Genomic DNA, 60,553 nt, shown 5'->3' with positions numbered 1-60,553 from the left:
GGGAGGGGGAGAGAGAGAGAGAGAGAGAGAGAGAGAGAGAGAGAGAGAGAGAGAGAACATAAGGCTCATTTTGTATAGAGCTCATATTTCTTTCTTTGGTGCAGTCTTGCCAACTCTTCACTGACTGGAACCATCATAAACTTAATGCCACAGGAGACTTGTAAACTCCCCCTGCTCTGCTCTCCAACACACACACAAACACACGCACATTACTGCATAATGCAGTCAAGACTTGTGGACAGTTCTCACCAACATGCAACCTCTATGAGAAGTGGAGAGAAAGAAAATAAGCATAGTCAGATTGGACCATAAAGTCCCACTTATCCCTGGCAGAGAGACTGGAAAAAACACCTGGAATGATTTGGGGGAATAAAATTGTAGGAACAGAAAGAAATGTTATCCCCATCACATGGATCTTTTAGCTCAACAGCTGACACTGGCCCTTGCGAAGAGTTAACTCCAAAGTATTGGTAATTCTTCAACCTCCTTCAACGTGACCATCTCAAATCAGACAATGCCCTGCAACAAGTATCAGCTGCAGGGATGAAGTCAAAAGTGTGCTGACGGTTGCAAGGACATTCTGACATTTTTTAAATCCATGATGATCAGTAATAAACTGTCATCAGGGTTTGGTAATCAGGCAAATCCTCAAATGGTAATAATAGCCAGTGGGTTTTCAACGTCATTGGCCCAGATAGTGCAACTGGCTGATCAGTGCAATGTTTTAAAGTCAACCATTTGGAGATTTTTTTCTTTCTTAAAGCTCACTTTACCCTACACTAATTCTTCTCATTTGTCTGCATAATGACAAAATACACTGCAGATTTCCTCCTCAACTGCCAACATAAGGACCAAACCCCAACTACTTTTGCTGGCAAGGCTCCTTTTTTCCCTCTGCTTTTCCTTCAGTGACTCTATCTTAAGCCTTGAACACATTTTTGAAGTCTTGAATGACGATGAATAGACTGATCAGCACACACATAGCAACTGCAGATTGTCAGGGATATCTTGTACTTCTGCACTTGTACACATATAGCAGCTGTCTTTGACAAACACATTTTTTCACATTATTCTGAGCATACATGGAGGCCACAAAGCTTGCAGCAGTTGCGAAGTGTGTTGTGATTCGTATGACAAAGGAAGGACAAGAAAGTAAATGCAGCCATAGATTGAGAAAGGCGTTCTAGTCAGTGGACAGTATCTTCTGAACAGAGGGAACCATTTTAGTACTGAATCTATCGGGAGCACTTTGTGAGCTGTTGTTTTCCTGAGTGTCTGAAGGAGAGTTAGTGATTTACAGTTTGTCACCTTCAATAAATAAGACTGTAATTAGCCTAGCTCTATATTTCTGGCATTTTGCATGCTCAATGACAAAGTGAGATGCTCTTGAATGAACAAGTTAATCAATCTGTCACATTATTTCATATCTTCACTGAGCAGTGGTCCTTTTCGATCACTGGCAGTGCTGGCCACTTAAAGTCAATATTATGAGGCCAGGAAGTTGAAGATTACATTTTCTTTTAAGCTCCGGGCATATGGAAACATCAGGCCATGTATCTACCTTGTAGTGAAGATGTGGGCATTTAGAGATAACATTCGAAGGAACAAAAGAAAGACTAAAATGCAAGTTTTTCTTCCCAACTTCCAAAAACGTACAAAGGTACAATAAACATAAATAAACAATGATTCTCCAGGATTACATAACTTTCACATTTTCACAAAGGTTTATGTAAGTCGCAGTTATGAATAGCACATACTTCTGTAAATACTGAATCATTTGACTTGAGCTGGTAAACGTATAAACATACTGAGGAACAGTTGATCTGCCACAATACAGTGAACCAGTCCTGTACTGAGCCAATTGTGTTTACTGACATAACCGAAGATGAACAACATCTGGTTTGTCTAAAAACACTAGGTGTTAAACAGTGGTAAAAAAAAAGTAAACCATCTGAAGTGCAGCTGTATAATTTGAACCTCAGACCAGCTGTACGTATTGTAATGTCTTCTCTTATGGTTTAAAGCCGCACAGAGCTCAAGTTTTTATACTTGCTATGGATAAAAATCTGAAAATAGCAATAAAAATTTTGCATTCTGGGATTAAAATTACACAGCATGTTCGGTTCCTTGAATCCTGCTGCAACAAGTCTACATACCAGGGAATGTGTGTAAGTATTTGTATGGAGGGGTGTCTACACTAAAAATGTATGAATCATTTCCCATGAAAAATTACTGCTGATCCGGTTTTACAGGTAATAGAGGTTGTATTCAGTATTACTACAAGAGTCACTGTGATTCGTCCTCACTGTTGCAAGGACAAACAAATTTAGTACATTTAGTCAGTGCGCACAATGGGACAGTACCTTTTTTTGTTTTTGCTCTACACTCCAACACACTGGATGTATCATGAAACTAACTATGAGGTTTAGATGCGTTTAATTGTGACAGAGGGTGTTCACATTCATACTAAATGAACAGTATATGCAATTGTAGCACTAACCCTAACACTAACCCTAACCCATAGAGACAATACCTCTATAATCCAACAACATACAGATAAAGTTGATCAGACCAGAAAATAAAATGTCCCTGATTGGTCAAGTCAGTCACTCACCAGCTCAGCATGAGTTTTACTTGCTGACAAAAACCAAGCTGAAAGCAGACATATTTTTAAGTATTGCAAAAGTCGATGCAGCAGAACCATGGGTATTGTCTTTTTATTCCATATATTATTCCTCTTTTCATCCACAATGCAATGTCACAAGCAATTAATGTAGCCTCAAGCCACTAGCCAGAGATTAGGAGCGGGCTACAGAGGTCTGGGAAGATCACTTCTTTCAAACTCCACACCACCACATTACTTTCACTTTCAAATTTGTGGTCTTCAGACCCAGCTGATGCTCTGTTGGTTTAATCAGATTTAACACAGCACCCTCTGAAGCTACAAAACTCAAAAACAACTTTTTTTCACATATGCACTAGTCCTCTGTAAGACCTGCAAACACAATTTGATGCATAAAATCATTGGAGTTCCTCTTTAGAGTTACCACTTTAACCTCATAGTGATTGTTTCATTGCACGCTGGAGAAGAGCCAAAACAACAAAAAAGTGTTACCTTCCAAACACAAACTACAGACTGCACTGAAGCTGCCATATCATTTCTTTCGCCTACAGACAGATGCAAAACACAAGATGTAAAGTTTCCACACTTGGGTGGAGCTACAGCACAGCAGCAGCACAGCAATTACACGCTAAAAGTGTAACTTTCAATCCCAACTACATCTGGATACGGCTTCAAATTGGGTGCAATGATAGTGATAGCAGTGGCTGTTCTGGATCGGGCCTCAGCGCCCACGAAGGGTTCGCTGCAGTCCTCTGCTGTGGATGAGGGGGTCTACGCTTAATTACAGGGCTCCTCTCCTGGGCAGGGCAGCACTGGCACTGACACACAGAGAGACAAACACTCTTTCAGAAACACACACATGAACAGTAAATATGAGGGTGAACCTTCTACATGGACTCCCTTGTAAACAGTTAAATACACACACACACACACACACACACACACACACACACACACACACACACACACACACACACACACACAACAAAAAACACATTGGGAGGGTAAGTAATAAGATCTAGGATGTGTCACAGCATGACAGTGACCTTTGACTTCTGACCCACTGGCTAACTCGTGGAGTTTGTGCTGCTGCATGTGTGTGTGTTGTTAGTGTGTGTGCACAAGTGTCATACGTATGTTGGGGGGTCTTGTTCCAGAGAGAATGAAGGAAGCAGCTGCAAACGGTCCACCTCTCTCTCCGTTTCTTTTTACGTGCGCTGTGTGTAACCACTGGCGTATACCAGACACTGGTGTGAGCGAGCCAGAGACAGATTGCTTTTAAATTCGTATGCCAAGTGGATGCCTGCCAACAGTTTGATAGTCCTCTCATCCCTCCTTCCTGCCCATCCCTCTCAAGGTTTCTCGCCATTCCAGTTCCTCTGCTAATCCCACTTGACTTTTACCTCTTTCCTTTATCCCGTTTTCTTGCCCATTTCCTCTCCTCTCCTCCTCTTCTTCTCCTGGCTTCCACCACATTCATCTTCTAGCTCTCGCCCCCTTCCGCTCCCTCTTTTCTTTTGTCTACAAGAGAATTGCTGTCTTTTCTCATTAAAAGTGAAGAAGGTCTGTAAACTCTCATAAAACCACCCTTTTCTCTCTACAACCCTGATTTACAGCCACTCTTCCCCTCCTCTTCTCTTCTCCCCCTCCGCTCGTGAGAAACCCCATCTGTTACCAAAAAAGACTTGACAAGAAAGCAAAACTGTCGCAGCTAGAGGCCCGGTCATCGAAAAACAAAATGGATAGATTCATGTCAACAAAGCAAAGCATGCAGAATGGAAAACGCAACTGGGTGTTTTTCTAACTTTTGGATTAGGATGTGAACTTGTAAGACAGCTGCACAATACCAGGCAAGCTTCCCAGATCTTTCTTGGCTTTATTTTGATTGGCTGAAGAGTAGGCAGGGCCCTCTACATTTAGCTGCAAACTTCTTCCACTACAAGGCTGGGAAGTTAGCACCACTGCTAACCAAAGACATATATTACCATTGCTGGATAGCTCTTCACATTCCAACCACTATGTCAAACTTAATCTTTTCAAATCTATAGCTTACTATATAAAATATAGTGATGCACTTTTGAGAGGCAGTGACTTTTTTTTAATATTCAGCTGCTAGACTCCTCTTTGTCCATCTCTAAATGGCTTAGAACCAGCCTGCATTACAGACTCCCTGTTGTTTTATGTGCCTTTATGCTCACTCTGATCCTCAACTGTGGATTTTTTTTAGATGATCAGAACTACAATTATAAGAAAAGTGGCGACGCAGCATTTTAAATTATGCTTTCAAGCTGTGGGAAACAATCTAAAAAGCGAGTCTATTTTACTTTCAATTAGTTGAGCAACTGGTTCTGTATCCCTTTATTATAATCTTCTTATTATCTAATAAAAATAACTGATGTAATTGTGTACATAGCTTTGCACAACCATTTTTTGTTTTGGTTTTTCTTTTTTCCTTTTTGTAATGCACTGTAAGCCACATTCATACAGAGGTTCTTATATAGGGTATGTTTATTAAGGTTATTTTTAGTAATCTAATATGAAGAGTATGCCATAGCTAAATATTTTACAGCTACAAGCAAATTCATGATGAATGAAAGCTGCTATAGTCAGTGGAATAACACACCCAAAAAAAGACATCAATCAGCCCTACGCTGAGCTAACAGACGGATGATGACTAGACCAGTCTGGTGCTATATTTTCTGGGCTCCCAGCTCAGTGTGTGTGTGTGTGTGAGTGTGTGTGTGTGTGTGTGCGTGCATCCTTGTATTGTCAATAGAGGGAAATAACAGAGACAAAGTAACACTTTGACTGAAACTGCAGCCAAAACAAACAACCTTGTGTACAGACAAACACACACACTCACTCTTGCACACACGTACACACTATAGCTCTGTGGTTTGAGCATGCTCCCATGGCCATACATCGTCCTTACAGCAGCAGTGTACAGTAAGTGTGAAGGACAGAGAAATAGCTCCACTATAATTTCACTTCAGAGTTTAAACACTGCAAGACTGACAGAGTCTCCCTGTTTGTGTGTGTGAATTTATGAATGTCTCAATGTACTGTATACATACAGCTAACGTATCATTTTCCACTGGTGTGGACAGGAAACTGCTAGAAGAAAAGAAAAAGAAAGGAAAACAAGTAAGGAATTTTCAGGGTGTGCCAAAGAATCTCAGGCATGTCTCTTTTTTGGGTGGGTGGGTCAGGGTGGCTGGGGGGCAAAAAAAAAAAATCCTCTAATTGGTCAACAAAGGAGAAGACAAAACACAGATACACACACACACCCCTCGGGAATAAAGATAAATGATGACCATTTGTGAGTGCATGTGTGTACATGTACCATTCACTGACCCTGAATAAACTGAAACTGCAACAAAGGGAGCCTATATAACTGAATGAAAATGTTTCACCGATGAGAGAGAATACAACATTAAGGTCACTAATTCACCTGCAACCATCAACACTTCCTTGACTGTGAAACAGGATGTTACAGAGTAAAAGGCAGAGCAGCTGGGGCACACACTGATTATTCCTAACGAATTAACTCCAGCGAACTTGGTGAAAATACTACTAGAGGTGAAAGGGGTTAAAGAGCTTTGTAACAGACTCAGAAATCTCACCCCACACACATTCACAGACTTTGAAATCCTGTGACGTGGAAAAGACACATGTCAGAAACAAAAGTCAAGAGATGATTTCCTGGATTTGGGAAACTTGGGAGCGAGTGTGCCGTTAACCCCTCCCCCAGTCCCAGATACCCCCCCCCCCCTTCCTCCCTGCTTCACCCAGCCACTTTTTCCTGTGGGTGAGGGGAGGTTGAGGGAGGGGAGAAAAAGTACACCACGAATACATTGACACCAAGCAAAACACACTGAGAGGAGGGAAGTCCCATTTCAGAACTTAAAGCCCGCTCCCTCTGTGGAACACACATGAGCCGGTCATGCAGTCAGCGTGACTTCGCCACTTTGCCGTAATGAGACCACAGCTCTTTCCTGGACGCAACGCTGAAGTCAACGAGCAGTGCCAGGAGTAGAGTCAGACAACAACAAGTAAAGCCACATCTGTATTTCAGTTTGTCATGTGCTGGTGGTTCCTGCTTTTTCTTATCTATAAATACTTTTTTCTGTTTTCATAAATACTGATGTTTTGCTTCAGAATACCTCACCTACAATTATGAGAAATACATTAACTGCGACCTCCGTTCAATTACAGTACAGCTCAGTAAAGCCCTCAGAGTAGTCGTCCCACTTTAAACTCACAGCCCACACGAGTCTGTTTTTCCTATAAGTTTTTGACGCCTCTGATCATCATCTGTCACATGAGAAGACCAGATTTCCACACAGTCAGAGAAATAAAAAATGGGCATCCTGGTCATATTTCTATTATATAAAATCCTACCATCTCTACTGCTTCAGACAGCGCTGCCTCCCAAAGAGTCAATCACGCTGAATAAAAGTAAAGTTGTACCAGCATCTAGGTCAAATGTAGCTTGGTCAATTTTGCTAACACTGAAAACTAGAGCTGAGAGCATTCTCGGGATCTACTCACAGTCCAGTATCTAGTGATGTGTCAAGTCATCGATGCTTAGGGGACAGCCCTAACTACTTCTTACAAAAAAGATGAATTTAGCTCAATAACATTCAAAAAGGATCAGAATCAAAAAAAGTTATACTTACTTTCTGTTCCATAGCTGTCTACTTCTGAAAAACTGCTAGTATGTCATGTTGGCCAATGTTCTGATTGACAGCACCTAATTATACTATTATTAACCTTACAGTGCATTCAGACAGTTTTCAGACCCCTTTACTCTTCCCAACTTTGTTATGCTGCAGGCTTAGACTAAAATAGTTTGAATTAATTTTCTCCATTATAAAGCTACATTCATCTACTCCCTTTACTCAGTACTCAGTTGAAGCACCTTTGGCAGCGATTACAGCAGTCTTCTTGTGTATGACACGACAGGCTTTGTACACCTGGATTTGGGGATTTTCTGCCATTCTTCTCTGCAGATCCTCTCAAGCTCCGTCAGGATGAATGGGACCGTCGGTGGACAGCCATTAAAAAGGCTCTCCAGAGATTTTCAATTGGGTTCAAGTCAGGTCTCTGGCCAGGCCCCTCAAGGACATTCACAGAGCTGCCCCTAAGCCAGTCCTGCACTGTCTTGGCTGAGTGTTCAGGGTCATTCTCCTGGAAAGTGAACCTTCAGCCCAGTATGAGATCCTGAGGGCTCTGGACCAGGTTTTTTGACCCGACCATGATGCTGCCACCACCAGGCTTCACCATTAGGATGGTACTGGGCAGATGATGAGCGGTGCCCAGTTTCCTCCAGGCTTAACAGTTCAATCGTAATTTCATCAGACGAGAGAATCTCGTTTCTCACAGTCTGAGAGTCCTTTAGGTGCTTTTTTTCAAACTCCCACTACCTTTCATGTGGAAGTTTCTCCTGTCTCTACACAGCATCTCTGGAGTTCAGCCACAGTGACCATCAGGTTCTTGGTCAAATAATAAGATGTGCTCCAAAGTTAAAAAATTCCAACTGCTGCTCCATATCGACCAGCTGTCAGTCGTCTGCACTTAATTACGAACGAGCTAGCTACTAGCTACGATGTGGTGCAATCACTTCGACTGTTAACCAGAGGGAGACTCACTGTCTCTTTCAACGGCATTAAGACTGCTCAAAATCATCTGTGGTGGTTTCTGACTTTGGTGGAGTGTCAAGAACCCAGACATTGCCATGCAAAGAGCACACTAACCAAACACAAGTCAAGAGTTTCATTTTGTACTTTGACCTATCCTTTGAATTTAGACCAATTGGTGACAAATTTGACAGAGGAATTTGTCATTTAAGCCAGAAAAATCAATGGTCATGTAACAAAACTCGGATCTCTTACAGCTTGGTGAGGCACTGTTAATAATGTATTTGAAAACAAACCGTAAATTCTTCACCCCAACACACACCACTTATCATCTTAATGCACTGAATACCCAAACTACTCCTCAGTTTCAAGAGTGTGATCAGCATCTTAAATGCCGCATAGGGAAATAAATAAACTGTTAGCCATACTTTTGGATACGGTTATATTTTTACAATTACACTGCAAACAATCCATGGTGATTTTTAGTAGAGCTTTTGCTTCTCTTCTGCTTGATTGCAAGCATTAGAGCTCTCTTTTGTCTTTCCCTTATTCAGTAGACATGGAGGCAAGCCATGTATATAAAAAGCCCTCTTCCTCTCTCATTGAAAACAAACAGACAGGTGGACAGACGTGCACATGCACAAAAGGCTTGTTAGATCCGAGACAAGAGCAGTTGCAGTGGAGAGACTGCATTTCCTATATATAGCTGAGATGTGACAAGACATCCGAGAGGACAGGGAAGTCTAGACACAAACGACACAACTCCTACTCAGAATGTGTGTGTGTGTGTGTGTGTGTGTGTGTGTGTGTGTGTGTGTGTGTGTGTGTGTGTGTGTGTGTGTGAGTTCAACATGGCCTTGTTCTCTCACATTTCATTAGAAAGCCTGTGGCAAGTTGTCCACGATAATGTCACAAGACTGTATTGATATCACAGCCTAGTCTGATCTGATTGCCTGAAAGTTTTGTTGTAATTAGCCAAAAACAACATGTCAAATAGGTGAATAGAGGTAAGAAGAGACTCTCAGAAAATGAGGAGGGAGGGGGAAAAGGGTACCGGCATAAGAACAAGAGATGTCAGGAAAGAAAACGGATCAGAGAGAGAGTGACTCATCAGAAAAGGAATGTCCCATCTCTGCCAAAGGAACCACAGACACCACTGCAATGAACGCTCCCTCTCCAATACTTTAAATCATCCCCTCCCTCACTTGTCGTCTCTTCCTCTTACACAATGGCTGCCTCTTTCTCCCTCAGTCCCTCTCCCTTCCTACCAATGGAAGTTATCATTGTTGTTTCCCAAAATTAAATTAGACATTGGTTTTGGATAGGGATGACACAGCTAGATGACCACGGCTGGTGGACCAGCACTGCGCCGCCACCATTTGGAGCAAACACACACAGGACCAAGACCGCCTCTCCACTTGTTTTGCCAAGTCAGTGCAAAGCCAAGAGGCAAATTCCAGCACTGTGTGGTTTATCAAAGTTACACTGCTCAATTAATTTCAGTTCTAGCCTACAAAACCCTAATAAAACTCTTTATGTTATTGTGGTTTTATGAATCACAGTCAAAAATATTTAGACAAGGTTGTCAGTGCATCATATGCTTACCACAGATGTTAACTTATTATTACTCCCACCACAGGATATGATGCAAAAGCAAGAAATGAATCTGGTCAGGAACTAATTCATCACAATGACTGCGATCATGATTCAACATTCCTATCACCTGTCATCCTGTGCATTCATCGCACAGGAATCTGTTTCTTATTGCTCACAGTCTCTGAGAACTGTGAAGGTTAATTGTTTCAACAGAAGGAGAAGTGAGGAAATTGTTAGCCTGCAAAAGCTATAGTGAGCAAGGCTTGTTCCAGAGTTTAATAGAGGAGGTGGACCACCTCTCCTGAAAGAAAGACCACCTGCTAACACAAACAACTTTGTAAAATACAACAATAACCTTTCAGGAAAAAGCAACAGAGTTGCCATTTCACACAGAAAATGTTATACATCATGAATGAGTCTATTGTTTAGGCTGTGATTTACTAACCAAATTGAAATTGCTTCCACATCTGTTGAACAATTTACTGGGGAAAACCATGGTCAGTTTTACCATGGCAGGAAAAGTTAACTCTGTGCTAGAACATATGTAGGGCTGCAATTAATTATTTTCATTGCCAATTCCTCTGCCACTTATATTCTTTATTTATCTATTTATCATTTAATGTACAAAAAGTACAGTTGTTCCAATTCCGATACTAGTATTGGATATACCTCTGATACTGCCTATAAATACTGGAAATGACTGAGTACACAAGTCTATGCGCTGATCTGATACCATGTAATGTATAGATAAACGTTATAGTTTCACACTCGGATAAAACTGCAGTTTACCAAAAAAACAATTCTTCTTCACCATACACCGAGCAGCCACTGACAACTGCTATTATGGAGCAGCAAAGAAGAGTTGATATCTGGTAAATAGTGAAACATTAGCTGAGGCCACTAACAGGTAGACCGCGGTATGGGTCCAGACTCAGATGCTGTCCTATCATGATCCAGATTTATAACATGTAAATTATTGAGAATTCTTACATTTTCACAGAGTGTTTCTAATTTAACCAGCACAACTTTTCTCACCTTTATGGCACTGGTCACATAATGCAACTTAGCCAATCAAGTGAGTGAGTGAGATACACATGGTGAGACGAGACAGTCGCAGGAATAAGTCGGAGAGCCTCAGTATGACAGCTTGCAGTAGCAGGCAACAGTTTTAAATTCTTTTTCCATATGTTCTCATGTATGAAAAGACCCTAAATTAACACTGTGAGCTGTCGATTACTATAAGCTAATTATTTAAACAGTCCATAAGCGATCGATCGCTGTGACTGTGATCAATATAAGCAGGTTCCAACATAAAAAAGAGAGACATTCCCTGGCATTCATGTTGCTCATAACAGCCCATAACATGAGCTAGGTGCTCACAACATCAGTAGGTTACTGTCATTACTGTTCCGTCAAAATATAACGCTGACTTTTTAAATCAACATTCTCATACCATGAGTCTGTCACCTATCAGTCAAATTAAACTACTGCATGCGCAATGACTATATAGGAGTGCGCATGTGTGTGTGTGTGTGTGGCTGCAGCCTTTGTTGTTTTCTGTTTCTTGCTGTGATATTGAATTTGTTATAGAGTATTGTGTCATTTCATCGGTATTTGTACAGACTACAAAAAGTCCTGGTCTAATGATGTCCCTAGAGGAAACTGAGATCAAACAAATATGTAAAAATGCATCTGAGCCTTTCTCAAGCACATATAACAACCATGTATGCATGTGCTGCCATTCAAATGTAAAAGCCATAAAGTGGAAGAAAGGCTGACCTGGCAGAAAGCACAACAGTTCCTGAGTTAAAATATATGCAGCAAAGCAATCTGCAATCTACATTACTGCCAGGGTATAAACAATGTATTTCAAGAGACCATACTGGTATGTATCATATAAATTATTTGTCCCACCTCAACTAGACTGTAGAGCAAGGACTAATATTTCCATATCGAAATGATTTTTAGATTTGAAATGTTAATGCATCATGATTTTATTTAGGATACAAAGGAACACCAAAGGTAGCAACAACAGTAACACAACCCAAATATAAACAGTGAATCCAAAGACAATTGTGAGTAATGAACTGAAAGACAACACAATGAGAGTCTAATATGTTCTGGCTTTAATTATTGTCCTGCATCAGTGGAATATATACAGATAAATTATACCTGTTAGATAACAATCCCTGACAGCATTACATTAATTGTGTGTGAGATGTTTTGAATAGCAATACTGAATTCTCTCTAGATATCAGTGTATTGTAAATATTTTACTTGGCATGGGTTCTCGATCCAGATTATTCCTTGTGCTTTAGAGTTGCCTGTTAATAGATGAACATCTATTTACTGAAGTGTTCAGGACGGATGGAGGATAAGACAAGTGAAGTACAGACTACCAACTCTGAGTTAATCCTTGTTTTGAAACTGCAGTAGGCCAATTTACAGAGGCACCTTGGGCTCTGGCCTTTGCAGCTTCTTTTATCATATTCTGGCTTTCATGTTGTGATGTTCATGATGTGTATGTGTTTGAAAGTCAGGAGTGTTAGAGAGCAGGATAGAGGCAGAAAGCCCTTATGCTGCTGAACTGGGAGTGATGGGGGTATACGCTTGAAAGTGCAGCAATGTGGAAAAGACAACATCAGAAACAGAAACATATAAACAAAAGAGTGGGAAAGTACGTGTACATGTGCACCCAGTGTGCGAGCATTAGCATCAATCCTAGTCTGTGTGTGAGAGTTCCTTTAAATGTGGAGAACCTGTCTGCCCTCGCCTGATTTGCTTCCACAGGTAATTTGTAGGCAGAATAACATGCATACTGACAACCCAATCACAAGGCAGACTTGACAGCAAGAAGACAGCCGATCAGTGAGGGCTGCCAGGAGCTGACACATTACACGGCAGCGCACACGCACGTGTACACACGTACGTACGTGCGCGCGTGCACACACACACAAAGAAAGAAAGAAAACAAAGACACAAAGTAAAACTGAGCAAAAAGAAGACAGTAGGGAAGAAGCATGTGGGTGAAAAACTGACGAAAGAGTGAGGCAGGCAGATAGACAGAGGGACAGATGGAAAGAGAGAAAGGGGGCCCTATCATTCAGTTTCACACCCTACAGGATGAACAGGGCCTCTGTGCTCCTTCTCTGTTCAAACACACCTCACGGCTGTCTGCTCCCTGCAACAACAATGCACAGATACACACACACACACACACACACACACACACACACACACACACACTAGCCTGGCTGACAGTGGGCACAATAACCCTATTGAGAGGCATCGATAGGGGGCTGAAAGAGAAAGTGAAGAGAATGAGATTGAGAAAAAGACTGACAACACACACATACAGCACCACACATATACACACACACACACACACACACACACAACATAATACACACAAATAAACTGCAGTGTGGTTATCTTGCCAACTTGACAGCCTGGGATGAATCTTGTATCTGCTGTCCTTAATTCATCATTCATCTGTCCAATCTGGTCAGACTCTACACACACACACAAGTATGCACATGCCTGCACACACACACTTGTTTGGTCAAGGGCGGACCAGTGGTATTGTTTCACAGGGGAAGCAGGGTGATGATAACAGATCTCCATACTCTTTATCTGATTGCTCACACACAACACCCACACAGAAACAGGCACTCTGTCACACATGCGTGTACGCACATGCACACTTTCACCATGCGTTCTCATCAGCTGTTGTGCATGACCTCGACCACACACAGACTAACAGGTTGTGACTAACAGGTGCTGCAAGGCAAGAAAGTCCCAACACCACACGCACAGACACAGACAACATAATTACATCCAATCTACAGAGCACTTTAAGGCTAGCTAAGATATCATATTTTTGGAACATGCTCACAGCTTCGCAAAGGTGACAGCTTACATTACTGAATTGCTATTTCTGTCCATGTCCATGTGCAATGTGTACAGAATGTGCAAATGTACATGTGCCTTTATTTTGCATCTCCTAGAGGTGACAGAAGTTACCTAAGCAGAAAAGGGGCCATCTTGAGAGTGATGCACTTTCATAATACCAAACCTAAACAAACACACATACTCAAGCACAAAGGAACTGTCTGTAGTGCTTGGCCCAAAACTCAGCCCATAAATGTCCAGGTCACTTTTTCCATACTCAGCAACTCCTGATGTTGTATAGAAATGCTTCAGTGGAAGGGAGGGAGAGTAAATGAAGAGGGGAAGAGGTATGAAGTGAAAAGACGGAGCAGGAAAGAGCAGGGAGAGGGGAAATATATAAACCAACTTAAGATCCCAAGAGCCCTAAGCAATTAGCAATGACATCATGTTCCTGCACACACAAACACACACACGCACTGCAGACCAGGGACAGGTCTGGATGAAGAGCAAGCCAGCAGGGCAAGGAGGCTGGGAGGATAGAGAAGGAGGGAGGCGAGGTAGAAAGGCAGGCAGTGACGGAGAGGGAGAGAGGATGACAGTGCACCATTTCTACTATGGTGGTACAGTCAGTGACACATTCATTTTTGCAGCTTGCACTAATTAACTCACCAAGCCAACACCGCAGCACAAACCTTATAAAACCACCACAACCACTGCCTAAAATAGTGAGCACTGGCTGTTTATCATAGAAGTATACACACTAAATAGTAAAACAGAAAACATGTCAATGAAAACATGACATTATCGCAGGTTTCATTCATTGTTTATGCTTTATGATAAGTATGCTTTACGAACTCACCTCCCAAAAACACACACAAGGAAGCATCGGTGCAAATGTGACGCAAAAGAAATGCATGAGAGCCAGTGTCACCAGGAGGGAAAGGCAGGGAGGCAGGGAGGGAGAGAAACCTCAGTGGTGCTGTCCAAAAACAGAAGCCAGGTCCTTTGGTAATTCATGTTGTTGTCAACAACTTCAGGGTCCCTTCTGCCTCCACAGAAACACGTACAGTATACTACATGAACTGTCTCACAATTCTGACATTGTTACAATACAACAACAAATCCAATCCCTGTGAAAGTCAGCACTCGCCTGAAGTCAATGGTTTTGAAAGGAAAAGTCAATAATAATTCTTCCTCTACGTCTTTATGCACAAACCAAAACTATCTGAGCCATGTCTTTGCCCTCCCCACCTCCAAAATGATTAAACAGGAAATTAATTGACACCCCTCTCTAGATTCTTTAACTTACAAAACGTAAACAAGCAATTAAGTGGCTCCATTGTTTGTATAAAACAAGCAAGCATATTATCTCACAGGCCTGGCAAAAACTACCAGAGGAAGGCTGGAAACGTTTAGCTAGCTGTGTCCAGCCAGCACCATGCACCAATACAAGCCTCAACCTCATCCCCTTAGGGCCTGCATGGCCTATTGCCCCCAGACTATTCCATGTAATGTGCACAAGTCAAGAGAATACCATCCTTTATGCCTGTTTGTTTCACAATGAGCCTATTTATTACTTAAATTATAGCTCAACAGAGAAACCAACACAGAACAAGGCAGAGGACACAGCCATGAGGCAGGAGCTGGAGCATCTCTGGACAGAAACCAAAGGATATGTTAAACTGACCTGTCAGGGTTCTAGTGCTGAAACAATTAGTCAGTTCATCAATAGGTTAATTGGCAGAAAATGAATGAACTACTACTTTTGAAAGCAAAAAAGCCAATGTTTAAATACTGACTTGTTATAGGTTGAACAATCAATTAGAAAAACAATAAACAGATTGGTATATCATAGAATAATAATATCTGGGTCTGTCATATAAAAATAATCAGTATTTTCAAGCCTATTTGGATCGCACTAATTAATAACCCTACTTGGTTACAAATCCTGGTGTCACCAATCTGTGCACTCTTGAAGAGTGGTCAGAAACAGCACAACTAAACTTCAGCTCACTGGTGGAGATGTAGTGGAAGGTCATCACCTTAACCGTTTAAAAATGTAGATATTATGCCATAAATTAACATGAAACCACAGTAAAAAGAACAAAACCGAGTAGTTTTTTGTATATAAAGGTTTTGAGGCTTTTCTTTTTGTCTGGTGGTTGGTTAACTTTTGATGAATAGCCGACTGCTGGTCAGTTTACCAGCCACTTACCTGCTGATAGGCCCTCTCTACATGATGACAGCTCAAGTTTAAGAGTGGTGAGGTTTCAGAAATGTTATTTCACAGCTCGGTTGCATCTATTTTCAAGCGTTTTCGCCCTTAAATCCCCAACATAAGCAAGTCGAGTTAAAGTAGCTAACCTTAAAGCAAAGCGGTGGTCAACGGCTGGCGGCTCGCGACAACGTTCCCATAATAATGGCTGTTTTCATAAACAACCGCTGCATTCTCTGACAGTGCGCGAGGACTCATTCACCGGCCATCACAGACACAACAAAATGTGACAATAAACTCAAAGAAACACACGCTGTTAATGCCCCCCCCTTCCTATCTGCCGCCGCAGCCTCCCAGTCTCCTCTCCCCCACCTCCCAGACTTGTTTGCAACACAGCGGGCCCCTCAGATGCCAAAGCAATGCGTCGCCCGTCAGAAGAATATGGAAAGTTACTCACGTTTCCAGTCATTTAAAGGCTGAGAGGGCAAACTGTAACGGCACCGCAACGACCGCAACTCCCCGTATTCAAGCGAAAATTCTCGGCATACCACATCACTCACCTCCTCTCCAGTGTGTTCACGTCCTTCTCGCTGCGCTCCTGTCTTTTTTCTCCTCCCCTCCGTTTTCTCTCGGCTTGTTTCTTTTCTCCTCCCTCCCAGATGCCGCTGTTCTCCGACAGGGTGGACCGGGCGACGCTGCTCCGGAAGCAAACGCTTCTCTGATTTTTTTTTTTTTTTAAACTCCCTTTATTTTTATTTACTACTATATAGTTTTGAAATGTAACCCTAATGTCATTACTTTGTCATATAGTGGTGCTGTGAATGTTGCAGCGAAAAAAGGTAATTTTTTGAAGGACATTTGCGAACTTGAAAGTTTTCTATAGTCTACTTCAGTATGCTTTAAATGTTTTTCCTCCAAGAAAATCCGCAAAATCAACGATGATGATTATTTTCATGAACTTACGAAATATAAAAAAACAAACAGTATGTGTGCAAAACCTTGGACACCCTCCATAAGTCAGTACTTAGTACAGAGACAGTGCCCAGAGACAGAAAACATTATTATTCCCAATGCGGACCAGTTATGTAGAAACAGATTATAGATGAATTGAAAAAAATATAGAGCCCATAAGAAGCCTAAAAACAACAATAAACAATACTTCACTCTAGGTAGGTGTGTATAATATATTGATCCACTATTATATATTATCCACTTAATAATAATAATAATAATAATAGTCCCTGACAACAAACAGTAGCTGAACAATACATGGCAGGAATTGGCACAAGTATTGTTTGGGGAAGTTTATTTCAGTGGGATTAGATGTGAAAGCTCAGCCTTGATGAAAAGGAGAAAACAACGTATTGGGCCTGAAGGAATCCGTATCTCCTTTGCATAAAGAGGTATCTGGAACCAACTTAAACTTTCTAAACATTATACTTTTGACATATAACCTCGGTATCAGTAGGTGGCATTGTGTGGAGTCCATGCAAATATGGTAAATATTCTTCTTGAATATTCATTTGCCCTGCCCTGTCCTTGCTGAAAACATAGCTGATCAAATTATATGAGGTTGCAGTCCATGAAGATTTGAATAGTATAGTGAATAGTAGGCTATTTTGTTATTGGTTTTTCTGGAATTGCATATTAGATAGGTGACTTTCAAGTCAGTGCAAAAGGATTTTCATAGCATTGACAAATCAACGAGGAGTAATTGTTGCCTGGAAGGTAGGAAAGTGATTAAATAAATTGTAAGCCATGCCTTTACTTTGAAAAAAAATTGGCATCTTTGTATACATGATTTGTAGTTAATGGTCTGAAAGGGCAAAACCACAAAGTAATTACTATTTAAATTTGTCCCATTTGGAATTGAGACAAAGAGGGCCATCTGGGCCTATGCAAGGTAGTGCATTGAATAGATACAGTGAGCTTTAAAGACACATCCAAGATTGCCTTGATTGAAGTGTCTTAATAACTATTTGATGGACTGCCATGAAATATAGAACAGACATTTGTAGTCGTTGAATGAATCCTTATTACTATAGCTTTGACTTTTAATCTAGTGCCATCAGCAGGTGAAAACTTCTACTTGTCATCACTTAAGTTCATGACGGTTTACCTACAAAAATAATAATGACCGTATTTTCACAGCTGTACTTGCACTTATTGATCTAGTTTTACATTACAGCCATACAGGGCTGATAAAATAGTAATTTTACTTGGTTTTGTTTCATTTCTGATAAGTGCCCACTGATAAGAATAAAGAGACTGCAGTGGTCCACTGTCATCAACATCCTGTTCTTTCCAAGAATATATGCATTTTCCAATATTTTTATATACATTTTAAATCTAAAATAAATTTGGCAACATATACAATTTTCAACATACACAATACTGATGTAAATATCTCATGTTGTACATCATGCTTTTACACATACAGTATAAGCCAGTACAGTCTGATAGAATAATGACACCTGGTGGTTACACTGACTTACTGCATTGTTTCTTTTATCTTCTGAGTCTGTCATATGTAGAGGGGATGGTGTTCAAACTCTGGCCCATAAATTGGTTCGTCTATTTTAGTTCCTGTTGTAGTACAATACCTAAAACCATTGCACAAGTCAAAATTGGTAGGCCACATATTCTTACACTACTTTCAAGTTTGTCTTAAAACAATAGTCAGGTATTAATATAAACAGTGAAACCGGTTTTGCTTGGAGGTCTTTTTGTCGTGACTTTCCAAAGTTTACTTCTTAATGCATTTTCACTGGAAGTGATGGGGTCAAAATCCATAGTCCTGGTTTTGTGCAAAAATGTATTCAGATGTTTATCTTAACCTGAAATGAGGCTTCAGCAGTTTGAGTTAATCAAATCAGGTGGGCATCATCTAAAGTTACAGTCTTTTCAGTGTAGACTTCCTTTGTCAGCAGTGTTTTTCTGCTGAGCTACAGTAGGATAGTGACAAAAAACACTGAATTTTGGATTAAAAGGCTGTAACTCTTAAAGCTATCCACTTCATTTTTCCACTTCAGACCAATGACGCCTCTTATCAAATTCAGATACATTTTGAAATGTAAATTTCCACAAAATATATAAGTAAGTGGACAATTAATAAAAAGAGGAAAGAGAGATTGGTCAGGGGACCCAAAAAATAATTCTTCATAGTACAACAACACTTTCATGTAGAAAACATAGACCCAGGGAATCTTGTTTTATGTGTGTGGGATTTACGTGTAAAATTCAAAATGCATCACAAATCAAATTAATACAAATTTGGTCTTACAAATCATGTTGTGGCTTCTGTATTTGTATTGTGGTTTTTGCATACGGGCTTTTGCTTTAGCATTCATGTTGTTGCTTTTGCATTTGTGTTGTGTTCGTGTTTTTGCTTTTGAATTGTGTTGACTCCTCTAGGCCACCATAAGTTAGCCGATGTACAATTTAAACGCATCAAGATGTTGTTACTCCAATCCGCTAGTCGGCACTGTATTGGGCGTTCACCAATTGTTGACCAATCAACGACGAGTCCAGCGGTTTGAACAAGAAGCGGGTGCGGCGGATTCATGTTGGAAAATAATGAAGGAGACGCAAAAGATAATGTATCGCTATCAATCATGGAAACGGGTTAAAAGAAGTATTTAGTGAGATGGAGTTACAGTGAGTTTAGTAGGTCACTGTTGATGAATCGTGAAGGCGCTTATACAGTTTTGGCATCACAGTTAAAAGCTGTCGTTAGCATAGCAACATAGTCTCTAGATTAATAACATCAGATGTTTCGATCACGTTGAACACAAGTTAGACACATTAGCTCGGTTTTAGCTGTAATTTCAAACATGAAGCCAGTGAAGCCATTAATTCTGAAGACCTACGGTAGGCAGAGGCGACATCTGACCGCCTGGATTTCACCTGATGACCGCAAGCAGGCCTTTGATAGCACGCTCTCAACGGACGGTGACATCTCTGTCTTTGAACCCGCAAAACCTGCGAGGAAAAGGTGAGTTCAAGTCGACAGGGGATGAGAGTCCTCTCACCCTGACTGTCGTTCTTCCTATTAATGTGCTGTCATGTCCCCGTTTCTGTCTCTGATGTCATAAGGTCACTCAGTCACTTGGGTTTTAGGAGAAGTCTACAGGGATTACATGCCAAGATGCATTCAGTACATTAAAGGGAACAAGTTATTACATGAAAGAAGGATGTCTGAACTGTCTGTAAGAACACGTTAGTCAGGCTTTAGCTTATCACAGATACAACTGTATTGCATCCCAGTGACCAGTGTTTCTGTTTTTTCCCCCCACCCTTTTTATATCAGTAAAGGTGGGCTAAATAAGAGAAACACCTCTACATAACATAATGCATTTCAACAGCACTACAAACTACAGCCTCCAAAATGTTCACAAAGTTGAAACGAATTCAATAGCATTATAAGCTTGATGGAGGGAGGATTCGTTAGCTAGGTGTACCCAATAAACTACCATCTGAGTGTATATCACCTAACATAGGAACATGTCAGTCAATAAGCCACAAGGAAAAGCCAAATATGTATTTGGGGAAATTTTGAAATGGTGTAGCTATGGCAAAGCTTGCCCACCACAGAGCACTGACAAGTTTTTTTCTCAACTGTAAAATGTCCCACTCACTCCATATCTTGGTCAAAGTCCTTAACTAACCAGATTAATTGGTCTTTATCAGGAATATTTGTTAATGGCAGGTATTTATTATATTAAGAAAACAACTAGTGACAATATTCTTTTTTTCTACTGTCAAAATCAGTACATCTGTCTATATCTGTCCCCAAAATGTAACTACTAAAACACCCAAAACCTACTTTCTCTCATGTCCAATATCATACAACTGTTCCTTATGTCTTCATCTGTTTTTCATGCCATAGAAACACAAGAACCAGTGCTGGTGGTTGTAGAGCTGCACGTCCTGTCAAGAAAAACACAATCCAATGTCTGACAGAGAAGAGCTGGGATGAGGAGAATATCAGCAATGAGGAGAACGTCATCATCTACTCTCATCCCCACCCTCAACCTGCTCAGCAGAGCAAGAAAACAAGGTCTGTGAACAAACATACAGTGGGCAATTATGAGCGATGTAGATACCTCATTAATGTGCATTTTGTGATAAATAAACAGTTAATAATTTACCAATTATAGACCCTAAACACAAGAATTACCTAAAGCAAATACCTATAATTTGAATTACTGATTATAGCTTTGTAATATTTTTGTCCATTTTAGGATTAACAAAATAGAGCTTGTGATTATTTGCATCATTTACATTTAATGTTTTACAGTTGTTTTTTTTCCCTGACCACCTGCTAATAATCAGTATTCTAACCTGCTCATTTGTTGGTTTTAATTTTTTCCTTATTATTAGAGGGAGGAACTCTGGTGTCGTCACTGGTAGAGTTAGCCGCCCTGCCAAGAGAAAAGCTGTGTTATGTCTGACAGAGATCAGCAGTGATGAGGAGAACATCAGCAGACCCTCTCCTCCGTGCCCTCAGCTCGCTCAGCAGAGCAAGACGACCAGGTCTGTGCACAGCCAAGCATGAGCAGAACACATTATGCAAACACAAAGAGTTTTGTGACTCTGTTTTGCTTTTCTATGTTATCATAACAGTATCTGTAAACAGACTTTTGACTTTTGACTTATGACTTATGCATTTGAGCATAACTGTTTTCACAGGCTCCTTCAATACCCAATGTCCATTGTGAATGCTGTGATTTTAAATCTCAGATCTAGGGCTGTGTTGTCAATTTTCTTCTTTCTTCTTCAAATCTTCGACAGATTTGATCAAACATCCACTTCAAGGTTTGCAGGAACTAAATCAAAGACACAGGAGGACAGGAAACTTAATACTGAATCCCACTGTTTTTGTTCTCCAGATAATAGAGAGTACTAAGTACAAATCTGGCATGTGAAGCATCTCTAAATCTCTTCTTCTTCTGTTAACGCTCTCTCTCGCCATGCTCCTCCTAAGGGATGCTTACACAGGATTCCCTGATTTGTCTGAGCCTAAAACATTGCTGAGTCACAGTTACACAGGAATTTCTGATTGGTCTAATCCTGAAACATTGCTGAGTCACAGTTACACCAGATTCTCTGGTCTAACTCCAAAATATTGTTGAGTCACCACTATAGCAGCAACTCTGAAAAAACCTATATGCTGGCACAATAGTGTACCTGTCTCTACTCTGCGGGTCAAGGTGATCTTTCTCTTTTCCACCACTCAGTGCGCATTTATGATTAGATGTACAATTTCTATCTAACTATATGGATTACATGAGCATCACAGTTTCCTTCAACAGCTGCTATTTTAAATTGATATCAAATGTTGAAAATAATGACAAATACCCATCAGCAGTTCAAATCAAGTTTATTGTGTCTGACCAGCAATCTACAAATCTAAACATTTTAAATTGTCTGATGTAATACAAAAGCATCATATGTATCACTTTTTTTTTTTTAAATATTAATGTAGACAACCAAATTTTGCAAAGTAGCAATATAATGTGTTTCTCCTATATCATTATGCAATTCTACTGAAAACTGATAAATGATGATGTTGAATTATTGCCCCAGCCATTGATGTTTATCTTCAGTTGTTGTGGATTGTGCATGTTATGTGGCCAGATTCTCATAATTGGGCTTTTGAACTTACAACTACGTGCTTGCCTGGAATCACTCACTTGCAGGAGTAATTTTAATGTTTGTATTTTATTGTATGTATTTCTGAAATGATTTTTGTCTCTGCATGCCAACAGGAAAAGCCAACTCGTGTCTGTTCCAGAAGTCATGATGAGGCGGAAAGGCCGACAGGTTCTAATGACCAGCGAGAGTGAGGAAGACTCGATGTCTGCACTAAAATGTCCCAAAAATTCATTTCAGATGAAGAGAGACTCTAAGTAAGTACCCAGCCAGTCAGGTTTTTAGTGCTCCTGTTAGATAGCAGAAGGCTGAATCCAAATGTCCGGACTTCACCACACTTACAGACCTAACGGGCGCCTTCCTAGGAAGTCCATGAGTGCTGAGGGCTGTCCACAAGGGAGCTCAAGTGGACTTCCTGTGGACTTCCAGAGAGTCCACCTGGGTTGCAGGTTTTACTGGACTTTGCTCGGGAAAGTACCCACAATCCATTGCAATATGGATGTGACGCTGTACAAAACTAAAGTAATAGTAATAATAATAATAAGACGACGATTTACCATATTTATTTTTGAAGACAATGTCTTTTGTCCATTTTGTTGCAGGGGTTTATTGATAGTAGGGCTTCCTAATGCACATAAAGAATATAACTGGGCTGAGTAATTTGAATTTGTTATAATGTAAAGCTGTTTTTTTCTTCCAAGGGTGTGAGGATCCTCATTTGAAGATTATATTTAATGTCATATTGTTTTTGGCAGCTCATGTCTAGCATGCATTCTGTTACGGTTACAGTGTAATGGAGCTGACCTGCAAATATCACATAAAGGGTTTTCAGAAGCGATACTGTTAAGAATCAGAAAAAATTCAGAAAAATACTTACAATTATTACTGAAATTAGTTACAGGGTAGGAAATTTCACTTTATCCCCACTGAAGTTTGGAGGTTAATTTCTGTAACCATTAGCTCTCTTCCTCTTCTGTATTTTTTTTTTTTTTTTTCCTTGCTCAGTGTTCATCCTCGCTCTGTGGGACGCTTTGTAACCCGCCGCAGACGTGGGACTTCCGCCAAACCCAAACTCCCTAAAGCAATAGTCAGTATACTCAACTCATCAGATGACTTTACGTCTGGAGGGTTGTGTTCCAGTGGTATCCTTCGGCCTTCCAGGAGGAGGAGGAGGTTCCCTCCAGCGGTTTTGCTGTCGAGTGCGGAGAACTCAATGAATGCTGCGGGGACTTCCAGCTTCGCAACCAACCCCCTTCGAGAGATATCCATCAATGAGTCGGCAGATCACAGCCTCGGACCCTGCCCCCGGAAACCCATCTTTTGCTCTACACCCTCAGAGGGCTCCCTCAGCCAACGTCCACACCTTAAACTCTTTCCCATCAATGATAAGTCCTCTACTTCTCCGTCCATGTCAGTGAGCTGTATAGGCCCCACTGGACTCCACTCTGTTGAGAAGTTGCAGTCAAGCCTTGGTGAGCAAGAACCAGACTTGCATCACCATGAAGAACCCTCCGGTGATTTATTAATGGGGCCTGAGAGCTCTAACAAGGGAAGCAGCTGTAGTGAGGAAGCCAAAAGCCACAGTCAAAGCTCAAAGACAATGTACGGTGGGAAATTTCCAAGTCTAAATCTGCTCTCTGCAGACGGTGAAAGCAGCAGTGATTTTGTGTCAGCAGCAGGAGGGTTAGAGTGGCAGATAGAGGCTCTGAAGGAGAAATGTTTGACCGAGCTCTGCTCAGTGCAGTTGGAGAGATTAGACAGCGTCACTGTGACTCAGCTTTGCAGTCAAACAACCTACTCATCCTGTTTGGGGCTGTCAGGCTCAGTTCACAGCCAGCAAACAAATAAATATTCACTGTCTGTGGAGAGTCATCAAACTGCTGACCTTTTGCAGTCTTCAGAAGTATCACTTAATCTTCATTTATCTGTGACAAACAATACAATCAGAGATTATTTACAACCAGTAAGTAGTTTTGAGTCTCCTAAACAGGAAGCTTCAGTGACTGACTGTTTACCATCAATTGACTATAAGCAGTCAGCTGAGAACTCACCAGCATCAGTACTTTATGATGAATCTACCCACCACACAGAGAGCAGTGTTCAGTTTGTCATGGGCACACAATTGCCAGCCACCAGCCCTGTACAAACACTGTTTACTGAAGAGGAGGTTGAAGGAATAAAAGACAAATGTCTTGCTAAGAAATGCGCCATTCACCTAAAACAATTATCACAATCGACTGTTAAACAACTCAAAGGGTTCACAAAGCAGAAAAATGCACGTATGACCTATATCGTTAGGTCTGTTAATCCAGATGCAGACAAGTCTAAAAAGGACCACACACACGACATCGGAGGAGAAACCACTGAGGGAATGATGCTGTCTGTTAGACGGTCAGTAAACAGCAGCAGTCCAGCAGCCCGGACACAGTCCAGTGATCCAGAAACAGAAGAAAAGACAGTGGTGCTCAAGACGATGCTGAAGGAGAAATGTCTATCTGACAAGCTCGCTGTTGAGCTAAAGAGAGTAACTTTATCACAGTTGAAAGAAATTCTGCAGCTGAAAGACAAAAAGCTTGAATCTTTCACAGTTGTGTCAGACTCAGCCAGTGATGAACTGGTAGAGGATGACCACCAGTCTGAGAATGATACTAATGTCTGTGATGAAGACACTTCTGTTAAAGTCAATACAAAAAAGAGGAGCTCAACTAGTTCTGAATACAGGATTGCCTCAGACAAAGAAGAAGTTGTCAAGAGCTCCTGTAACATTCCGTCCAAAAGAAGAAAGAAGTCTCTGGCTCCAAAAGAAAAGAAGAGGAGGAGCACATCTGCAGACAGACCTGGGACGACCAGGAAGGCCTGTGTGAGCGGTCTGAGCGTGAGTCGCTGGAAAAACAAAGGCAGCGCCAGCACAAGCAGTTGGGCAGGCGGCGCCAAGTCTGTGGACTGCAGCATCAATGAGCTGATCTCCATGCAACACAAACAGCCAAGGGTGAGACAACATGCACAAAAACACAACACAATACTGCTGAAATATTTTTTGACAGTTTTGATATTATTGGTTAGCCATTGTCAGACAAAATAAGCTATGCGTTGAGGCAGTTTTTGGCTGTCAGAGGTATCAACGGACCTTTTCAATTTGATTAAAGAAAATTAACCACATTTTTTTTTCCTGGTGTGACACTTGAGTCTTTCAATACCTGCAATCAAATTCATCAGGTTTTTACTAAGAATATATTTCTAGAATATTTTCAAGCAGTAATATTTTTAGCTATTTCTGAGAGGATATTCAGCAATATTTATGTTTAACAAAAATGTATCACTAATTGGGAATGTTTGTTCTTGTGGGGTTCTTTTCATTTTTTATGACACATGAAAAGCCTACATCAAACATCATCTGATTTGTCAAATATTTATCATTATCTTGATGTCTACCCACTAAGTGAAGTTTATTTATACACATAGAGAGGGTTTATGAGTGATGATGCTACATGGTGCCATATTCAAGTCAGGTTCTAGGGAAGGTTTTGTTCACCCAAATGACAAAAAAAGAAGACAAGTTTCCCATTTATCTTAAATGCTATCAACCCCCTTGTAAATAGTTTCAGTTTCATCTGCTAAATGTTTGAGATAGTCACGTCTAATATTCAAGCTGCTGCCCTCATAGACGTAGTGAATGGGATTTTGATTGTATAACACTCAAAAGCGTTCAAAATGTTCTTCCAGATGTCCTGGTTACAGAGATTTAGTTAATTAAATCAATCTTACCCTTTACTTTGTTTTTTTTTAAATTTTTTTTATCCTTAGTAGAAATGATTTTGTGACTGAAAACTGTTCATTACATCATTACTGGGACAGTTTGTTGAGATGCATTTTCCTCCCTTCTGCTGAGTTGCATTTTTTTTAAAGTAATTTTTTAATTGCTCTCAACTCCACAAACAAAATTTTAAAACCCCAAATCATCTGCATGGAAAGGTATGACTAAATGTTTTTGGACCAACTTACACACCGCACACAAAATGATTTTTGTTTAAAGTGCGTATTGTTTTCATTCCCACTACTAATCCCACCCTACTGTAATTAAGGCTTAATTGTTAGGATGGATTTAAAATGGCCACAGGTGGAGCTGTGGCATCACTGACTCTCACTCCGTCGTGTGTGTAGGAGGTTGGAACAGCCATGAATTTCTCCACCCCGGTGAGAGCGGGTCCGCTCAACCTCTCGTCTCTGTTGGCTGACTTCACACCAAGCACACACACCTGGAGCCGACTCAAGGCCGCCCTCTCTGTTCACCGCAAAGGCATGTTTAATACACACACATACACCACAAAGTAGTAATTTGTCCCCCACTTGTTGAGGACTTAACATTTTGAAATTTAATTTAAAGCTGCCACTTCAATAACTGTGTCCTTACGTTCCATCCTACCTTTCATTTTTCTAACTGTCTCTGTCTCTTTTCTGCCCTCCCTCATTAGTGCTACTCACTCCGAGGGGTTTACATCTGTCAGACTCTCCTGGAAGGACGGCTCTTGCAGACGTCAGCCAGGACCTCTTTGCCACACCCTTGCGGACGCCGCTCCATAAACGTCTCCAGTCGCAGCTGTACCATAGTTCTCTGGTACAACACATGGTACACATCTGCTACTATTAAGGAGTCATAAGAGACAGACATACACTCTGTTGCCAGTTTATTAACTGCACTTAGCTAGAACTAAATCAGTCTAATACAACAGTCCTATAATAAATCCAAGTTGATTCAGCTGTATGATGATTTTGGAGGCTGCGGTTTGTGCAGAAGATCCCGCTGCTTTAGTTTACAACCTTTTCGGAGGTGTTTTCAAACGTGTTTAATATTTATGACACATGTCAATCTGGCCAATGAAATTTCAACACGAGGGATTACACACCAACTAGTGACAAATCGTCAACTAAATTTGACTGTCCTTATAATTACTGGAATTTTCAGTCACTGCTGTTACTGTCATATTGTTGCCTAATTGCACCTGATGATGAGGGACTGTCATCTGTACTACTCATTTACTCATACTAACACCTTGTGTACACCAGTGGTGCAGAGAGTACAGTTACACCAGTAAATCACAAGCTGAAGAACAAGCCATTACAGGCAACTGCACTGGTTGAAATGGAAACACGTCTGTCCCATCACACAGACCCACTGAAATATGTCCAATATGTAACAAACGCTTAATATAGAGAACAAGCTTGTACCACTTTCTTTCTACGTTCTCACTGTTGAATGTGTCATTACACGTCATCTGTCTCCTGTCTTTTGTTACAGCCTGTGTGTGAGGATGCAGATCTGTCGGATGAAGAGAAGGTGTGTGCTGAGTGTTTCCAGCAGCAACCTCTGCCCTGGGAGGAGTGCATTCTCCCTCACCGTATGAAACAGTGTGTTAAGATTGGGGAGGGGACCTTCGGTGAGGTCTTCTCCACCACCAACGCCTCAGGAGACACTGTTGCTCTCAAAGTATGTGTGTTTGTGTGTTTATTGTGTATGATATAACCCATACTGCATCACAAGTGTACAATTGTTATACTTTCAAGGTAACTGTTTGGTCAACCACCTTTTTTGTCATAGAATATTCTGCTGCTTTTTTCCAGAGCACTCAGGAATGTTATGATACATTAAAAATAGCACCATGGCAACATAATCCTATATAGAGTTTTGTTTAGGCCTGTCAAATGCTAACAAACCACATAGTTCAATGATAAATTTAAAAAAAATGTCATAAATGTTCGATGCCTGTACCGTGTGTGTATATTCTGCAGTGAAACAGTGGTTCTTGTCTTGACAGATAATTCCAGTAGAGGGCAGTGAGAAGGTGAACGGAGAGGACCAGAAGACGTTTGGAGAGATTCTCCATGAGATTATTATCTCAAAGTAAGTGGTACACTCAGTACAAACTAACACTGCACATCATTCTGCTCCATTTGCCGGGACAGACACTAGCATATGTGCATGAAAGAAGTTGTGACACCAGAGGTGTAATCCTATTCAAGGTCTGAGTGTTTTCATTTAGTGATGCCTGGCCATTGCTAACTAAACTGCACTGTTTAATTTCATCTGCCAGGGAGCTGAGCAGCCTGAAAGAGAAGCAACACAACCAGACTCGCGGCTTTATTGGACTCAATGAGTAAGCACTCCCTCTGGTCCTTTGTCTTTTCGTCTGTAAGCGTCTCAGCGGTTTTGAGTGTTAATGTGACTTGATGTGTTGTTCCCTCACAGTCTCCACTGCGTTCAAGGCTGCTACCCTCCAGATTTCCTGAATGCTTGGGACACGTTTGACCAAAAGAAAGGCTCTGAGAATGACAGACCAGGTCAGTGAGATAAAAGCATGTCTATCATGGGATGGTTTGTTATTAAAATAGATTTATATTTTAATCCCCATTAAGGCCCTATTAAACATGGTACAACACAACGTTTTACAGGACCAGGTTGTTTATCTACTTCACTGGTTCCCTCTGTGTCGCTCTTTGCACAGATTTCTTTGAAAAGGATCAGTTATTCATAATCCTGGAGTTTGAGTTTGGAGGCATCGATCTAGAGAACAGCAATGGAACGGTACGTACACCACATCACAATGACGACTGCTTAATACCTCCGCCTGTGTGCTATACAGTGTTTTGCTGTGATGTTAAACCTTCGTCGCTCGTGTCAGTCACTGCTCAGAACGGCCAGAATTTCGAGTACTGTCATCAAACAGAAGCATTACACTTTACACCCCACTGTCATTACACTAGCTTTAGCTCATTACACTTGCAGGCTAGCTGTAAAGATGTGCTCAAACATTGATGAAGACAGCGTCTTGAATTGAGTCATTACGACTTTATGTCAGGAGGAGCTTAAATATGTATGCTAGAGACAAATCTGTAAGAAGATGCTACACATAGCTTTTGCAAATGCTGTGTAATAACTGGAAAACAACGTTGCAACATGTATTTTCTAAACCTATGAAATGTTTTATTGCTCTGGTGAAGAACAAATGCACTTTATAATTCAACTCTCTTGTGTTATCAAGCTGGCGTCTATAGGGGTGGCAAAGAGCATCCTTCATCAGGTTACTGCTGCCTTGGCTGTGGCTGAGCAGGAGCTACACTTTGAACACAGGTACTCACACACACACACACACACACACACACACACACACACACACATACAGAACTCAGGCTGCTGTGATTGTATTCGTGCATCAGGCCTTGTTCACACGAGTTATGGTTATACTCGGTGTGACTCACCAAAATGCAAGTGTGAATCCCTGAGCTCTAGTGAATTCCCTTCCTCATAAAAGAACTAAAGTGTTTTAAATTCTGTATCGTTTACGTCCATGCTTTTCCAAGCTTGCGATCTTCTTCTTACCTGCCTTTGCTGCAATGTTACAGCAGATCTTGCCGCTTTACCGCCACATGTTGATCAGTGGAATAGTGCGACACCATTGTTAGGACTGTGTATTGTCATCTGAAATGAACAAAGCAGGGACCCGCTAGTAGAAATACAGCTCCATAATGTGAGTATAACCTCTAAAAGAGCAATGAACGTTTAATGAGAATATTGAGATAGTGGAATTGGAATAATAATTTTAAAAATGACCAGCCTTTCTCACACATCGGCTGTTGATAGATTAAGTCCTGCCTAGGTAGATAAAATGGCTCCATTTCAATCTAACGCCTTATTTCACTCTTGTCAAACTAACTCAGTTTAGCCACACAACTGTCTGAGTTGCCTGTGCTGCAGTAACTAAGTGGGGACAAGAGGCTTCTCTGTGCACAGCCACCAGTGAGGTCTTTAGGTCACATCAGTACTTTGTACCCTTTACAGATTGTCTGCATGTAAGGTGTTTAGGGGACATCTGTAAATTGTAGTTACAGATTGTATATATTGTACGATAAGTCCATAAGGTAATTATTGTGTAAAATGAAAGATGCAATCCATGTTTGAGAAGCTGGGGCCAGTGAATTTTGGTGCTTTTGCTTCAAAAGAATGACTTGAATCATTGTTGTTTTCCTTTGTGAATCCCTAGACCAGATGCGGATCAAGGCATACATGCATGACCCTGTGGCATGAGAGCATAACCACAACTTTGTATTAATACACAAATACACATAAAAACAGCTTCCATAACACTGATATTCTGAAAAATATTTGTCTTATAATATACAACAACAAATACTATGAAACTGTCTTGCAGTTGTACACGTTAAATTTAAGCAACTTAAACTCCAGCTGCCACAGTGAGTGTGAAATGTGGCATTCGGTATCTAAGCCAACTCAGTGACGCATGTAGCGTGGGTGTGTGTGCGTGTTGTCAGTGTAATGGATAATATGATGGTGTCTTGTAACTGGACCTTTCATCCCCCCCTGTGCTGTTTACTGCAGGGACCTCCACTGGGGCAATGTGCTGGTCAAAACAACCAGGCAGAAGAAGGGGAGCTTCCTCCTAAATGGAACGGCCCACTCTCTGGAAACCAAGGGAGTGCTGGTCCGCATCATTGACTACTCTCTCTCCAGACTAGAGATCGGTCAGATATTTTTCCCCCTCCCTTGTTTCTACTCACTGTCATATTTTGAATGACTTGTTTTATGAGCAAAATACATGCAGCTGTTTAATTAATGAATACTCAGCGCATGTTTTGTTGCCTCCAGATGATCTGACGGTGTCCTGTGACATCTCGAAGGACGAGGAGCTTTTCCTGGGCCAGGGAGATTACCAGTTTGATATCTACAGACTGATGAGACAGGAGAATGGGTCAGTGTATTTATGTGACTAATTCAAAAACACTCACTGAGACATTTAACTGGAGTATCTCTGTACTGTAAAAGTGTCACGTTAAGCAGATTAATCATACGCACATAAAAAGAACTTTATCCGATTAAACACATAACAAGAGGGATAACAGAGCCAGCAGACGTCTTATTGATTTGACTTTGGTAAATCAATATGATGCCTAGAAAGTAAAAGCAGCTGATTAGAGATTTCAAACAATAAGGCTTTTCTTATGATAAGATGGATCTGTGGTTGGTATGATGGAATGTCTTTTCATCTAGAAAATGCAATTGCTTGGTGAGAGTTGGAGGAGAGGATCAATACCATTGTCATATCTGTCTGTTTAAGCCAGCAGATTGTTAGCTTAGCATCAAGACAAGAAACAGGGAAACAGCTGGCCTAAAAATCACCTGCCAGCTCGTTTAAAGCTCAAAAACCAGTGAGTCATTATGGAGATATACTGTATTAATAACAGCTCATCTTTGAGGGTGTTTGTAGATGGATTTTTACCTTCTTTCCTCCAGGCTTCATGCTAAGCTAAGCTAACTGCCTCCTGCATGTAGCTTAGTATTTACTGTACAGGTATGAGTGTGGTTTTCTAATAAGTATATTTTCCAACATGTCAAGCCATTGTTCAAACAGGCACGATCACTCCTCTTATGGATAATCCTTCTAATTTACAGTATTAATTTAACATCTCAGATTCATGATCCCCTGCTGCGCTTTTTTTTGTCTGTGTCAGAAACAACTGGAATGACTTCCACCCCCATACCAACGTGCTGTGGCTCCACTACCTGTGCTCCAAGCTGCTTTCCATGAAGTACCGGGGCTCAGGAGGGAGGGGTGCCAAGGACACGCGAGAGGAGCTCACTCGTTTCTATGACAACATCCTCCAGTACAGCTCTGCCACTGAGGCGCTGCACAACTACCCCATGTTTCAGTAGTATGTGAGCACCCAACATATAAAGTGTAAAGAAGCTCAGCTAGAGACTATTTATTAGTATGAAGGAGGTCCAATGCATGTGGATCATCGTAAGTCAGCTTCCTTTAGTCAGCAGTCGGCCGGTCACTCCTCATGACCTCTGATTATGTACAGACGGTTATTGATTCCCTTGTAACACAATGACAGAGATGGAGGTTACTTAATGTACAGTGTGTGCAGAACTGTCATTTGACAAAGGTGATTAAAATTACCATGTGGAAGTTATCTATTCATGTGTTTTTAATGGAGCTTATTTATACCTGTTCTTGCATAGGCTGCATTTTTTTTTTGACTCATTAGTTCATGTTTATGCATCGTAAGTATAAATGCAGAAAGAAATATTCTTAATAAATTTCTCATCTGATTTTTAACAGACTTAAAGTGGTATTGTGCTCACGATTTTTGCAATCTGTATTAGTGCTTAAATGACTAATCCATTTTAAATTAATCACTGACTCATCATCTTCATCTATTAAGCAAAACTGCCAAATATTCTCTGGGTCTAGCTTCTCAGATGTGAGGATTTGCAGCTTCTTTCGGTTTCATACTGAATCTCTGGTCTCTGGTGTTGGTTGAATGAGGTATTTGACATCATCACCTTGGGCTCTGAGAAATGGTAATGAGCATTTCTTTTCTGACATTTAATAGACTAGATGATGGCAACTATATCAGCAAATACTAGCTTATTGTGTTGGTGTATAATGTATTTTAGCTGATAAAAAAAATTTAAGGATATTGGTCAATGTATCATTATTGGAATTAAATCTCAAAAATCTATTGGTATCAGCATCAGTTAGGCTATAATGGTAATCTGGGATATTTATATTCCATTGTTTGCTTTTTTTTTTTTTATCAAAGGGTGAAAGGGTGGTGGTGGTTTTGTGTTTCTTTTAGAAAGTTTTGCCTGTCTTTGTAGTCTATTAACTGAGCTCTGACTTTCAAACAAGAAATATTAGGTCATTTCATACAGACACTCTTGCCCAGGGAGTCGGGCCCCATGCAGAATTTAAAAGGTCTTAAAAACTCTGAAATCTTATTTGTTGAACACCTCAGAAACCTTGTTTATCAATACACTGTTTCTAAATCAGTTTTCAAGAGATGTTGCTATGCGATATAAATCTTAATTTACTGTGACAGAGGATTTTATGCATATGACCCACCTCTAATATACTGTAGGTAACATTTTGAGCTCAGGGGCCACATACACTTTTTACCACATTCATTTCAATTATATAATTTGCTTGTGATCTTTAGGGTTGTGTTTCTTTCTGCTCTTAGTTAAACCCACATACAAAGAAGAGGCACATACAAAAACAAAATATTTTATTCAATTTGTTCATTAAGATTATTATACATTTTTGCATTGAAACAAGCTTCATTTTGGTATGGTGAGTCGTGTGTGTCCGTCTTGACAAGGATCTTGATTGAATATGTCGAATGCTTCCATACTCAAAGACACACTTGGTTGTAGATTTTAGGAAATGTACATTTGCCTGGAATAACCATGTGATGAGATTAGAGCAAAAGTTGCATTAAAAAAAGGAAGACTGCTTTAAAAAAAACACATATGGAGACATTCCCAACTATACAAACAAGATCCGGCAGGCCTATGTTCTGAGAAGAGGTCAGGCATGTGTTTGAGAAGCACTTTTTGGTTGAGCTTTGAGGTGACATTTGAGATGGCCTTGCTGGTGATGAGCCCATATGTTTGTTAATGTTGTTATGTCTGTTTGGGTGTGTGCGTGTCTGTCTGTTATAATTATTTTGTGTGTGTGTGTCTGTGTGGAAGCAAACAGATGTGTATAAGAAGCAATGAACTGTATACGAGAAGATGTACTTGCAGCTGCTGTGTGTGTGTTCATGTCTGTGTTTGTGCTCAGAAGGAGAAGTATTTGGTGAACCACTCCTGCCTCAGCCCCTCTGTCCCCCTCGGCTCCAGATACGGGCCCCTACAAAACACAAGAGACACACACATACACTTGAGTATTAAGTTTCAGAACATTTTTCTTATTTTGAAAAAAAAATGGAGAAACACACCGAGTGAGGTGCAAGCATTAAACACAAATGAAAATGGGAAAGCTGCACACTCATAACTCTATTCTCAAGTCTAAGCAAATACAAACCAACAACTGGCTAAAATATGTATCGATAGCTATGACAAGGAAATCAGCACAAACATATCAAAGAGAATATAAAAGTGGGGGACACAGATAATAACTCCTAGTGGAGACAATTAAAATATATTCACATTAAATCCGTAAAAGAAGAATAACATGTTAGCTAGTTAGCTAGTTATAGTTGGATATGTGTGTCATAAGGGCTTCATTAGAAGTGAATGAGAAACGGAGTCCTAAACTTAATTTACGAAGGTCTCCAATATATTTTTCTTTGCTGCTGCAGACGGTAACACCGGTTGTAACTTTTCTTGCAGCTGATTGCGGGATGTCAGGAGACATTTTACATCTATAAACTACGAGAGAGATTGGTGCGACAGGGGATTGTGCTGCAGGAGGCTGTTAAATCATGTTGTGTGAAGTTTCAGTCAGCACCATCAGACCTGCAGCAAACATTGTCACTACCGCTGCTACAAGGAGGCTCATCGTGTTGGTTTTAGCAAAAACATAAAATTACTTAAAAGAATGAATTATTCTAAATTGGTTAATCCGTCCGTCCATTTTATGCAGATTATCTGAGTTAAAAATTAATTCAATTAGTTATATCTTTGGGGATTAATGTTATATAATGCAGGGAAGTACTGAAAAAATATGATATTATAAATTCTAGGCCATATTGTCCCTACTGGTTTTATATCATATCATTACATACTCACATGAAACAGGTATTAAATGGCATGTTATCTTCTATTAAAATATCTTAAAAAGCCTTAAATTTAATTTGATGAACTCTTACAGAAACCTTGTTAAAGATCAAATTAAAAAAGTGAAATTAATTCTAAACATCTATTCAGTTACTATGGAAAAAAAATATTTATAATATCAAAAATTACAAGGCAAAAACCACAAATCTAATACAAAATATACATAAACATATATAGACAAGAAAATACAATCATAACTGCTGTATCTTATTCTGTAGAAGGCAGTTTGCTGAAATGCCAGTCTTAGTAAGTTGAAATAAATGCATCAGTTATGACTGTGCAGCTTTTCCTTCTTTTCAGATGTGTAACATTACTACCAAGACATTAAAATGTCCATACCTGATTGATTGGGCCTGCAGGTGTGCATGGGGCTCCTGGCAGGAGGGGGACACATATCGGATACCAGTCTGCGGTGACGGGCAGACGGGGAGCGGGGCGGTGGGTGCTGGGGTTGGAGGGATGCAGGAGGTCCGGGATCTGGTGGAGCGAGAGAGGGAGGGGGAGGATTGCTGGCTGAGGGAGAGGGAAGTGTGCTTGTGTGGAAGAGAGGAGGTGGAGTAGTGGGTGGAGGTCTGAGGGTGGGAGGTGGACTGGTGGGGGAGGGTTGAGGAGGAGTGCTGATGGACGGAAGAGGAGGAGGAAGACGATGAGGAGGAGTGGGGGAGGAAGATGCTCCTGTCATAAGTACCGGCGCTGGGGATGCTGGTGACACGGGGAGGAGACTCCACACGCTTCCTCTGTCAGGAGCACACAGTGACACACAGGTGATTTTATGTTGGTCTTACAGTTCTCAAAATTTTGTTTCTAAACCAATACTATGTACAATGACAAAATAACATCCACAAAAATGTATATGATGCTCAGAATTATAGATATAATATGTATATAGATCAGATATCAGTTATTTATCTATATTCTCAGCTGAGATCGTGCTGTTGAAACTGGACAATACGTCAATCTGGAAGAAGAAAAGCAGATTTGTTCAATGTGCTGTCTGAATTAGATAAAAAGTTGAGTTTTGATTTGGAAGTTAAAAAAAGATATTGACTTTGTAAATATGGATGATCTGCAAAGTCTGTATCTGTGTTAGCCAAATGTAATGTAGTTAAAAGCAGTGTGATGGACACAGAGGGCACACAGCATTACGACACACTGGTGATCTGTCCAGTGGGTGAACTGGAACATTTTACTGCCTCGTGCTACAGAGACAGAAGTTGGCTTCAGCCCAGTGAGCCCTTCTGGCTGGAAGGAGGCTCGTTTTGATGAATACATAATGTGCATGAGCTGAACAGACAAACTCACCCTCATGGTTGGAGTGACGCTCCCGGGGCGGGACTTGCTGTCACGGAGCCTGAGGGTGCTGCTGTCCCCAGCAACGGGAGGGTGGAGCTGCAGCTGATGCCTCTCTTCCTAGAGGGAAGGAGGACGAGGAAGGACTTTCATTGGCCTTATTCACAGTTGGTGTTGTTGTTGTTGTTGTTGTATTAGAGTTGTATCTGGAGGCTGTACTTGTTTGCTAAGCTGCCTCACGCCACACAGATGGTAGACACAGCACTCTGGACACTTTAAAAAATGCAATTTTCGCCTACGCATGCATGACTGCAGATGATTATTGAAGACACAGTTTTAATGTGATTGGGTTTGAGTGGTTAAAGGAATGACATTTTATAAATTTGCCTTCACAGACAGTTTGAACTCTTGGTTACTGCACTGTTAACTGACTCCAAGAATTACTACAAGCTTGCCCCATGTTAGCTTACTGCTGTTGAAATTCAAAATATCTCAAACTAAGATTTATTCACTCACTATTTCTGGAGCTTTTGACCGTATGACACAGTTTTCAACTAGCGCCAATTTTTTTTTTAAGATTATTTTTTTGGCATGTTGTCTTTACTGGATAGCAACCGTTAAGATATAGACAGAAAACACAACAACAATTGTCTTGTTCTGTTCAAGTCAAAAACCCAAACACATTCGGTTCACAATGAAAGAAAACAATGAAAAGTTTCTCGTGTCAGAATCTGGGGCCAGAAAATGTTTGCCATTTATTCACAAAAAAATGACTGAAGCGATTGATTGATTGATTATCAAAATAGTTGCTGATGACGTTTCTGTAGATCAACTAATTGATTAATCAACTGATACATTCAGTTCTACAACTGAGCAAATGAATGGTCTTGATATGGTCGAAAGCTGCACAACAAGCCAGTAAGTGGACCCTGAGTGGAGGATGTTTTATCAAGCTCAGATATCATGACTTGTTTGGCTCGAGAGGACCTGTTCTGAGTCATTCAGCAAACGAACATAGAACAGAATATTTATTTCTTCAAACATTATAAAGGAGTGTTACCAGAGACACAGCAGATCTGGAAACGCAAGTATGTAAATTCTTGAAATGAACTACAGTGCCCATGTTCGCCATAATATAGTAACACATGCGTCTGTGTGACTCACTGATGTGTTTTCAATAGTTTGGGAGCTCTGTGGCACAGAGGATTAAGCTACATCAGGCTTTGAGTACACAGACAACACCTGTCAGTCGAATCAATTCATTATTAGTTTTGGTCTTTTCACTGGATTTGTTGACAATAAGAGAAAATACTGAATATCACCAGATGTATCAGTTAAATGAGCGTCTTCTGGAGTGATCAGCAGAGCAGTCCTGTGGGAGTCTGCAGAGTGTGTAGTGTAGTGTGTTCTCACCACTAATCGTTTAATGAGCTGGTCTCTCTCAGTCAGTCTCTCCTGGAGTCTCCCCAACTGCAGGTCATCACAGCGAGGCTCCCTCCTCCTGCACCGTTCCTCCCGCTCACGCAGCCTGCAGTTAAATCATATACACAAACACACATACTTTCTCACATACCTGCACTTGTGTTCACTCAGAGTTGTAACACGTCTCAACCCGTGTAGATTCAGTTTAAACTCTGCGTGTGCTACATTTCCGATGCGTCTGCTCTCTACTCACTCGTTCTCCAAGGCCACTATTCGCGCCTGCAGGTGCGTCTGGGCGCTGCTGTATTCAGACACCAAACTCTGCATCTCCTTCTTGTGCTCCCTCCTGATCTCCTCCACCTCCTCTCTCATCTTCTCCTCCTCCCGCTCCTTCTTCTTCTCCTCGTCCTCCTCCTCTTCTTTTACGTCCTCCTCTTTCTTCTCCTCCCAGTGTTTCTGTGACTCCTCCAGTTTCTCCATCTCCACCCTCAGTTTCTCCACTTCCTCTTTCAGACGTTGTGCTTCTTCTTCGAGTTGGGCGTCTCTCTTCTTCCTCAGTTCTGCACTTTCCTCTTCTTTCTCTTCAGTTTCAGGATTCTTCTGTATTGATCTGGGGATGGTAGATATAGAAACAAAAGGATTTAAAGGAGAAGAATGGAAATAATATTAGTGGCCTGTATGGCCTATAAAAACTATTACTATAAACAGGAAACAGTAAAGGCTGTTTGGTCGGTAAATGGCTGAGTCATTACTGACAGAAATACCTCTGCTAATTTATCCAGCTCATTACTAGGTCATTTCCATGTATGTCTACTCTAATGGGTCTAATTTACATATAGACCAGTAAATAATTAAGCTAAAACATTTAAATTATATTGTCGCATGTGCATTTTTTTACTCTACTTTTTCTACTTTAACCTACATCTGCGCAACCTTTTCAAAATATCTCAATAAAAAACAAACAGTTTGTTCTGTCCTAAATATAATAAGCAGGGACGATACAAAAATGCTGAAATTACATCAAATATAGCTTATTAGCCATAGCTATAGTTTAAAGTGTGTGCTGTCTTCTTTTCCCTAGCTGTCTTAAAATAATAGTTCTACATTTACTGTCTTGCTGATAGTTGACTAGAAGATCCCACTCTCATGACTGGACGCTAAACATTAAGCTATGGCTTTGTTCGACGTTAAAAAATATACCTACCAGCACCTCTAAAGCTCAAAAAATACTACAGTATATTTTTTTACTGGGCCTGTGAACTGAGCCAGGCTAGCTATTTCCCCCCTGTTTCCAGTCTTTATGCTAAGCTAAGATAAGCTAACAGACTGATGGCTGTAGCTTCATACAAACATGAGAGTGACATAGTTTCAAAAATTCCAAAAATGACAAACAACTTTAGGTTATGTCTACAAATTGGTAGTTTGTCATTAGCTTTTGTCCTTTCCACGTATATTACAGCTGCACTGATGAGCGGACAATTAATCAATTAGTAAATCAACCGACAACAATCTACTTTATAATCAATGAATCACATGCGCCATTTCCAGCATGAAATGTGAGGATTTTAGGCTTTTCTTTCTCTTATATAAGGGTACAGCTTGAGCCGCTGATTGGATGAAACAATCAATCTGAATACATCCCCGAAGGGTCCGGGAAACTCTGATTGGCATTTCACAATTTTTCTCACTGTTTTTCTGACATTGTAATGGTGAAAAAAATATCATCACATTAAATCGATAATGTAATCATTAGTTGCAGTCTTAAAGGATATCATTAAAGTTAAAATCTTTTTCATATTTATGCACTTCTTCCCTTACTTTTCCTTTAATTGCTTCTTGAGAGCTGCATTCTCTCTCTGCAGCTCCAGCACGGCACAGCGACTCTCATCCAGCTGTCGCTCAAACACCTGGTACTGGTTCTGCTGCTTCAAATCCTGCGTTACACACACACACACACACACACACACACACACACACACACACACACACACACACACACACAAGCAAGCATATAGTGAATATACATTGTCAGTTTTTGTACTGACTCATGTTGCTGCAGATGCAAACGTACTGTGTTGGCGTAATCCCAGAGGCGTGGAGAATTTTATTTATGTGGTGGATAATGATATCAGTTACCAAGTGGCTGTGATTTGTTCGTGTGTGCACACATATTTGAATATGTTCAGTTGTGTGTGAGATACAGGTAACCTAAGTGGGAGACAGGTCTTAACAGAGAAGAGAAAGAGAACATGTGAGTCTCTATGTGCACTCTCCTCCCTGTGGGATTTATATTCAACACTGCGGTCGTCACAATGTGTGTCTGTGTGTTTGTGTGTGTGTCACCTGTTGCAGAGCCATCATCTGTGTGTGTGCCTGTAGCTGGGCCTGTAGGTCTTCTATCTGCTGCATGTGTCTCTGGGTCATCTGTCTGCTCCACTCTGTGTGCTGTTGGGTTAACTCTGCGCGCTGCTTATCTGATCACACACACACACACACACACACACACACACACACACACACACACACACACACACACAGAAAACAAAATCAATGTGGCCCACTGTTACAGGTACCCTTCTGCTGTTGCCATGGTGAAGTGTATCCATGGCAATAGCAAGTTCACTGTCGAATTTAAAATCTCCATGTGTACATCACTGTGTGTGTGTGCAGTTGCTCATTTGTACATGCAGCTGTGCATGTGTTTATACACAGTGTGTTACTGTGTGCATGTGTTCATGTGTGTGTTTGTGTGTTACCTAGCTCCAGGTGGTTCATTGTCTGTAGTCTGTTCCTCTCAGACAGCAGATCTTCTTTCGCCTGTCTCTCTAACGTCTGCAGAGCCATGGCGTGACTGTGCCTCTCATCAGCTAAAGACTGGGTTTGGGGCTCCTCCAACACATTAACACACATTTACAAAAGCTGCATTCTTTCGGCTCACAAAAAGACTGTCTTTCCACTAAGATTTTTACAAGACACACACATATACTGTATGGTGTGTGTATGTTTTATAGATAAATGCACACACACTCACAGAATAACAATTTGTTGCCTCTCCTCTCTGAGCTCTCCAGCACTATCATCAAAGCTGCTAAATTATTAATCACAGAGAAAACCTAGGAAGGGGAGTACACATGATTTTTGAAAATGTGTGTGCAATCTTGTGTACCTGCAGCAGCTCCCTCAGCTTTTTGTTTATCTCCTTGGTGTCTTGGACCTCCTTCCGCAGCTTGTCAATTTCGGGGTTGCCGTGGCAATCATCTCCCTGGCCTGCCTTCTTTTTCTCCACCTGCATTAGCGAAAAATCGTGAGCGAAGGATTTGAAGGCTCTGTGTGACGTCAGAGTAATTTCAAGATGATGAATTTGCTGCAGGCATTGAATTAAGTGTGAGATGTCGCTTTTGTTTTAGAATATAACCACGCCAACAGCTGGTTTCAACACATTTCTTAAAATAAATAAATAAAACAAAGACTTCATTTGTGGACTCAAAACAGGCTTATGGAACTAATTAAAAGAGCACTTCAGCGATTTAATGTTGTATTTCCATAACGTTGGGGGACACAGAAGAGACTGATTTCTTTCTGTTAAAAAGCCATGACATTCAAGTGATATGATCAGGCTTATTTTATCAGACATCATATAAGTTTTCACAGGCTGACAAGTATTGCCAGTATAGTATAGTATATTATAGTATAGTATAGTACCAATAAGTATCATGACTAGTAAACTGATATTGATGTGTAAAATCGGTTTTACCATCAGTTTTGACAAGTCAGACATAACCTTATAACCCAAATGAATGTGGCACAGTCACAAGGCAGCTTAATACAGAGAACCATATCTGATCCTCAACGTGTTGTTTTGACAACTATTTGGCAACAATTTTTGATAGTCCGTTAATTGTTTTAATCATTCTCGGGAAAAATGCCAAATATTTGCTTGTTCAAGCTTCATAAATGTGAGTGTTTGTGGTTGTAGTGTGGTCATATCTGATGGTAAACGAAATGTCTTTGTACTGGAGTGTTGATTGGACAAAACCAAAGGTTATGAGAAGATCACCTTGGCCTCTAATGGGTATTTCTAATGGGTATCATTTGACTATTTTCAGACGTTATAAAGAAAAAAATGATTAATCAAGAAAACAATCTTCCGATCAATCGATGATTAAAACAACCATTAGCTGTAGTCGGCTACTAAGAAATGAAAGCAGCTGGCACGAGCGGTCGTGGCTCAAGGCCACCTATCCTCAGTCCCGTTCTGTTGGAGGTTTCTTCCTGTTGAAAGGAAGTTTTTCCTCTCTAATGACAGCCTGGGTTTCTCTCTATAATGTTGTAATGTTTTGACCTTACTTTGGCGCTATACAAGTATTTTTTCAGCTATTTTAATAAAGTGAAATCAAAATGGCAAATCAGTCTGATTATCAAGATATAATTACATTCCTAAAGAGAAGACCAACAAGGCTGTAAGTGCTGAGACCAAGGCTAATTGATAACTTTTTATAATTCAGTTTATAAAGGAGATTTACCTCGGTCAGTTGACTCTGCAGCTCAGACATCTGGGTCTCCAGCTCCTGCTCCCGGTTCTGCCATCTCTGTTCACTCTCTGCAACTGCAGCATTCATCTCTATCCTGAACTCTGCTCTGAGACGATCCTCACACTCTGCCCTGAAGGCATGAATCAGAACGAGACGGGAGGAAGAGTTAACCTACATGCAGAATTGCTATTTATTTCTTCTTGCCACACAGTACTGTTTGGCTGTACTTGAGAAGTGCAGTCATTTTTATGGTGTCTTGTTTTTATTTTGCTTCCACCGATTATTTTTTATGAAGTTTTACATCTAGTAGACAACCTGTGGACGGCACTAACCTGATTATTTCCCTCTTTACTTAATAACTTAATTTCCACATAAGTGATAAACCTGGTTTGCTTTGTCATATTAAAGGATTAATAGGTGTCTGACTGTAAGAAACCTGTATATCCTTCGCTGGACTTCTAACAGTTTTCATAAATATGTGCCTTTGTATGGAAAACACCCCAGAACTGGAAAGTAAGTATTGTTTGAAAGATGCATTATCGTTGACCATTCAAAAATTAATCAAAAAGTAATTTAAAACACAAAAAGTAATCGGCTGCAATAAAAAAAATATGTGTATGTTCATATGTATATATGACTATATGAGGCAGGACAGACTAAATCCTCTTTGCCATTAAGGCAAATGTTTACTTGAGTTGTGATATGGATTTAATTTTTACTGGTAAATTGATGTTGTTTTAATCTTATTGCTGCAGTTAATTTCTTGTCTTGCTCTGGACAACACACATCACACCACACATTACAATAAAGCTCATTAAAATTAAACTGAATCGAATTGAAGCGAGGAAAACATGCTGTAGGTTGCTGTGAGCCGCAATTTGAACGATTCGCTTCTCAACTTTGATCTTCTCTAGTGATCATTTAGGAGGAGGGCTGGGGGAGATCACAAGCAGAGTCAAGGCTTTGTAATGTAAGCCTAAGCGGTTCTGGCAGGTCCGTGTTTATTCCGCTACCTGATCCGGTCCTCGGTGTGCCGCTGGCTCTGCTCTAGAAGGCTCCTCTCCGTGCTCAGTCGGCTCTGTTCCAGGACTTTCTCCTCCAGCCGGTGTTTGTCAGCTCTCAGGGAGGCTATCTCTCTCTGCTGCCTGTCCCACTGCTTATCTGCGTCCTCCTGAATCCGAGCAAGTCGACTCCGGGTCTGATGAAGCTCTTCTTCCAGACGAGAGCTGTGCGGTCCACACGAGGGTGCAGCTTCGGGCGTCACCTTGTCTTTCTTCTCTTGCTGTTGGATGGCTGATTCCAGCCGACAGATCTGAGAACGCAGAAACACTTCACATATTACAAGTGTTATAACTGATAATAGCTTCATCTGATATTATTTTAGCTAATAAAAGCATATTTTGACCTCTGACCTCATTAGTAGCATCTTTGAGTTTTGTTCTCAGCTCCTCTCTTTCCTTCTCCAGCCCACTGCGTAGCTCCTCACCGGTTCTCCTCTCCTCTTCCAAACGTGCACACACCTTCCAAGAATATTCCTCATCAAAATCATTATTACATTAACAATTTATCTTCTTTTCATCACTTTAACGCCACCATACTATCATTTCCTTATTACTAAGCCTAATGAATAATTAGTCATGATGAAGTGCACATTATAAGAGGGCTAAAAGGGCAGGCAATTATGTGATAAAATCTCTTTATATTTCTAGATGTATACCGAGAGAAAAAGATTTTCATTAATCTTGCTCTTGTGGACCAGCGGTTCCCAGCCTGGGGGTGAGCAATCCCCTCCAAGGGGTCACAAGATGAGTAACAGAACAGTAGATCAGACAAAAACATTTATGCTCCATGTTTTTTTAATACATTTCTTTTCGTGTCACTATAATTTTCATCTGTTTAGGCCTTTAAAACTTAAATGAAACAACTCTTTGGTTGGCATGGTCATAACCCTTAAACATATGCAGCTGCTGACAAGTGACACATATAGACATTGCTTTGTTCTTATGGGGTCACAAGCTGAAAATGTTTAGAGGAGGCACAGTAACCTGGTTACTGTTCCCCTTCTGCCCTAGCCTGATTTCTTCAAATTCAAGAATAACAGTTTCTTTTATCAGGTTCATAAATTAAGAAAAACCTGCTGGACAATCCTGATTTTTGTGTATGCTAAACAAGGTGTCAAACATATTGTATATGTGCATCACACAAATTCAGTGCAGGGAAAGTGTTACTGCCGCAGCTGTGTGACAGGACTCATGGCGGTTCATCTCTGTCTCCAAAATAATTACATCCAAAGTCTGACTGAAAGTGAAACTAAAATAATTAAGCCTGTATGAGCTGGCTGCCACAGCTGAACAGCAGGCTATTTTTAAAATTCTGATACAAGTGCACACTACGGCAAAACTGTCCTCTTTTGCTACAGAGCCTGTGCTCTCGCTGCACTGTCAATTCAAAGAGAGTCCAAAGAAAGAAAAAAGGAGCAAAATTCTCTTCAGGTTGAGGTGTCAAATCATTAATACTAATATACTACATAATGTATCACAGTCTTGGTTTAGGATCATAGTTGTTAAACATACAGGATCTACAAAAATATAGAAATGCAGGTTTAAGATTAGTCAGGTTATTGCTGTACATGACCTGATTTCTAATCTGGTTCCTGTGTGCATATGAACACAATGAGTGCTATAGATGTACTTCTGGTAGATGTGCTTTTCTGATCTGTGCCTCAAAGTTACTATTTGTAGAGGTGGTTACCAGTTAAATTAAACCCCGCCCCCCTGACAGATGCTGACCTCTTGGTTGGTCTTCTTCTCTGAGCTCAAAGCTTCTTGGACGCTGTGTAGTTCGGCTGCGTGTCTCCTCATCACCTCCTCTATTGCCTTCCGAACCTGCTCCTTCAACCGCTTCCTGTCCTCCTCGGCCTTCTCCACCAACCTCTTCTTCTCCTCCTCCAGCTTCTGCTGCACGTTGGCTCTCTCCGCCTCGACCTGCTCAATGTTCTTGTCCAACTGGGAACGAACACGAACCCTCTCGACTTCCAGTTCTTTGCGCTGTCGATCCACCTCTTCCTCCTTTTCTCTTCGCAGGCGCTCTTTGATCTCTTCCACTTCTTTGTGCAGCCCTTCCTTCTCCTCCTCTCTCTCCCTGCGCAGTCTGTTTCTATCCTTTTCCAACTGATCCTTTTCTTGCTCCCTCTCCCTCTGTAGGTTTTCTCTTTCTTTGTCTATCTCCTTTTGCAGTTTGTCCCTATCATCATCTGCATGCTTTTGGATGCGACGCAGCTCCTCTGTCTGGGCTCTCACCATCTCCGAACGCAAACTGGACAGGGCCTCAGCGTGCTATAAACACATAGGACATACAACCAGTGGCCACTTTATTAGGTACAACTGTTCAATATAACAGCACAGCCTTAAGTTGTACATTTACAAGTTCATTATGTTCTGTTTTTAGTGACAGGGTGTTGGAAAATAAACTATAAAACTAGTACTAATAGGTATGCACATGTAACTGCACTTTCTATTCAGTATGTGTGTGTCTGCGTGTGTGTTACCTGGCGTATCTGCCGGGCATGGTCACTATTTCTGCCACTACTCTGTAGTTCCAGCTCTCTGTTCCTGCTCTGCAGACGGCTCACCTGGCTCCTCAGTTCCTCCACCTCAGTGCACACACACACCTCACAGCCTCCGCGGTTCAGCAGCTCCTCTGACACACATAGAACACACAAGGCAAACACCAAATCAACACCAACAAACGCCCGAGTAAACACATACGCACACACAGACATGCATGAGCAAGTATTGATTGATTATGCATAACAGAAGAGAGGGAGAAGGGAAATACTGCAGACCAATACCGACTGAGGAAGGGCAAAAATCAAAAATCATTCTCATGCAATAAAAAAAAATTCAGGCTGTTTTTGCTGACTGGGTATGATGACACTTTGATGAAACTGTTTGCCATTGTGGAGGATGAATAATGTGTGTTTGTTGCATTTTCTGTATATATTATATCGGCGCAAGGCAAAAACTTGATTAACGCTGAGTCAGCATGAATAATGGAAATACACTGAGCTCAGCTGAATCTCAACAACGTGAGCTTTCTCCAGCAGACAGGTGAGACGACAGGTGGACAGGCAGACACAGACGGTGAGAGGCAGACCAGACGACTACCTGCTCTGCTCTGCAGCTCGTCTTCCTGCAGCAGAAGCCTCTCCTTGGCGACCGCCAGCTCCTCCTCCGCCCGTTTAGCCACGCCCTCTGCCTCAGACACACGCCTCCGATCCAGCTCCAGCTCCTCCTCCAGGTCCTGGAGGGAGTGTGGTGCGAGGGCAGGTAAGGAGGGCGACGCAGAGGAAGTATTGTGGGTTGGCATAGAACCACAAGGGAAATAGAAAAGAAAAAAGGAAAAGACAGATGAGGGAGAGAGAGAAGCCGACAGCAAATTTGACACAGATAAGGTGGAAGGAGAGAAAGAACACAAGTCAGGGACGGGGAGCGCAATAGAACAAAAAAATGGGGGATGAAATGTGGTGAGTCAGGAAGCTATCTCGCACAGCTGTGAGCCTTTAATGGTCTGCTGTGAGGGCTTATGTCAGCTCTGTGCCAGCTCTCGTAGGGCTTCTTAATGCTCATGCGTGAGGTGGTAATGGTGGTGGTGCAGCGAATCTATCCTGCTCAAACTACTCATTAGCAGATAGTTGGCAGTGGGAATAGCACTCAGAGAGGGCAGCCTGTGGTTAGACAAGCAAGATCCCCCCTCTCGCCTCTCTCTCTTTCTCTGCCTCCACCTCGCTCCCTCCTTTCCCATCAACACAATCCTTAGCTGGGTGCATCAGAGACGGGAAGCTAGAAACATTTCAATTTCCCTCCAGGTTGCCTTTCCCAGCACTGGATCCTAGTTTTAGTATGAGTGAAAACATTATAGGTGAGTGTGTGTATACCTGTATTCGCTCTTGCAGTTTCACCGTGTTCCTCTTGCTCTCAGCCAGCCTCTCCAGGTGACTTTCCACCTCTGCTTCAGCCCTCTTCACCCTTTCTCTCAAAGCGCTGTGCATTCCTTTCTTCTCCTCCTCTTCCCTTTCCTCCCACCTCTGCCGCTCCTCCCTCCATTCTGCCTCCATCTTCTTCCTCATGTCCTCCTTCTCCTCGTTTAGATCATTTATCTTTTGCTCCCATCGCTCCCGTTCCTCTTTCACCGTTTGCCTGTTCTTCTCCTCTGCTCGATCCCTCACCTCCTTCAGTGCCTTCACCTCCTCTAAGAGTGCTTTTACTCTTTCCAAGTCCTGACACTCTTCTGTTTGTCTCTCCTCCTCTTCTTTCTTTTTGTCCTCATCTTCTCTTTGTCTCTCCTCTTTCCTTTTCTTATCCTCATCAACAGCTGTCTGCAGCTCCTCACATTTGGCATCCAGCTCCTGGATCTGCTCCTCTGCCTTCTCCAGTTCTTTGCTCAACCTCAGGCTCTCCTCCTGGGCAGCGCTGATCTGGACCCTGGCCTCCTGGAGCTCTTCCTCTGCTGCCTGGAGCCTCTCCTCAAACCTTTTTCTCAGCTCCACCTCGGTTTCACGCTCCCTCTCCTCTGCCTGGATGCGGAAGCACTCGAAGTCTGCCTGCACCTGAAGGCACAGAGGATGACATGTTCCACCCTGCACTTGCATATGAACTGAGTGGTTTATGAGTATACATCCCTGTTACTGGGTAAGTTACTCAAGGCATTGATTCAAATAAATTATGTTATTTCTCCCAGAAACAATCTTTGGTCTAAGCTGGCATGATAATCCCATAGTCCATGGATATTTCATGGGGGCACATTCATATTGCAATTACCCTGTACCATTGCATCTTTAAAATGTTGCACTCAGGTTTAGCAGCTGCACAGACCACTGGAGTGAAAAGTGTGGACAGTGTGTCTGTAGAAGATTTGAAAAAAGGCCAAACTGTGGTCATAAAGGCCAATTAGCTGCAATGTTGTGACATTCAACCAATACTCCGTATGAGGCAAAACATCATTACCAGTACTGCACTGTCGAAACCACAAATTCATCTGTAAAGATGCTAAACCTTTATTCAGCTTGTCACTAAATTAACAAGATTCATAAGTAAATTTTAATATTAAGTGAGGTGTCCTGGAAATATGATATATAACCTCTTCCTATGGAGTTTCCTTGAAATAACTATGTTTTTGGGTTATTATACGGAAAATATGAAAGCTAAGGTCAATTTAAACCCATTCATTCATTACTCAGTCATAGTTGTGAGCTTCATTCTCCATGCTCAACACTGACCACTGACCAAAATTTAATTAGCAATGAACTGTAATTAATTAATTAAACACTGTCTCCCTATAATCAATATCAAACTACAATAAAGTTCTTTACAGGAAATTTCTTGGAAATTATTAGAAAATAATTCATAAGTCACAGCCTCCGACATTTAACAAGTCTGTTACTTTGGATATCTGGACACTTCTGAGGATGTCGCTGTGCTTATATGTTGACTGGAACTGCATCAGTGACAATAGTCCACTCTAACTCTAATGTATTCCTTCTACTCTTAATGTATTCATCTTGTCTAGCCCATTTTCCATTGTGTTTTCTCACCAAAAATACAAAAGCAATTTGGCCATACTTGTCTGCGCAAAACAGAGCCCAAAGACTTCTGTTGTTAAAGGGCTACTCATGTATTTGTTAGTAGGTGTTTACAGTTGTTTTTTTTATAATGAACTCAATGCACATTTACCTACCTGCTCTGATTCTGCAGCAAAAAAATGACAACCCAAAGAGGAAAACATTTCTCTGATGACAAACACGGCAGACAGATGAGCAAGGCCAAACATTTCAAAATAAAAGTTTATGGTCTGTGTACATTTTTTATCTCTTTAGTTGTTAAGATGCATCTTTTTTCCCAAAGAGCTCATAAGAAAGTCATGTGGGTATTTATGACTCATGTTGATGTTTTATTGTGGTGCACAGAATGTAAATAAGGCATGAAGTGCATGAGGACTGGATAAAGTCTAAACTAGGTTGACTGTTGTAGGTCACATTAGGGCCGGGTTTGATTTGCTGCTCCCGCTGGGAGTTTACACATTAAATTACAGCAATACAGCATGCCCTTGAATGAGGTCAGCTCATCTCATGATCAGGAGGGTAAGAATGCACACCCCTCCTCCACACACACACACACACACACACACACACACACGCACTCACCTGGGCTCCAACTCTCTGCTGCTCATCCAGAGACACCTGCAGTTCAAGGAGGCGTGTCCTCAGCACTGACCCCTCCCCTTCATGACACGTATCCATCAAGATGCGGTGCAGCTCCTCGTGATGGGCTTGGCTCAAGGCCTGCAGAGCCGCCTCCTGCTCCTCATTCTTCATGTTCAGAGAGTAAATCACCTAGAGAGCGTCAACGACAGACAACGGGACAATTGTTCACATTCATGCCCTAACGATGTGAATTTTGTAAAAATGTGTTTGGCATCTCACTGATCACCACCACTGCCCTTGACTGACACTGAATTAAGGCAGTATCTCCTAATGATGTACTTCCTGGAGTCTATGTGCCCCAGAAATTGAGGATCATGGTGTTCTGATGTTCATTAATTACTCTTGTTCATCATTAAGTGTTGTGTTCTTGGTTCAGCCTGCTGTGCCTTAGCTGGGCATAACTGATGCATTTTTTTATAAAGCCAATCTGTGTCTTTGCTATTATTTTCTGTCTGTAAAGTAATAAATTAAAGCCAAAACAGCTGATTTTTTTTGAGTTTAAGCGGACTAATAGACTGACAGATTGTTCGCCCTTTGATAAGAAAAGATTACAATTGGCCTATAATGTAAACCTCCTCATTTGATTTTTAAGTACATATTCAGTATAAAACAGTTATTTCTCATGGACTCTATTTGGATTTTATTCACTGTTTAACTTTTCTTATCCTTTTATGTGACTGACAGGATTAAAATCAGTATGATATTGTATGGTAATAGCTTATCTTCAGGTCCTTCTTAAGAAAAAAAAGCTGACCTGGTTACAGTTAACAACCTCTTGGATTCAGATGATTCACTGATGCATCTGAGCTACATCACAAACAGAAGGAAAACTGACACCAATACTAGTCCACAAACATAGACATTCTGGAGCCAATATTTTGAGCTGGCAGCTTTATGAAACAAATGTTGAACTGAAACTGACTGACGTGGAAACACAATCATCTCCAAACACAGCTACAAATGTTAAACAACAACACTGTCAAAGTGTGTGTATCTAGTGTATCAGAGCCAGTATATAGCGCGGCTTTATGCTGTGTTTCTCCTGCCTGCCAACATGTGTGGGGTCTCTGTCCCTCTTCCCCATTTAGACTGTGACTAACGTGAAATATGGTCTGTTTCACCCCACTATTCACTTTACCCTCTACGCCATGTCTACAGTGTCATCATCCACTCCTACTGACCCTGACGTCTCACTTACCCACTGGCAGAGGTGTGTGTGTTTGTGTGTGCACGAGCATGGGTGTAAGCAGGGGACACATGGGCTCATATTTTACCCAGACGCCTCTCTGTCTGCAGCACACAGCTGGCACTGCACTGCCGGACATTCCCTCAGAGAGAGTGTGTGTCTGCGTGAGTGTGTTTTTATATGTCACAACCTCTCTCGCACACACACAGACACTTGAATGGCCTCAATATTATCAGTCACCATCAATCTACGATGTATTTCCTATAATCCAACACCTAATATCAATGATGGATGTGACATCTTCCCAAATCCTGGTAACAAACTCACTTCTCTCTTTCCTGTCAGTCAAACACTTGTACTGTATGTCACGCTGACTATTCAATCACGTCATAGTGCATGAACTTTGGCTCCCAAACTATGACTCATGACTCAGAGGAATGAAGGTGACTCTGAATCGAGGGCAGCCTCTGTGTGTGTGTGTGTGTGTGTTTGTGTGCGTGTGTGAGTGCGCGCTGTTCTGTACTTGGCTGTCCTCTTTGGCCAGTTTGAAAGTGAGAACAAGGAGAAAAGAAGGGAAATATAGCAGGAAAACATGTTTAGATCTACACCCATAGTCCTCAAACCTGGAGGCCAGGACCCCCTGAGGGCTCACACGATACACTACATGGCTAAAATTGTATGCATACCTAAACATTACATGCATATATGATTGCTGTATCATCTTATTCCAAAACCATGGGCATTAATATTACTGCTATAACACTTCCACTCCTCTGGGACACTTTTCATTCAGAGCATTAGCGATGTAAGGCACTGATGTTAGGTGATAAGGGCAGGTTTCGTTCATGTTCCAATTCGTCCCAAAGTGGATAGATGGGGTTGAAATCCCTTTCTTAATGGACCTGGTTTTCTGCATTGGAACATTTTGAAAGATGAAAGGTCCTTCCCAAGGCTGTTGCCACAAAGTAAGAAAGAAATAAAAAATGTAAGACATTAAACAGCCTACAGCCTAAAATCCATGTTGAGATTCATGAAACTTTAGTGAGATTCCAGATTTCAGTGTGATAAGGTTAGGATTAAATGTAGTGCCTCACTTTGATTCAGCTTTTTGGGTGTAAATTCTTAAGACTCTTGGCATGGCAGCTTGGTCAGAGAGTGGCGAGAGCTTCTTGCTACTGTAAATCCTGCCTCAAGATCCTCATATTGATCCGAGCAGTCGATAATGTTATTCATGTATCCTCACAAGCCAGTGCCCGTGCTTATTGACAATAACTTCATAGTCAGCAAAGCATGAAATTAATATTCTGTCTACAGTGTAAAGGAGAGCTGAGACAACGCTGTTGAAACAGGAGTAAGATGTACACTGAATGGTTGGTGAACAGAGGAGAGGTTAGGCAAAGAGACAAGCAAGCATGCACACACACACACTTTCTCTTACACCAGCCCTCCCTCCCCCACACACACACACACACACACACACACACACACACACACACACACCTCCACATATATCAAAGAGGGTACCGGGTGTGGTGGATTACAAAGCAGGGAACATTGTGACAGTGTAAGCTAGATAAGTACAGGAAATCACATAGACAGAATTAGAGCTGCCAATCAAAAGAGTGGGTGTATATACAACACACACAAACACACACTTTAACATGCTGCTGTTGATCTCTGTGAGTCATTCAAAAAAGACTGCTCTTCTGTATTCATGTGGGGGTGTTTGTGTCTGTTCGCGCACAAGCTTATGTGAACATTCACAACAGCTGGCCTGACATGGTCAGCTCTCACTTTCTTCCCATTGGCTTGTTCCGCCATGTAAACACACTCCGATGTGCTACTGGTTTATCTTTAGCAGCACCCATTCAACCAGAGCAGACCAATCTCACTGGTAGCGAGGGGGGGTGAAGAGGAAGGGGGAAGGGAGCTGTGTAAGTCAAGCATAAGTATGGATGGGGGAGTGGAAGAGTGCAGGACAGACAGACGTGAGGATGTGTGTTAAGTACAAGTGCAATACTGTGTGTGTGTGTGTGTGTGTGTGTGTGTGTGTGTGTGTGTGTGTGTGTGTGTGTGTGTGTGTGTGAGAGAGTGCGTGCGTGTGTGTCAGCCTCCATGCACACATGAGAGTTGGTAGGGGTTATTAAATATATAAGGTTACTACAGCTGACCCATTTCTCGCTTCCTCTCCACTCCACACCCCGTCCCAAAACACTCAAATAAACCATGTGTCACATGCCCAGCGTCCCAAAGCCCAGCGATAACGCTTACACCACCTATCGGATTTGATGATTCTTATACTTCACCAGAGCTACGGGTTTCGGGTTTATTTACTGTGGTCTTAGAAGAGCTAAAGCGGGTTGGCAGGGCTTGCATAAAGTTTCAAGAGAGAGAAAACAAGTCCAGGCTTTGGAGGAATATTAGGATAGAGGGAGCCGAAGGGGCATGAGAGGTAGAGGGACTAGGCTGGCAAATTTCCCTAACAAACACAGACACAAGTGCTGACCCCTCATCTGTGTCATCTTTGTTTGTCTGTGCCTGTGTGTCTATGTATGAGAGGAAGCCGTTTGAACAAGACACACAAATAATACTGCACCATGTATTGCATTGCACACGTGTTCCTGGACACTCATACACACGCACACACACACACACTTACAGGCTACACAGAGGTGAAGTCATAAGGGAAGAAGGAAAGTGCACAGTCATCAGTAATTGTCATAGCTCAACAAGCGACGGGTCATGCCCTGCCTCTGTAAGCATTATTGTGAAGCACAGAGAGGGAGAGTCCCCATATAGCAATTCTTACAGTATGTAAAAGCAGAGCAGATACAGCTACTGCTGCTGCAGCTGCCGAGCATCCCTGCCTGCACACTGGTAAGTGTGCATGCACATGGACGAAGACACACAGCAGGATATGTTGGAACTAATAAAGACATAATTATAATCATGACCAAAATCATTGATTACTCAATGAATGCATTCATTATAATTACAAATAACTATTCAACCATTTGCTGGATGCAGCTTCTTCATTGTGGGGTTTTTTCTGCTTTAATCCTTGTCATATCACTATTAATTGATACCTTTGGATGCATTTTTTTTTGTCTGTTGGTCAAACAAAGAATAAGAATTTGAGGCTTTGGCATTTGTGCAATCTCTGCTATGAAATGTGCAATTCTTTTCATTTTTAACTGTGATTGATGCATGGCGAAGATAATGCACAAATCAACTGATTATTACATCATTGTTAATTGCTGCCCCAATAGGTTTGGCTGTCAAATTGCTGAATATCTGCAGCCTACACCTAAAGCTCATAGTGATAGCTGATGTCTGATCACTGTCAGTCACGAAGTCGAATAAACCCAGCTCCAAGTTTTCCAATCCTTATCCCAAGAGATAATGATGATTTGTAACAATACTGCCCATCTTTAATGTTGTTAAAGCCCGTATGGGCTGTCTATATCGTATTCCTACTCTATACTTCTCTTAGGTTATTTCTTCTTTATCCGCTATAGATCCATTTTATAGACTGTTTCTATAAGCATTAACATTCTTGCTGTGACATCTGTTGGTGTACTACCTGTAAAATACAGTCATCACAGGATAATTACAGGTCGCCTTTTTCAGTGTGCAATTATGTTACAGTGCGATATGGCAGATAGTGAGGCAGCCATCAGATCGTCCAATCAGCCTGACTGATTCAGTGACAGCGCGTCCGGCGGCGCGCCTCTCGGTGTCACCGGCAGGTCTTACCTTGGTAAGCTGAGCGATCTTCTTGCACATCTTGCTGTGCATCTGGTAGTCGTACAGCTCCTGCTCGATGTTCGGGAACTCTGCCGCAGTCCCGTTAACGGTGGAGCCCGGCCCGGGGGGCTGTGCAGCCTTACCGGCGCCTGAAGCCATAATGAAACCACCCCCCCAGGGGAACTTCCAAGACCGGAGGATAGTCAGAAATGATCCCGCCGCCTCTCGGATGAAAATTCCCACCAAAATCGTGTCAACTTTTTACTCGTGCATCTCATTCCTCTGTCGGTAGACCCGCTCCCGTGAACAGCAGCTCGAGCAATTCGCTGGAAAACATTTGTTAGTAGATCGGCGGGGCTCTCCTCGTGCGTTCCGGTTGCTGCCCCCCTCTCCCACTGTCCGCCCGGTGATCGCGGAGGTCACACACTGGAAGTCCATCGGGGACGCGCTCGCGCCAACCGACCCTTCCCCGCTGCCAACGGATATTTTTTTCTTATTCTAAGGGGGAGCGCTCGAGGATGAAGGCATACAGTCCAACCACCTGTCTCGCGGCAGGGGCGGAGAGGGGCGTGTGTATCCTATGGAACATTACCGGAGACAGCTCGAGAAGCGCACTGCTGCAGTGCTGCCCCGCCCCTACCGGCGCTGCTGTATCAATGCCGATCACTATGTGCAGGGGAGGAGGGGGTCTCTGGGGTCTAGTCGTGTGATTTTACTCCATCAGTCAGATACCGTAAACACAATATACAAAGAGCAATTTCAGTAACTGTGGGTCCTATAGACAAAAAGTAATTTCAGGGGCGGATCTACAGAAAAATCCATGGGGTAGCAAGAGGGTGGCATGGAGACTTTAAAAGGTGGTAGAAGTATGTATGCTGATTTATTCATAAATAATCAAATATTGGTATTTGTTTGGAAAAGCCCCCAAATGAAGATATTTTAAGATTTTTACTGCAAAAATAATTCTGTGGCACGAGAAAAACAATGAATAGACAAAAAAGCTGACTTGCAATACCACAAAATACTGTACTTTGCTCCATTAGACCAGTAGGGGCCACAAAATCTATGCAGTTTTCTGCAATAATTATGCTAAACAACAAGCAAGTCTCGTTTGAATTTTTATGCAATTATTATTATACATTATAGTGTCATCAATATCTAAGAAATAAGTAAATTAGGCAGCTTTGCTTAAATCTAGGGTTGCAAAGATGAGTACACCATTGTATTATTTTAGTGCTTAGTATGTCCTCCCTTACTTTTAAGAACTGCACTGACCCTTCTTGGCATTGAGTGTACAAGTTCACAACAGATTATCCTGTCTGTCCTCTTCCACTCCTGGAGGATGATCTCCTTGAGAGTCTCAATGTTTGAGGGGCAGTGCTGCTCCACTTGTCTCTTCAAAATTCCACACAGATTCTCAATAGTGTTGAGGTCTGGCGACATACTTGGCCACTGCAGCACTTTCACCTTGTTCTTCCTTAAGAATGCAGCAGTGGCCTTGGAAGAATGTTTAGGGTCATGGTCATGTTGAAAAAGTGCCCGTCGACCCAGAGCGTGGAGAGAGGGTAGCATCTTCTCTTTCAGGATTTTTGCAGTACATCTGTGAATTTATGATCCCATCAATATACTACAACTCCCTTACACCTTCAGCACTCATACATCCCTATATAAGACTTTTACCACTGCCATACTTCACTGCTGGAACCATGCACTTCTCACCATACTCCTCCCCCTTGCGATGCCATTTTGGATGCCATCAGATCCAAAAAGCTTTGGTCTCATCAAACCAGAGTATAGATTCCCAAAAGTCTCCACCTTTGTCACTATGGGCCTTGGCAAAGGCTAAACGGGCTTTCTTGTGCTTTGGGTTCAGCAGTGGCTTTCTGTGTGCACGACAGCCATTCATTCCACTTATGTGTAGGGTGTGTCTTACTGTGTGAGATGAAACAGTCACTCCAGTTTGGCTTTCCATAGCTTTTGCCAGGTCTGAGGCACTTGCTTGCCAATTCTCTTGCACTTTTTTCAACAAAACTCGCTCATCCTGAGGTGAAACCTTATGACGATGACCAGGACGTTTCCATCCTTTTTGAATTTCTGTATCACTTTTGCTACTGTGTCCTGACTTACTAACAATGATCTGCTAATCCTCTTGTACTCTTGCCCTTTTCTGTGCAATGAAATAATTTTGTTTCTCAAATCTCCAGAAAATTCCAATCCTATATTGTGCCATTGTTGTCAGCATTAAGTCTGAAAGCAATTCAGTGGGTTAGGTACCACTTAAACCATCAACCAATTACACCTGTTTGAGTGGGATGGTTCAACAGACTCACCTGGTGAGTCAGGTGCCCTTAACGAGCACCAAAAACATCCTATTAAGTTTTATTTTGTAACTTTCAGGAGGGTGTACTCATTTTTGCAACATGAAATTTTACCATTTTGACAACAAAAATTATATCTTCCTGTTTAGCATTGACATCATTGGTAACTGATGTGGGAGAGTTCCCAGAGGATTACATCATATAGAAACCCCAAATATGTCTTATTTGTAAAGAGAAAGCACTGAAATTGTTAGGTATAAGAGAGGGTGTACTCATTTATGCTGTATACTATAAGTAAGCTATCAAATACAAATACTTAAGTAAAAATCCCATGGCTGTGTGTCTCTTTCGTATTTTATGGGGATAAAATCTGTTTTTGACTATCTGACTATCCCACATCTCCCTCCTGTCCTCACAACCTCCCACATAGCTACATAGACTATATTAATTAGCTTGCCCACCTGAAGTGAACATATTTGAGCATGTATATAAACTTTTTATCAATACTATCAAACATTCAGCCACATTTGCTAGCTAGCAAACACGGTATATGGACTGCTGGCCTTGCACTAGTACTTTTTCTAGTTTATTAATGTCACATGGCCCGCCGGCCCATCCAGGGCGCTTCAGCAGGTTCTGAACTCTGACAAGAGTAAACGCTTAAAATGCTTAGACATTTATCTGTATAGACAAGAGATTTGCCAATATAGACAGACTGCCTCTCGTTAGCTCGGTTAGAGCCTCTAGAATTCAAATATTCAGTTCATTTTGCGCTAACCATAAGTACATTTATCAATATCTACTGTGTGCCAGGAAGCCTGGTGACTGCCTACCATTTAGATGTGTAGAACTCTTCTGCATTCCTTCATTATTTATATTCCTTTAGTCCGTAAGGGTCCACAGGTCACAAAAATCAAAAGTGTGTCTTCATAAAAGTATCCCAGGTTATAAATATCGTCCTGAAAAGTCGAAGGCTCTGTGTTAGCGGGTCTGCTATTGTTTGTTAGTTTTCTGGCTAAAAAATGGAGGCCTCCATGTAAAGATCATCAGATTTCACTCCGGGGGGGTCGGGGGAAGACAGCCAGCATAACCCAGCGTAAACGTAATGACGTTGTTCTTTTCCTTCAGAAAAATACGGGTGCTACCTTTTTATATACAACCTGTTGCACCTAGCATCTATGGGGAGCTTTCATCTCATGCTGCATTCACTTGCACTCGGACATCGGAGCTTCACTCTTGTAACAACTTTTTAGCTATAGACTTTTGATTTAGACTGTCCAAAACTGGGGTGGCAGCTGGGGTGGCAAGGTATTTTTTTAGGAGTGGCAGCTACCACCCTATGCCACCCTGACGGATCCGCCCCTGAGTCATTTATTTATTTTATTGAAGGGATGAAAGTACACACTGCTGGGTTAACCCCACCTTTTGGTAACTATGGGCCAGAACACTTTTACCATTTAACCCAGAATTTGACCCAACCTAGTGAGTGAAATTAATTATTGCTAACATATTACCCATACACTGGGTTATTTCCTGCTTCGTTGCCTTTCAATGATAGGATACTTTTGTATCTAATAATAATAAATACAACAGCAACAAATAATAATAATAAAAGACAAAAGATAAAGTTATATTCTCAACTGATACAATTTGAGATGAGAAATAGCTTACCTGGTGTCATGTCATCCAGCACTAAGTGCAGTTTCCCTCTTACTGGGAATAAAACAAGGATTCTGTCACTGAGGGCAGCCCAGCTTTCAAAACGTCTTCCCGCTGCCTTGGGATGAAGCTGCAGGATGTCATGTGATATCTGATGAATTTGGATAACATGGAAAACAAATATAACTAGGATAGCAGTGTTTGAAGAAATGATATGGGCTTGGAGGAAGCACCTGTTAGGAAAGAATACGAAGAGATGTCTGTTTGACGGATCAGTATAATGCATTCAGACAGTATTCATATTTTTCAAATTTTTTTTATCTTGCAGCCTCATGCTAAAATAGTTTAACTTCATTTTCCCCTCATCAATCTACACTTAATCTACTCAAAACCAAAACGATTATTAGCAAATTTATTGAAAAGGTAAAACTGAAATATCACATTGACATTGACAAGTATTCAGACCCTTTACTCTGTACTTAGTTGAAGCACCTTTGACAGGAATTACAGCCTCAAGTCTTCTTATGCATGATGCGACAAGCTTTGCACACCGGGATTTGGGGATTTTCTGCCACTCTTCTCTGCAGATCCTCTCAAGCTCTGTCAGGTTGGATGGGGACTGTCGGTGGATTGCCATTTTTAGGTCTCTCCAGAGATGTTCGATTGGGTTGAAGTCAGGGTTACAGCTGGGTCACTTAAGGACATTCAAGGAGTTCATCAGTGTCTTGTCTTTCATTAATGAATTTATCATTTTTTTCTCTTTTGTCTTTCCTCTGCTTTCTTTCATATTTTTTTCGTTTCTCTTTTCACCTTTCTCTCTACTAGTGTGTTTGCCATTTTCCGTCAGCTTTAGTGTAAATAGATAATTATATATTTACATCAGTTCTCAAAAATAAATCATTACAGTTTTAGCATTTACATTCACTGGCTATTAGGACTTTTTATGCTTGAACGTTTTACTGCCCCACATCATGAGACTATGGACAATACATTCCATCGAATAATATGACTTTTTCTCATGCTTTATGTTTACTTTGGTTTTAAACACAAGAGAGAGAGAACGGAGTAAGTTTTTTGTTTTTTTTGGGTGGTGGAGTGGTGGGTTGCATATTGTGTAATGTGTTGCATAATAATGCTAATGGCTGTAAAATAAAATGATAATTCAATAAAGACATTGTTTTAAAAAAAAAATTACAAGTAAAATTGAAGCAGAATAAAGAGGGACGAAGTTTCATTCCAGCACAGCATCACCTTGCAGGTTGCTTTAGTTTCAAAACAGATGATCACAGATCAGTGATCAGGCAGTTCACATCGTGCTACCATACCAGAGCCACAAGTCAGTTAGCATTAGCATGCTTGCTGTTAGCTGAAATAATGAGCAAAATATATAGGAGATTGAGATGAAAATGCTTAAAACCACTTTTAATGGTGAGAAATGTGACAGCAGTAATGTAATGTTGAAATATGAGGATGAAAATCCTTTCGTCCAAAGTATTTATTGGGTGCTTTAAATGCCAAAAATATGGACACATGACAGTGTGCACAGGCAAACAAAGGTGTGAAAGATGTGCCTTAAACATGAATATGGAAAGTGTGAACGTGCTCCAGGGAAACATAGCTTGGCTTACCAGGGGTGTGAGGTCTGTAGGAGAGTGACAACAGTGCAACGACAAAGTTTCCCAAGGGATTACATACGCCGAAGCAGCTAAGAAAGTGTTTGTGAAGCCAGGCAAATCTAACACTGAGCTAATTAGTGCAGAGATCAACAAATTGAGACCGTGTGAGGGAGGTAGCAAAGTAAAAGAAGACACACTGATACACTCTTGAAAACAAAGAGCATAGTACAAAATTGAGCAAGATTTTGGTGGAAAATTTATTTT

At 41.3% G+C, this 60,553-nt stretch overlaps 3 protein-coding genes across 9 annotated transcripts in view; 1 reads left to right on the top strand and 2 right to left on the bottom strand.

Annotated features, from left to right (window-relative positions):
- apbb2b (amyloid beta (A4) precursor protein-binding, family B, member 2b) overlaps nt 1-16,623 on the bottom strand; it is a 49,554-nt gene extending 32,931 nt beyond the window's left edge. For 4 of the 6 annotated variants that reach the window (XM_087177160.1, XM_023418413.2, XM_087177163.1 and 1 more), the window contains exon 1: nt 16,525-16,623. The gene's annotated coding sequence lies outside the window, so the exon portion shown is untranslated. Of the gene's footprint in view, nt 1-16,113; nt 16,237-16,421 lie in introns of those variants that run through there. The other 2 variants (XM_087177161.1, XM_087177162.1) reach the window with 2 other exon arrangements.
- Nucleotides 16,624-19,500: 2,877 nt separating this feature from the next.
- Nucleotides 19,501-32,601, top strand: haspin (histone H3 associated protein kinase). Its single transcript, XM_023418575.2, has 16 exons — nt 19,501-19,958; nt 20,853-21,023; nt 21,347-21,499; nt 22,735-22,875; nt 23,624-25,607; nt 26,780-26,915; nt 27,091-27,245; nt 27,915-28,103; nt 28,432-28,517; nt 28,708-28,770; nt 28,863-28,954; nt 29,119-29,198; nt 29,656-29,744; nt 31,011-31,153; nt 31,278-31,380; nt 32,141-32,601. The coding sequence occupies exons 1-16, from the start codon at nt 19,798-19,800 to the stop codon at nt 32,340-32,342; spliced, it is 3,948 nt and encodes a 1,315-aa protein (XP_023274343.1). The 5' UTR covers nt 19,501-19,797; the 3' UTR covers nt 32,343-32,601.
- A 1,085-nt stretch (nt 32,602-33,686) lies between these two features.
- Nucleotides 33,687-55,305, bottom strand: fam184b (family with sequence similarity 184 member B). Of its 2 annotated transcripts, none has more exons than XM_023418485.2 (18): nt 54,706-55,305; nt 49,704-49,892; nt 47,439-48,110; nt 46,669-46,804; nt 46,050-46,201; nt 45,292-45,837; nt 43,915-44,022; nt 43,516-43,814; nt 42,494-42,632; nt 41,137-41,256; nt 40,727-40,859; nt 40,314-40,444; nt 39,789-39,904; nt 38,224-38,580; nt 37,962-38,076; nt 36,561-36,668; nt 35,598-35,995; nt 33,687-34,329 (listed from the first exon to the last, which is right to left on the bottom strand). In XM_023418485.2, exons 1-18 carry the CDS (start codon nt 54,853-54,855, stop codon nt 34,257-34,259), a joined length of 3,942 nt encoding a protein of 1,313 aa, XP_023274253.1. In that variant the 5' UTR covers nt 54,856-55,305; the 3' UTR covers nt 33,687-34,256. The 2 variants fall into 2 exon arrangements, with proteins under 2 accessions (XP_023274253.1, XP_087033285.1); XM_087177159.1 differs by having other exon boundaries at nt 40,727-40,856.
- Between the last annotated feature and the right edge of the window lie 5,248 nt (nt 55,306-60,553).

Source organism: Seriola lalandi, unplaced genomic scaffold (assembly GCF_002814215.2).
Source record: "Seriola lalandi dorsalis isolate HSWRI2012SDOR001 ecotype SW California unplaced genomic scaffold, Sedor1 jcf7180002054582, whole genome shotgun sequence".
NCBI classification, from domain to species: Eukaryota; Metazoa; Chordata; class Actinopteri; order Carangiformes; family Carangidae; genus Seriola; species Seriola lalandi.
This window is presented reverse-complemented; position numbering and strand designations above follow the sequence as displayed.

Excerpts from the sequence above, each read along its gene's own strand:
- haspin (XM_023418575.2), top strand. The coding sequence starts at position 19,798 with ATGAAGCCAGTGAAGCCATTAATTCTGAAGACCTACGGTAGGCAGAGG. Across the intron at positions 29,745-31,010 it reads GAGCTACACTTTGAACACAG|GGACCTCCACTGGGGCAATG; the intron begins GTACTCACACAC and ends TGTTTACTGCAG. Across the intron at positions 31,154-31,277 it reads TCTCTCCAGACTAGAGATCG|ATGATCTGACGGTGTCCTGT; the intron begins GTCAGATATTTT and ends TGTTGCCTCCAG.
- fam184b (XM_023418485.2), bottom strand. The coding sequence starts at position 54,855 with ATGGCTTCAGGCGCCGGTAAGGCTGCACAGCCCCCCGGGCCGGGCTCC. Across the intron at positions 44,023-45,291 it reads AGAAGAAGACCAACCAAGAG|GTGTGTGCACGTTTGGAAGA; the intron begins GTCAGCATCTGT and ends TATTCTTGGAAG. Across the intron at positions 40,445-40,726 it reads AATGAACCACCTGGAGCTAG|ATAAGCAGCGCGCAGAGTTA; the intron begins GTAACACACAAA and ends GTGTGTGATCAG.